The sequence below is a fragment of the Glycine max genome, chromosome 19 (assembly GCF_000004515.6).
Source record: "Glycine max cultivar Williams 82 chromosome 19, Glycine_max_v4.0, whole genome shotgun sequence".
NCBI classification, from domain to species: Eukaryota; Viridiplantae; Streptophyta; class Magnoliopsida; order Fabales; family Fabaceae; genus Glycine; species Glycine max.
The window spans coordinates 38154570-38226041 of NC_038255.2; the positions used below are offsets into that span (position 1 = coordinate 38154570).

Sequence of the window (71472 nt, forward strand, 5' to 3'; positions counted from 1 at the left end):
ACCGATTAGGTGAATACTAGCATGCTAGCACAGCCTAGTAGTAATCCAATTTTTTTTTTTGGTGAATCCTAATAGTATTCCAATGTTGTTAGAAGAAAAGAAATAGCATTTACAAAATCATTAGGCAAAATTATATTTTTATCCTCAAATTTGTTTTCATTTTCAATTTTGGTCCTCTTTTAAAATTATTAACAAATTTTGTCCTCCTATTTTATCCAATCACACAATCTTAGTCCCTTAATCAAGAATTGGACGTTGACTGTTATGGAAGGAATGTTGATGGCTAGGTGTCACGTTCTTATTAAATGATAACTGTCACGTGTCATATCTTTATTGACCAATGTCAGCATCAATGGATTTCATTTTCGACATCCATGACAATCATCATCCCAATAGTCAACATTCTTTTGTAATAGTCAATGTCCAATCCTAGGAAACTAAGATAGAAAGACAAAATTTGTTAATAATTTTAAAGAAAAATCAAAATCGAAATTAAAGACAAATTAGAAAATCAAAAATTCAATTTTACCAAATCATTATAATATTTGTACTTTATGTTACGACTTTGGTTTTGGTTGAGGCGTACAAGTCAAACAATAAAAATATCATTTATTGTTATAGTGCTTATATTTTATTTAATAATTGTTAATATATTAACAGTACTCTTGTCTTATATATAAATATTGAATAAGTTATATCAACGTCTTCTGATGTCTAATTTCAAGAAATTAGTCAAGTAGAGGAAGACAGGATTTCATATTAGATACATTACAGATTTAACTCCACTTAGCATGAGTTTAATGTAAATATTTATGTCTTAGAGGAAGCTTTTTCTGCTTTAAAATGTGGCGTCATTTCCTTTCCAAAATTTTCACTAAAAAAAGAAAATAAAAATCTTCTGATGTATGAAAAACTTACACGAAGACAATCTCTATCTAGATATTTTGCGGACCTCTTTTAATTATATTATTCCACTTGAAGAAAAGTTAAAAAGAATGAATATTTGAGTCTGAAAAAAAAACTATGTATTATAAAATAATAAAAAAGAGGTCATTTTAATTTAAAGAGACGTTGCTGGAAGATTTTCAAAAAAGAAAAAAAGTGTATATAATATATATAAAAAATTCACAGTACTAATATCAACTAGAGTATTGCTAATCAATTAGATAGCAACTAGATCTCACTTTCAAGTTTCAACTTAAAACTTAAAAAAAATAAAATTAAACGTCCAAATAAGTCGCACCTTTCACTATTGATGTGAAAGTATCATTTATATAATTTATAGTTCAAATCGTCATTAAACAAATAATATATTATTACATTGTTAGTACGTGGAACGATTATCCTATTTCTGCTACAGTTTGCTTTGTAAAATGAACCTTCTTAGCAAATTAAATGAAACACGAGAAAGACAATTCCATTTCATATATCATAGGATCATGATTTCATATTTCGTGAAATGAATTTTACTTTATTTTTATTACTTAATGTGTATGGTTATTTATTTTATAAAATGACACCTATTATTTATCAGTAAAGCTAAAATTTAATTTTACTTTTAGCCTCTCTTATCCTAGACTTCACATGTAACAATTATTTTAATACTCATTTAACTGATAATTATTTAAATATGAAAGAAAAATATAATTCTTTTTCGCGAATATCTGTGTATTTTATCCAAAAACTTGTATAGATTTCCCATAAATAAACGAGTTTGTTATAAAAAATGAATATCACTCGAGAAAAATTAATTAGAAACGTATATTGCTATGAAGGCTATCCAAAATGTAAACTAAAAGAAGGTTAATGTATTAATTTTGGTCTCCAAACTTGTTCCAATTTTAATTTTTAGTCTCTACCTAAAAACTACATGTTTTCATCCCTATAGTCAAATAACTAAAACATCAACAAATGGCTATGTGAAGGGGATAATTCAACAAAAGAACTTGTACAACGCACAACAGAATATAAAGTACTAACAAAACATAAATTTACAATGACTACATAATGTACTCCCTCCTATGATATGCTTTTTGCTTTCCTCAAACTACAAGGTTTCCTCGAAGTCCACTGGCTACAACTGAGTGACCAACTAAGTCATCTTAACTCTTAAGTTACACATAATGATTTTAAGACTTTTTTTTATTAACTTATTCAAGTTTTCAACAGGTATTGCTAATCATTTGTGCAGTCAGTCTTCATGGCAGAAACAAATTCCCAGTTTCAATGGAAGAAAGACCAGCAAAATTCATCTGTCTAGAACATTGCTCATCATCCAATGCAACGTCTTCCTGCCAAAACATATAATTATTTCCAGAAATATAACATAGACAAGGCAAGAGTTTCCATGTTCCAATGTAGAATGCAAAAGAAGGAACCAAATTTTGTTATCAATTATTGTCTATAACTGTCGATCAATACAAGATTAACCAAAGCCTTTTTCCTGGCTGGTTACACGTTGATCAAACAATGTCACTGTTTTATGAAAAACCAATTCTTTAAATGGGCCATTTAGATCTATATGGTAAGAGCAAAATGCATAAATTGTGTTACATCAAACATCAAATTTAGGCATATAGCATGTCCCTTTGCTCCTTTGCTGATATGTATTTGAAAATGACAATGCCATAGACAGTACATAAACTTATGATGACACCTAAGCTTCATAGTAAACACTCATACTGATTACTTAGTACAAGATATACGATTTTTAATAGGTAAAGAATCATAAATTTGCAATTCTTCTTTACAAGCAGCCAATCAATTAGCAATAGACAGTTGGTCAGCATCTGACAAACAAATATGAACCATATCGTTTGCTCCTACCACTAGAGAATGATTGCAAGATGCATATCCATATATGTTGTTTTGTTTCATTTTTCTTGTACTGCATAATCAAGAAATGTCTTAAACTTAATACTAGTTTTGCATGCAAACTGATTGCATATTTTGATTTTGTATACATGTTTGAATCATTCTAAGGCAAGCAATAATTTTGATTTTATATACATATTGGGAGGAATTCTTGTCAGAGACTCACAGCTATTGCATATTTTCAACTTCTTCCGCTTGACATGTTCATTCTCCCCTCCACTTGTGGGCTTATGCTCCTGTACAGGGTGATACTTCATAGATGCCAACTCTTCTTTTGCAGTATCAAGTCTGCGCTTTTCATCTTTCTGGTACAATTTTGTGTAAGTAACAACCCAATGAACCTTTACGTATCATATGGAAATCAACACTTACATAGGACTTCTCCAATCCCAGAATCTGTTGCTTACAAAGCTTGAATTCCATCTCAAGCGCATGTATCCGACATTCAGCAGGCACAACACTTTGCTCTACCATTTGTTTTTGCCTACCCCGGACAACCTCTGGTTGCCACACATTCAAAGCTACAAAGGCTTGTCTACAAAAACACGTACGAAGCAATCAGTACAAATTAAGAACTGATACAAATTACAATAATCAATAGATAGCTGCAGCACTACAAACTTAACATTAAGAACTGATACAAATTACAATAATCAATAGATAGCTGCAGTACTACAAACTTAATTTTACTTTCGAACTAACAAATTCTTGTTCATTTTGGAATTATACAAATACAATGAATCAGCAATCAGGCACGTTACCTGAGCCTGCGCAAATTGGACAAGTCTTGAGCAGTTTGCGTGGCTTTGGTGGTTTCTTGAGCGAGACGTGTCTTCATATCTTTGAGCCTTCTGGAATGTTCGGCAACCTGGCTTTCCTTTCTCAGCACAGCCCTCCTATGAGCAGCTATTCTCCTCTCCTTGTCTCTCTCAAACCTCACCACCGAAAAGTTTTATAAATAATAAGGCTTAATTATAACATTCATCCCCTTAATTATAATTAAAAGTTCTATTTGCTCTCTCGATTATTAAAAAATTTAATCAAGTTCTTTAATTGTTTAAAATACTACAATCAGGTCCTTTGTATAATGAAATATTAAAATTCTCAAAGGGGTTTCTCAGACTCAACGGTGTTTTAAACAATTATAGGATATGATTGAGCTTTTTAATAGTTGAGGAACCAATCGAACCTTTAATTATAATCAAGTGACCAAATATATAATTAAGCCAATAAATGATAAAAATCTGAACAAGAAAATCACACAAAAAACTTTAATTTGAAAATGCAGAATCGAATGAATTGGTACCTTAATCTGTAAAGAGATTTAGAAGAAGAAGAAGAAGAAGAAGAAGAAGGGTGAGATTGGGATTGGGGATAGTCAGAGAAGAGAAGACGGTTCCAAAGAGGTTCTTCCGAGGAGAGGCGATGAAGGCGGCGGCATGAGATTGAGACGCAGCAGAGATCCTTGTAACTGAAACCGTTGCTCTCGATTCCGATCTCCAGAATTCGCCTCCACAGTTCGTCGGGGAGAAGAAGCCAACACATTCTCCTGCGCGATAGGGAAGACGCTCTGCTCCTCCACGTTTTGTAGGAAATTATTATATATATTATACATTATATTAAATTTATTTATTTAATAAAATATTAAATAATTTTTAAATTTTGTAAATTAATTTACTTAATAATTTTTTTAATTCAATCATTATATTATTAAAATTTTATATATACAAAATGTTATTGATTAAAACAAATTTCATTAAGAAATATAATTTGCATAACTTGATTTTCATACCATATAAAAAATTATCAATTTTTTTATGTAGTCAAAATTAAAATTTGGTACTCTATATATATATATATATATATATATATATATAATTTAACCATTTATTTTTTCTATAACAATCAAAGTATTTTAATTTAAATAACTCATTTTTCTTTGTATAAGTGATAAAAAATATGATTGAAAATTATGTATAAGGATGATGATACTAAACTGTTTCTTTATAAATAATCGTTGAAAATTTTTGTATTATCTCAATGGTATTTTATATTTTATGTATCAAAGTTGTTAGGTTAGTATTGAAGTTTCTATTTTCGCTCATTTTTAGAGTACTTTTGCGAAACTACAATAACATTAAATAAATAAGTTGCGTTAAATAGAAAGGTTACAATGAAGTTTTAAGGGCAAAAGTTAAAAGCATAAACACAGTATAGTATCTTACATTGAATTGTAACAGTCACAAGATAAGGTTTCCCCTCATTCCTATGGTACTTTTGAAATTACAATAGAAGCTTTTTTTTCTTTGCCAAAAAATTACAATAGAAGTTGAGAATTTTTGAAAATGCATTACAACAGCCTATTTTTTAGTGATACTTGATCACGGTTTTGATTTTCAATTTTTATATACTTTGAATTTTATTAACTACATCTCTTTCTTTAAATTTTCACCTTTTTATTCTTTTAGGGAATCAATGCAAAGCATTTTTCCCATATTATTTTAATAAACAATTAAAATTCTTAATAAACCACACTTTTTGGTGAAATGCAAAGAAACCTTAAGATGAACCATTTAAAAAAAAACACACACACACACACAACAAACTTGACAACAATATAATTTTTATACATACAAAAAATATCTCTCTAAATTTTATATAAAATTACAAATGTTTACTTACACTAAAATTGAATTTATGCTATATTGATAATATAACATAATAAAATTCAATTACTTTTATATAAAACTGAGAAGAAACAGTATTGAGCAATTTAATTTTTCAAAATTTTTGAGCAAGAATTATAAATTATTTTTTAATCGATAAATATTAATAGTTAATTTTTTTCTTAAGGAAACAAATCTTTCTTTCTTTGTATTGGATAAATTGGAATAGTATTACTCAACCTAGGAAAGGGGGAACCCAAGAAGACTGGGAATTGGTGGGATCATTAGAGACTGTAATGGTAATTGGTGCTTAGGATTCTCGGGTTTGTGTGGAGTCAAGGATCTTGAATTCCAACAAGTTAGTTTTCTCTAGAATGGTAGAATAGAATTCCTAACAATATAACAAGAGATTTTTAAGTTGAGACAGTGAGAGAGGCACCATTGTGTGCCGGGGTGAGATTGAGAATCATGGTTGCGGCCTTGAGAGCCCACGCCTGAGGCGGCTGATAGAGGGAAGCAGACGCGCCGAAGCAGGAGGCGAGCATGTCGGCGTTGATCACGCCCGGGTTGAGTGCGATCACTGCAGTGATTAGGGTTAGGGTCAGGGTTAGGGTTAGGGTTACCTATGATATCAGGAACGGGAGCAGCCAATTATTGTATGACCTCGATTGGCGAGTTCGAGAGCCAGGGCTCTTCCCAGCCATTTCCGACTCCAGTTATCAGCACGGTTCGACCTCCTCCCTTCATCTCTGTCTCTCTCACTCAAATCCCACTACCTATATTCCTCTTCCTCCCCTCCATTCAAATATATATTTTCCTTTTCCATTTTATTTATACTTTCATATTTAATTGTCCATTTATTTCCTTTTCTTACATCTCTCACATTCAATTATAATTCTCTTTAAATACTCTTTTTATTTTCCCAAAAGTTTATTCAATAAAACAAGTTTTATTCAGAATTATTGTTTGAATAACTTGATTTTCATACTAAATAAAATAAAATAAAAATATCAATCTTTATGATACAATTTTATATAGTCAAAATTAAAATTTCGTATTTATGTAATTGTTTAATATATATATGTGTGTAAATTTAACCATTTAATTTTTATATTTAAATCAAGTATTTTCATTTAAATAACTCATTTTTCTCTACATATTTCACGGCAATGTATTGGTTTATAAATTATTAAAACTAATTAATAGAAGAAAACCTTCAAGGTCTATCTACATTATGTAAAATACTACAGAAATCAAGATTATCTGTAATGAGTATTTAACCAGTTGTATTACAGCACAGGATATTTAAGTTGCATAAATAAAAATAATAATATTAGTTTTGTAAATTATATATAATTTATTTCTTTAAATAATTAAACTTTTAAGGAATAAAAGATTGATTATTATTTCACATTAAAAATAATCATATAACATTTTCATATGTTATTCTTTATAATTTAAATTATTACATTTTATAATATAATCTTTATATGTGAGACAATTTATCTATCTATATATATATATATTAGAATTGAATTATGTAAAAATTAAAAAAAAAAGTAATATTTGACGGTATAAGGTATAAAATAATATGATCCAAAATTATATATATGGATCATAATACTCAGATTGTTTTTTTTTATAAATAATCATTGAAAATTTTGTATTATCTCAATGGTATTATATATCAATTATCTTTATACAAACAAGGTCCTAATTATGCTGACATGGACGTACTAGTGCTTACGTGTCATAATATTTCACACCCTATTTCTCGCCCAAAAACATCACTGTCATGCTGCATTTATTAGTTTTTGTCTTTTGCATTTCTTTTTCTTCCGTTACCTATGCATGTATGTTTCCAAGAAAATGTTGGATTTATTACTTTTTGTCTTTTGCTTTCTTTTCCTTCAGTTATCGATGCATGTATGTTTCCCAGAAAATTTATTTGTAATGCGCTGAAGTGACTGTTGGATTTGGGGTTAGACCATCATTTCGAATTCCCTTCCGTGAGAGTATCCCAAATCCCATTTCCATTTTCCTCCTGTGACGACTCACTTTAAGTGTACTTCCGTTTTCATGTTGGTCGTGAACGAGAAACAAGAAAGAAGCCGAGCACTACATATCCCTTGCCCCTAATTACAAGTTCGTTTTCTATATCAAGAGTTTGTGATTTATTGATTTGTTTGTTGTAATGGTGCATTACTTTAGGGTGTTTATTTTGTTTTTGTGCTCATTCCCTTACTTGAAATCAGAAATGTTTGGATCGTAGTAGTGGATCAAGTATCCCCTCCAATGTGGTTCTTTATTTTTGTTTTGGTGCCATTTTCACCTTAGATTTGTATCATTAGGTACATTTTTTTTGTTTTATGACTTTTCGAAACAAAAATGGTTAGATCTTTTTATTGTGCTACAATTCCCTCTTGTTTCTGGTCGAGAACGAGAAAGAAGGCAGAATGAAAGTTGTTGGATAAAATAACTAACCCCCAACCCTAGGCACAGGTTGTTTTGCTTTGCATAACCAAAGTAAGCAACCTTCTTTGCAGGAAAAACAAGAAGTTGAAATAAGTAAACCCCAACCCTAAGTACAGGTTCATCTTCTCGTGATTTCTTAATTTGTTATTTGTTATGGTGTGATATTTTTGTTTATTTTATGCCTTCTCGAAACATTTATGCTTATATTTTTTTTTGTTGTGGTGGCTTAGTTTGTTTACTTTAGGGTGTTTATTTTGTTTTTGTACTCATTTCCTTACTTGAAATTAGAAAAGTTTGGCCTTTGTGTGTAGTAGTGGATCAAGTATCCCCTCCAATATTGTCACTGTTCTGTTGTGGTGGATGTTAGTGGGGATGAAGACCATCATCGCATCACTGAAATCAAAGCAAAACTTTCAACACCGCAGAATGTATGTATTGTTCTAACTAACAGCAAATACTCCCCTATTGTTTTTCTTTTTAATGTTATTTTGCAAGGGAAGAGAAGTCATGCTTATCCACTCCATCAGGTTATTTTTTTTTTCTTTTTTTCTTTTTATTGAATCCCCTCCACCATGTTAGTCTTCAAATACGATACATAATACATCTTCTCACATCTTCTCAGTAATCCCACATTTAGTTTGTATTAATTTATACATCAATTTGTAAGCAACTCAACTTGATATCTATTTGAAATATTCACATATTACAAAATTTTCCTGATTCTAATAATAAAAGCCCTGCATACAATTTAAGACAATTAAAAAATTATCAAAATTGAATATCAAAAATAAGAAACAATGATCAAAACTACTCTTTTATTTTTATATTTTTATTAGTAATTGTAATCATAATAATTTATATTGTCACAGCTGGCATGAACCATTGCAGCAATAATTTCATCACTAAATCACAATGTTTGTATGCAAATAAGTATAATATTAAAGTTAAAAAGCATCTCTTCATTTGTACAAATTATAGTATGAGGTGTAGTGACATTCAAAGTTTTCAAATGAATACCTTGATCACATTAAATAATTAAATATTTTTTAAAAAATAACTAATAATATCATAGTCACCTATGAAGTATAAATACCCACTATTTTTTTTTCAACAATGTTAAAATACATATGAAATGGATAAAACTATAAGGATTTTATCAGTAGCACTATAACTTGCTTGTTTATACCATGTTTGTATCACATTTTCTACTTTCCATGGTTTTCCCTCATAGACAAAATATATATAGTAGTTAACAAAAAACATGTCATATCACATACAACTTGTCTTGGTCCAGATGGAGCATACACAACATTTTACTCTCTGTTACTTGGTATGAATCATAGTCACTCAATAAATAAGTTGCCTAATACAAAAGGGAAAACATTTGTCTGCATGATAATCACTAAATATCACAAAACCACAAAATAACATTAAAAAGAAAACCTTAGATGTTAGTTAGAACAATACATACATTCTACGGTGGTGAAAAGCAGTGATAATGGTCTTATCCCCACTAACATCCACATCCACCAACAGTGACAATATTGGAAGGGATACTCAAGCCACTGCTACGACACAAAGGCCTAAGGCAGAACACTTTGCAAACAACATACAACATGTCAAATAAAGAGGGTCATTACTGCGAAACAAACATCTAAGCATAAACCTATGTAGCCAAACATGTCCCATTTCATGTGAGGGAATGAGCACAAAAACAAAATCAAAATCAAAATAAACAAACTAAGCCACCACAACAAAAAGATATAAGCATAAACGTTTGGGAAAGACATAAAATAAACAATGTAACCAATGATGCACATCAGAGCTGAAGATGGCAGCAAAACAAAAATATTGCACCATAAAAGATAACAAATTACTAAATCCCGAACTTTGGTACAGAAAACGTTAGGGTTTACTTATTTCACCTTTTTTATTTTCCTACAAAGAAAACCAAGCTTTACTGGTAACAAATAACGAAATCACATTTTCTACTTTCCATGATTTTTGTGTGATTTGTAATCATAATCCTTCACTGACAAACTATAAAAGTAGTTAACAAAAGACATGTCATATCACATACAACTTGTCTTGGTCCATCTGGAGTAACATGTTGATTGACATATTCATCATTCATATTCTCTAGTGGTCATTTGTTTTGCAGGGTCATTAAAATAGAATAGTAGATTGAGATAAGGAAGGCTAAAAAATATCATACACAGTGCATTATTATTACTCTTTGTTTTTTTTTTTTCGGAAGGCATAAAATATAATATATTATTGAGATAATCAAAACAGTACAAGTGGTACTGAATGAAAAGGAAATACAAAGCACCACTGGTGCTGCCTCCCAAAATAAAACCCAAACTAACCCATCCATAAAGACATCTCCACATAGGTTAACCAAAGGACTCCTTTATATTAGAGGACCAATGGTTGAAGCTAGTGTTGAAGCCTTTCTCTCTAGCTTTTAGCCAAGACCAAGCTAAAAACATAGCCTCTTCCATGACTTTAGAGGAATCAAATTGTTTTCCTTGAAAGATGAGGGTATTCCTATGTTACCATATAGTACTAGTTAGAGCCACCCACCACCCACACCATCTGCTATGGTTTATATTAGCTCCAAATCCTTCACAAAATTGTGCTAAATGACTTGCTGGGGAAACTGGAAGAGGTCCTACAGCCTGGATCCATGTCATGGATTCCCACCACAGGGGCATTGTCCTTTTGCAATTAAAAAATAGGTGACCCACTTCCTCTTGCACTTGACCACAGAGAGGGCAGCCATCATCTTGGATAATCACATTTCTTCTTAATAGATTACCCTTAGTAGGTAATCTGTCCTTGAGGAGCCTCCAAGTGAAGACTGCTGTCCTTGGGGGGATTTTCATCTTCCATATTAATTTGAAATTTCTGACATCTGAGGCTGAGGCATTGGTGTTTAGCATTATTCTATAAGCTGACTTGGTGGAATACACACCACTAGGTTCAGTTTTCCACATCATATTGTCCTTCACATATCTCTGAATAGAGATAGAAGTAATATCCTCCATAAAATTCACTGTCAAATCATTTTCATGGTCAAATAAATTCCTCCTCCATTTGAAATCCTATTTTCATCTATCTTCAGAGAAGGTCCCCATCTTTGTAATGGTGTTGTGTTGTTGTCTACTGATCATAAAAAGTGAATTATACTTCTGTTGTAGAGTGCAGTCTTCCCCTAACCATTTGTCTGTCCAGAAATGAATTCTATCACCCCCACCAACCTTCCAAGCCAGGTTTTGTTGAAAGATGTTTTGACCAGAGTGATGATAAATCTTCCTCAAGTCCCTCCACCAGTGTGAGCATCCCCTTTTATCTCTGCCCGACTGAAACTCTTCCCAACCTCCATATTTGGAGTTAATGATTCTAGCCCATAACTGTTGCTGGTCAGAAGCTAAGGCCCATATCCATGAATCATAGTCACTCAATGAATCATACTCTTTGTTATTGGGTATGAATCATAGTCACTCAATGAATAAGTTGTCTAATACAAAAGGAAAAAATATTTGTCCGCATAATAATCACTAAATATCACAAACTACAAAATAACATTAAAAAGAAAACCAACATGGAAGTATTTTCCTGTTAGTTAGAATAATACATACATTATGCGGTGGTGAAAGTTTTGCTTTGATTGCAGTGATGATGGGATGATGGTCTCCATCCCCGTTAACATCCACCACAACAGAACAATGACAATATTTCAAGTTCACCCCTTACTGACCTCTCATTTCGATGTTCAGGGGCTGAATATTTGGCGTGCTGGGACTATAATCAACATATCCACAATTTCGCATATAGCAAGCTTCAATGAAAACCATTCATATGTAGTTTCAATATAATAATATGAGCGGGCATATTTTCTCGGTGAAAAAAGTTCATATATGGAATTTTGTTTTAACATTGAAAATTTCAAATTGCCTTTGAGAAAGAACCATAGTTGTCAATTCAAAATAGCAACGCGTAGCAGCCAGCCCCAAAGTCATTATATAGTGGGATGGCTATACTGAAGACTATGGATACAAGATAAATAGTTTACATTGCACACAAATGCTAAAAAAAGAAAGAAAATAAATTAAATAAATTTGTAACTAGTAAAGAAATTCATTGAGACACAATAATCATCAATCTATGACATAGTTAACAAACAAAGTCAAGGAGCATAAGACACACACACAAAGTGCACATTATCACTTAACCAACAAAAAACTAAAAGACAAGAAAAGAAAAGAAAAGAAAAAAAGCATAGCTAAGTGTAAGAAAAATCAAGGAATGACTAAGCTGTGTGAAACGGAATTGACAGTGCAAAGACCTGACATGAGAGGCAGGGTGTGCCAGAAAATGCTTGGACTGCTGGGAGGTAATCAGAAAATCTGAAACACAGGTGCCAAAAAAGGGAGAAGTAACAATTTTAAGTTTTGATCTTATACATTCCACGAGTTTTGATCAGGCAACCAATGTTCAAGAAATTGAAGAAAATGTGCGAAACATTGATAACTCAAACACGGGTGAGTAGTATCACAACCAGATTGACGGCTCCTGGTTTACACTTTAAGGGGAACAAAGAAAAATAAAAGCAGTCTGTCATCCCAACTCTAGACCAATCAGATTCCCCAGATATTGAACCCTAGATGGTTCAAGTTACAAATACCTTTTCAATTCTATTTCTGATGTTGACTCTCCTATAGGCATCAGGAAAGAGTTAGGACTTGTGCTCTTCATTCCATTTCAAAATATATGTCCTACAAAATTCTGTAAAGTAACCATAAAGCTTTGGCCCTAGAATTTCTAATCTGTTTGGTGCCGAGATAAGCTCCACATCCGAATCAGAAAATGGTAGTGATGGAATGAAAGCTCCTAAAAAAAACAGGACTTAGGAAATAGTTGAGTTAGCATTAAATAAGAGAGTAGGTTTCCAATGGGTGTTTTTATCAACAAATGCAAAGCTGGTGGAATTTTGATTATCTTTTGCAGAAAGCTTGATAAGCCAATTCATGCACACACCAGAACCAAAACACTTTGAAGCTGCTTATAGAATTTTCAACTATCTAAAAGGGTCACCAGGAAGAGGATTGTTGTATAAGAAGTACAGGTACTTGCAAAAAGAAGCCTACACCAATGCATATCGGGTGGGAGTATGAAACAGAATGTGGTGGTTACAGTAGTGCAGAAACAGAATGTGGATCAATGGCCAACGGAATATGTGAGATATGTGGATTGAATGAATACTAAAACTTTATGGGTCAGCAACTCTACACCTACGAAAATCTACAGAGACAGGTCAGCAACCGCCATAGCTTACAATCATGTTCTCTATGATGGAATCAATTGGAAGTAGATAGAGAAAAAAGAAAAATGGACAGATCTGCATGCCCTATGTCCTCACAAAAGAGCAAGTTGACTGTCCGGGGGGGGGGGGGGGGGGGGGGACCAGGGGGAAATAAAAATGTTTTTGAACTCTCCTAGATAATAGATAATAGGACTTTAGTTATGAATGTAGATACTAACTAGTTTTAAAGGATGTAGATAACCAACTCTGATTAATATCCTCTCTCTTCTATATGAGAAGACTTGGTATTCTATTTTTTTGTATCAGATAAAAAATCCAAGTTATCTTTTTCATTCAAGTATAATAACAATAACAATAATATACAAATGTCAGGTTCATATTATACCAATGAAAATGAAAGATAAAAATAGGTGTTCCCATCAAATTAGACTCGACAGAGCTTTGCCCTAAACAACAAAAGTAAATTCATATTCCAATCTTTTAGCATTTCCTCACAAAATCAGCAAAAGCTCTGAAACCTAATATATACAGTTCCTTTTGATTATTAAAAGTTATTACTTCAGAATTTTACAGACAACATGAGAAGACCATCCCACAATTCTATATATATCTTATCCAAAATCCCAATGATTGCCATAACAATTTTCCAACAAATCTCAATTAAAACCACATTCCAAGAAACTGATCAATCTATTAGCAATAAAGAAAATAGAAGAGTGCTTTCATATCCAACCCACTTATACCTATGTATTCACTCTTGCAAACAGCATTCAAAAGGGAAATAACTTGGAAAGTCTAAATTAAGGGGAAACTTAGCAATTTTGTACTAAAAAGGGGGCAGGGCACAGTCCACTAAAAAGTTGTTCTCAACAAAGTAAACAATTTTGTACTATAAAAGTAGCAAAACAGATTATTTAATGGCACAAGAAGGGCACCATTTACTGCTGCCATACTTAAATCAATCAGATCTTTGTAAATAAAGCTTTGGTCTATAATCTGCAAAGGACTAATAGCAAGGAACGCATAAATACATGCTTAGTTATGCTCCATACACCTATAAATTATTGCATGAACCATGAAGTTAAGTGGTATGCATTATGCAAAATACAGATAACTCTGTTCATGCTCATCTACACGAACAAACTATACATAAACCCACATCACCCGTTGGCCCTACCCTCATACTTCAAGTTAACAACTTCAACATAGATGAAGCAGTCTTGTGAATTGTTTTCAGTTTGTAAGAGATATGTTAACCTCAAATGGATAAAATTCATGTCCATAATTAAAAACATGAGAGGAAAACAGCTTGAAGGTTATAGTTTATATGGAGAATCTGAAAACACACTCAGGTAGAAGCAAAAGACTCAACAAATGCCATCCACCACTAATTTCCTCTCCACATCTCATATATGCCAAAAAGTCCAAGGAAGACATTTGATCAAGATAACTATCCATTTAGTTTTAGAATTTACAGACTCCAGAGCAAAGGGAAGGGAAGAGGTTAAATTGCATTTCATTTCAAACATCAGTTACAACAGTATCTGTTAAAAACACCAGACAATGAGAACAAGTATGTTACTAAAAAAAAGGGTATAACCGTATAAGTCCACCTCTTCACCCCATATACAAATTCCTTATCTATAGGCCATTCCTAAACCCTACCTCTCAAAACATCATCAAATTGGTCGCAGTCCCAACAATGAAGGGCTCCATGAGCAGCCTTGTCAAAAAGTAGAACAGAACCCCCAATGCGATCGAAATCGGAAGGGCTGGCAGAGCCTTCCGGCACATGGACAACAAAATGAGCGTGCAGCCAAGCCCCGAAATAATGGCGAGGTAGCACGCATACACAGTCATCAAATCATACATAGCCGCTCTACCCACAAGAACACTGTAGAAAACAAAGTCCCCAAGTCCAAACTTAATCCCTCTTTCACCAATCTTCCTCCTCACCCCTTCCCCTTCCTCCTCATTTTCCCCCACACCACTCATCTCAACAAGTGGCGACATTCCCTCATCAACAACAACCTCACCAAATCTCATTCCACCAACCAACGGCGACCTTTCCCATTCATCGTTAATCCCATTCTCCCCATTATCATTGTTACTACTCAAATTGTTATTATTATTACTATTAACCCTAGACACTACCTGAAGCTCAATTCTGGAAGTTTCGGAATCCGAAACCCCGGCGACGATAAACCCAACCGCCGCGGCGTGGTTTCGCGTATTCACCGTCGGCCGTGCCTCGTAGACCAGCGCCGGGAGCTCCTCGTTGCGGCTCGACTCCAATTCGACGAGGAGCTTGAGCGGGCCGCCGGGAGCGAGGACGGCTACCAGGTCGTAGAGCGCGAGCGCGACGAGGACCGTCCACGTGGTCCACTCGGGAAGCTTGGTGAACCACGCGGCAACGATGATGCCGAGGCAGACCGTGTAGCACTGGCGGAGCAGGATCGGGAGGCCGCCGCCGGCAAAGACGGAGAGGACTCCGACGACGGCGAAGTTGAAGAGGAGGAGAAAGGAGGTGACGGCGTCGAGGGGGACGGAGAAGCGTTCCAGGAGGGAGAGGAGGATGGATCCGCCCATGGCGGCGAGGACGAAGAAGGTGGAGAAGCGCGTGTAGTGGAGGAGGAAGGCGGTGCAGTTGTAGTAGTAGAGGAGGACGAGGAGGAAGGTTGCGAGCGCGATGAAGACGATGAAGACGACGGCGTTGAGGACCGCGCCCTCGAGCTTCTGCGCGGCGGTGTCGGAGGGGTTCTCAGCGTAGACGAGGTTGGCGGCGGTGGCGATGGTGGTGGCGGTGGTGGACGGCGAGGAGAGGGAGTACACCAGTAGGACCACAAGGAACATGCAGATCGAGACGGGGCTCATCACGCCAATTATCTCCACGCCCAGCCATTCCAGAACGCTCGATTCCATTTTTCCAGATTTTAGGGTTTTGGTTCGTTAATTAGGTTTTTCTCAACGCTGGAACCCCACAGTAACAAACTCCACTTTCTGCATTTCCGTGTTTGGGTCATGCATCCATTGCAGAGTGTAAGCACTTGCTAATTTTTTTTGTTTTTGTTATCTTAAGAAGAAACTTTTGCTGTGAGATTATTCTTTGACTCACTGTCCAATCTAGCTTTCTCATGGAGATTTGGTCTATAATAATTGTAAGGACGGGACAATTTTTATATTTTAATAATGAATTCAGATTGAGATTTTCTTAGGAAAATATTAATTTTTAATCTAGAAATAGAGATTAAAAAATTACAGTTAAAAATTAAAAAATAAAAGCATGTTTAATTTAAATGAATACATGATATTTTCATTAATTACTATATAGAATGTACATAAAAAAAAGAGTGTTGATCATTTTTAAAGAGTAGAAAAAATTATAGCTTTATTTTTCAATTTATTTATTTTGATTTACAATATAATATTAATTTTTTCTAACTTAATATCTATTAGTAAAAATATATTTATATTTCTGAAACAAAAAATTACATTCATACTACAGTAATATTTTTTTCTCCAATATTTCTTCAAATCACTAAATATTTTAAGTTGATTTAAAATAAATCTATATATTTTGTATAATTCAATAATATAACATCACGTGGATCATATGATTACATCAGTCAATATAGTTTAATTTATTTTTGTGGAATTGTAATATGAGTACCTAATAGCAAATTTTATATTTTAATTTTATGTTTTACTAAAAAAACCACTTTATACTTAATTTTCCTAATTTATTCATAATTTTCTAAATATGAATGCTAGTCTTGAAACGTGTAACTCTGAATCGTAGTGTTCAATTCTGATTGTCTCTTATGATCACAAACACATTCACCGTTTCTGCATCGTGTCACTTAATTTGAATTTCAACATGCTACTGTATTATTATTAATCAGTTAAGATCTTCTCAAATATTAACATAACAATATTAGAAGGATAACAAGATGAATTGAGATACCGAGATTAAAAGATATCAAAAACATGAAAATTTTATCAAGATCCTAAGCTTCATATATAACATGAAAATCATGGTCATGGTATCAAAACAAACCAGTCTTTCACTACTTACACATAGCAACTCTATTCTTTCAACTTAGGCATGCAGTCCACTTCATAGTCATCCACCATCCACCGTGCAATTGCCTCCTATAGTGTATGATATTTCTATATTAAATTTTTCAAAGGAAAGAAGAAAAGAGTAGAAGTAAATAGAGCGCTGACTAGTAGCTACCATTAGAATTTGAATCTACCTCTAGAGCCAGCTTCAGATCTTGTGACTTGAGGAAATTAGGGATTGAATTAGGAACACTAGGAATAAAATGGTCTAGCTTTTAATAAAATATTAAATTAAAAACCAAAATATAAAATATAAAATTTGTTAGTATGTCCTCTTATATTTGAATTGCAAAAAAAAAACTTGATTGACTGATATAGAATATACACTTTTGACTTATTTTAAAGTCAAGTTGAAGTAATGACTTTTTAAGTTTTTCCTTAATATTTTTGCATGCCTTCTATATGTTTGAATTCTTGTCATCATGGCTCTCTTAATCTATTTGAGCATGTTAGGGATAGGCAAACCTCTTGGTTAGATTTTTATTTTTTATTTTTTTGTATAGAAAACAACTTATTTCATTTTATTCCGAATAATAGAAGAGATACAATTTGAAATATAATCGAACACTTTGGCTGTTAGCATAAATCTTGACACTCTTGCTAGACTATGAGTAAAAAGATTTGTTTGTCTCCCAATAAAACTACCCATTTAGTTTCGAATATTTGAAAGAGTTTATCTACATTTCAATACGATCAAATGAACTTTTGTAGATCCCTTTTCAAGTTTTAGAAAGCTATCCACTACAGATTTAGAATCAAGCTCAAAAATTGTATTATTAGCATCCTCTTCCCGCAGCTGCGCCAAATCAACACCTGCATTAGACCCCATGCTTCAGCCTCTCTCGGTTCAGGAATGCCATTGTGTAGTGCAGTTTTTGCCTTGATGAATTGCCCACGCTCATCACGTATACACATATCAATTCCAAAGCATTGTTGATGATTGAAGAGAGCAGCATCGACGTTACATTTGAAGTAGCCAGTGAAGCAGCATCTAACTCTTGCATAGTTAGATACTAGATAGTTGTTTTTGTTTATATTCAATAAAATTAACTGAAAATTGAAAAGTTAATTGATAGCTAAAGGTTGAAAGTTGATAACTAAGGACTAAAAAAATTAACTTATTAAATTATAAATATTCGGTAAAACTATCCGTTAAAGTAATTAAAAAATATAAAATGACATAAAAATAATAAAATTATAATTTATTTAAAAAAGGTAATGAAAAAATTAAATAAATATATTAAGGATAAAAATAAAAAAAAATAAAAAGTAATAACTAAAAGCTAGTGTTACAACGGAAAAAAAATTTAAAAAACATTAATTGAAGTAACATTTTAAAAAACACTAAAAAAATACTTAAAAAATTATTAAAAAAACTTATTTAGTCAAACCAACTTTTAAACTAAAAAAAATTAACGAATATAACTTTTATCACTGCTTTTGCAAATAAATTTGTATAACTCTTGCTTTATCAAGGGAAAAGTAAACTTAATTATTGAAGAAGTAACCTAACATAGTACGGTAAATTGGACTGCACTTTTTTCAAAAAACAATTCAATGTATTCAAGAAAGGAAGAAAAAAAGTATCAACATCTTGCCTGGCGGAATAACTAAAAAGGAAATAGAAAGAAGAGCATAAGCAAACAATTCAAGCTCTATTATTCAGTAAAAAAGAAAGGAAACCTCCGCAATCAGTGAAGATTACAAGTGTGAACTCACTCCTCATCACCATGCATGACTCAAATCCTCTGTTCTCAATTTTATTCCTCCAATAAGACCCTATCAACTTAGAGATTTTTCTCAAAATTAATAGAGAAGATGTGTGAACATTTTTGTTTCTTTTTTCCTAAAGAATATTTTCTAGGAAACACAAAATTAGGAGGGAAGATACAGAGAGAAGAGGACAAAGGTTTTAGCACCCTTTCTTTTAAAGATGCTTATGACAAGCCATGTTCAAAGGAATAGGTGGATCAGAAAATGAACCATCAAAAATCTGATCAAACACCCATTTGTTAGCAGCCTGAGTGTAATGCACACCATCCCAATTAACCCAAACAGACGGATCCTTGCATGGCTTTCCAACCAGAATCTCCTTGCCATGAGCCTTAATCTTAGCACCACATCCAATGTGTAAATTGTAGTTGTACTTCCCACCATGCCCACAACATGCTCTTAATGGCTCCTCAAAACCTGCATTCAACAAACACAAACTCATTTTTTTTTCCACACATTCTCATAAACCAAACAAGTCTAAACCAAAAACAAAGGGTTTAATTACCATGCTTCTTTGGTTGACTAATGAGAGAGTACTTCACCGAGTAAACATCAACATAAGTGATGGCAGCCAAAGGAAGTTCTTTTCTGAGTTGAACCACAACTTCTTTCAATTTACTATTGAAGAACTTGGCCACTTCATTATAAGGGGTTGCACATCCTGCTTTGTCCACTAATGATGGTTTTACTGGGTGAAGATCCATGATGTATGGTAAACAACCAACGGGACCCGTGTTGTGAACCCAAAATGACCTTCCTCCATGATTATATACATACTAACAATACCAAACAGGGGTTATAAGGTTGGCTTGGTAGTAAAAGGGGAGAGGTTGTAGTTTTGAATCTCGGAATCTCCCCATTAAGAAAAACTAACAAATTAACAATCAACATTTGCTTATAAAAGAAACAAACAGATACACAAACATGACTGTAATGTGATGTACATGCTAGAAGGTTTCCTTTTATATGCAAAATTATTCATTTGGTCGTTATAGTTGTTCCCATTTTAAGTTTTAGTTCCTATACTATAAACTTGAACTTTTTAATCCCTGGACATTTTTTGTAGCAATTTATCACTGCCAGAAAAATCTTGTAGCAGTTTTGCATTGCTAGAATGCGTTTTCAGTAACTTTTATGCATGTGTATGGACTAAAACTAACATTTTTATTGTATGACACTAAAAACTGAAAATGAGGACAAATGTAAAGACGAAACAAATAGTTTAACCTTTTCTCTATATTAGCAACTGGAAATATCAGAAAAATTGAAATGGGTTACCTTGATTACATTCTTGAATTGAGCCAAAACATCTGGAACATAAGCTTTAACTTGATCCGTGGACATGTTGTGGAAGTAACCGGATGCCAAGTCATTTTGACCAATATCAAACGTGTATAATGCTTGAGAAAAATCTTCTGCTTTCGGTAACAATGTTTTATATACTCCACCTAAGAAGGGTGAAATACATGACTCACTTATTTGAGGTAAATAGACCGAATTTATTAACATGTTAATATCTTATTGTTGGATTCCAATATGGTCGAATTGGATGCAATTTATTAACCGAAGAGAGTTCTATGACACATGAAGATTATAAATAGATATATGTTAAGGGAAAACATGATTCATGCATTGGCATTACCTTTGTTGTGAAAAAATTGTGTTCTGCGCTGGAAATCACTGAATTGATTGAATTGAACATCCAAAGAGAAAGGGCTGAAACCACCAGTCTGATGAAGGGTTGTGTTCTGGGGTCTAATGGTGGATCCAGCAGTTGCAAAGTTGGCTCCATGGCTATAATTTGACCCAACTGAATCAAGAAATGCACTCAAATAAGGCAGCCCCAGCTTCTTGGCTTTTGATGCACAATATGAAAAAGAAAGTTCAAATTAATTAGCATGGAAACTAACACTTCTTCTAATTGAAATGACATGCAAACTAACACAAAAAAGTGCTATTCTCATGAATCAAATTAAAATTTGAAAAATTTAATAATAAGTTAAGCTAACTTTTTGTTGTGATTGATCGCTGGCAGACAGATATAATTGTAAAATACAAGGAAGATTTTGTCAGAGTTTCAGTTTCTTAATCGAATCCTTTACATTTTGGATCGCCGTTAGTGGCCAAATTTTTTATAAGAGCTGTCTTTTTATATGTACTTCTTTACAACATACTGTGTGACAATTACAGATGATGTATTTAAAAACAAAATTACTTTTTAAAATCTCAAAAAGGCAAACAAAAATTGTTAGAAGAATGTGTGGTCCATTTATCACATGCTACAATGCATTTAATGATTTAACATTCACGGGTATTTGTAAGTTGCATCACTTACTATAATTTTAAGAAATACTCTCCAATAAGTTTATTTTGTTTATTTTTTTATCCATAGGAATGGAACATAGTGTTATATATATATATATGCAAAACCTATGTATTGCATTGTATAAAAATAACAACGTTTTCATTTTCTGTAAACAAATTATGTTCTTTTTCTCTAAATCTGCTCCTATAAATTAAACAGCAATCAATAATTTGACAAAGTGAGCAGCTTTTTTGGACAGAAAATGTATTACGCCATTTCATTCATAACAATAGAAGAGTCAGTCTAATAATGAAGAGTCAATTTTTTTTACAATAAAAATAAAACTCATTAGAGTCAGTCTAATAATGAAGAGTTTGAACAGCATACATACTACTACTATTATTATACACGCAAAAAAATCAGATAAAACTTAAGATCTCAAACTAATCCTCTCATTATTAGACCAATCTTAATAAGTATTGCATCAATTATTATAATTTTTAAGGATCTTATCCAAAACTTATTTCAGCATTCTATAAAAAATGACTAAGTGGTTAAAAAATTACCTTAAAAATTTTCAAGTATATATCGTGTAATGATCTTTCACAATAATTTTTTAATGATCAAATAAAGTATCATTAAAATAACAAAGTTAACGCTTCATGTTCCCTTATTGTTGCAATTCTATCTAAAGCAAATCCGTCAAAGTAAATTATAAAATTTGAGTACTACGAGAATGTGAAGAATAATATTTTACTTTTTAAGGAACAAATCCTTAAGCAAAATAAATCTTAAACGACTAGACAACAATATTTTCCCATGCTTTGGTGAGATTGAGGGTGCCTGTACCCACAGACAGGGATGAGCTTAGCAAATTTGTTTGTTATGGATAATGACAACACCCACTGAATCTGTCGGTGGATACATTTTCAAAAGCCAAATAAAATCCAAAAGAAAATAAATTATTTCTTCTAATTAGATCCCTTAATTTGGGCAACAAAATATAAATTAACATTCTTTAACAAAAATGAAGAAGTAAATTAACTCACAAAGGATCTTAATTATACTTAGTTTACAAAATTCTCAATCATTAAAAAAACCAATCACTTTCAAAACCATGAAATACATTTCTTAATGCCATCCCTGTTCTACAAACTACATAGACTCACTCAAAATAAACTGATTTTGAATTATGGTTGTGAGAATAATAATGAAGATAAAGGTAACAAAAAGCAAATAGAAAGTGCACAATAGAGCTAATTGAGGCAGATAATGAAGTAAAGCATAGAGAGAAGAAAAGGGTTGAGAGAAAAATGAAAAGAATGAAAGTACCTAAGAAATCAACAATGAGACGGCCATCACAGTAACGGCCAGCAGGGTGATGGAAGTAGGACTCTCCATGAGGAGGACCAGCTTGTCCAAAGGCAGCAGAGAGACCTCCAGTGTCTGAATTGGAGTCACCAAAGTTGAAGATGGCAGGGAAATGGCACTGCTTTGAAGCAGCTAGTGAGTTTGTGATGGAACAAAAATAGAGCACAACCCAAAGGGTGATCAACCTGCTCTTAGTGTTCATGTTCATGTTCATGTTCATGTTCATGATGTTGTTGTGTAGCAACAGTGCTACTGCTCAAATTTCAAAAGGGTGAGAAAAAAGGAAGGGGTAGAGAGAGTAGCGGACACAAAGGTAGGGCCTAGAGAGAAATGTATGGAATGATGTTACTAAACAGCCCAAAAGGGGTGAAGTGTTAACATCATTGCTTAGAGTCTATCTATTATTTGAGACTTGAGAGGAGGCGCGTGCGATTGGGAAAAGGACTCTTGTGTTTTCCTTTGAAAACTCTAATAAGTAAAAGGCTAGTTTCTAAAATTGTATCTTATACTATCCCTTAGTTTTTCTTTCCTCTTATTAGAAGAAGGTAGTAAGATTTCTTATTTGTCATATAATTAATCTCTCTCATCAAAGGGGTTAATCTATTTTAGAATAATATAATACCCTGGTTATGATTTTATGTTCAAATCGAAAATTGAATCCAAATCTTGGTTAAGAAAGTTAAGTGTTGAATCGGTTATACCAATAACTTTTTATTATCATGTTATATCTTGAAATTTAGAAAAATTCTTAGATTTTTTTTACAATTTCATTTAAGTTTCTTATATTTATCACTTTTTTTTAGTCTTTAAACATATACTTTATTAATATTTATCATTTATTTTTTTTCCTACTCTTGTCATATTACATTACTAATTATATTAATAATTTATTTTTCTTCTTTTTTTATCTCTCCTGCTGTAGACAAGACACTGAAGGGATCTAAGAAAATTTTCAAATTGTCTATGACACTCCAACCTAGCTTGCTTAATAGTTAGAAAAATAACGAGAGACAAGAGGAAGAAATGTAGGTATGTTAAGGACATACTATATATGAGAGAAAAAATATAATAAAAAAAAAATACATATTGATTGACTTTATAATATACGAACACATTATTACTCAAACTCATATAGGGTTATATTTTGATACGGATTGTTAGATGGTAATATGTTTCTTTTATTCTGTTCTTTTGAATGATCTAGGTGAATTCATCTTAAAGATTTGGTGTGCAAAAGTTATGAAGATTAAATATGTCCAAATTTTAATATATTATTGCTCTCTTTCTCATCTTGTTTACCAGTTAAGGCAAAACAAATTAAAAATATTTATTAAAAATGCTTTTAAAAAATTACTAATTTGAGATTTTTTTGTCACTTGTCAACAACTTACCATATTATTTTTTATTTTGTTATGTACCATGTTTTGTCTCTACAAAAGGTAAAACAAAATACAGTGAAAGAACACATTAAAAATTAAGTAAGTTTTGCCTTTTACATATGTAAACCTTGCCAGATATAACGAAGTCGGAGGGTGTGGATGTGAAACTTAGAAGAAGAAAAAAAAAAGTTACAACATTGACATGCAGTGGAGTTACATCTCTACCTTAAGAGAGCATGCATGACCATAAATATATGTGTGTTTCACCTTTATATTGATGCAATCCTTCCTAGAAAGGGACTAGTCACTAGAGCCATGAGCAAAAGACACCAAGAGGATTGGGTTAGATCTGCTGAAGAAAGCCCTAGGATTCTCATGAACCTTAGGATAGATTTCTGAGTCCATGGACCAAAGTTGGGTCCAATTATCTTTGTACATATGAGACTAGGATGTCATTATATTTGGTCCTTGTATTTAGGATTCCATAATGTAGGTAGGATATCTTAGAAATATAAGATTTTTCAGTGCTTGTATTTTGCGGCACCTAGATTAGTTTTTGTATTAGAGGTAGTTTTGTAATTTCACATGCACTAAGTGAATATTTGAATTGAAATTTAAATTTTCCTCCAATTTTGTGACACTTAGGCTATAAATAGGAGTCATATGTGTGCATTTTTTCGACTTTGATCATTTGAAAATTAAACTTCAGATTTCAGAGCTCTTTTAGAGTATAAAATTTTGTATTCTTCTCTTTCTCTCCCTTCATTCATCTCTTTCTTCCTCCAAGCTGTTATCCATGGCCTCCTATGGTGGTGAACTTCTTATAGACTCATCTTCTCCTTGAAGTGGCGTCTCCTCTCTCTCTTCCTTCTCCATTCCGGTGTCATTCATCTTCCAAGAAGCAAATGAATCCATTGATGAAGAAAATCATAGGCCTACAAGCTCCAATAAAACTACATCATGAGAGATATATCGCAAAATTTTATAAATTATATAGTCAAAGGTATAGTTGTAGTATAATTAACTTGCATAGAAATATATAGTCTGACAATTAACTAAGAATACATGTATAAACATAGTTTCTTTTTCTTTTTTCTTTATAATGATATTTTAAGTCCGTATTAATCTTTTTCTTATTTTAAATAAATCATTTATTTTCTTGTCTTTTTTATCAGGTATATCTTCAGATATATTTCTCGCCTTTTACATGTCTATGCATGTTTCCCTTACTGGAGGTATGCGCATCATTCTTGAGATGTTACTCATGTTTTGATTTATGTTTGGGAATGTATAGTTTACGATAATGTTGTCGAGACAAGTTCTTAGTCTTTTAATGATGGTGTATATGGAGGCCCCAGTTATTGATATTTTTTTATGGGTAACCACTATAATTAGAGTATTTGACTAGTTGGGATGTTTATCAAGGAATTCGAGTTGAACTTATATTGATATACATGTGTACGACATATTACAATGTACAAAAAAAATCATGCTCCATTTTCTACAACTTTAATTAAAAATGTATTATTAGTGTAATGATTATCTGGTTAAATAAAGGATTACAGGCTTACAGCTCATAAAAATTAATCAGATTCATCAAATGAGCTACCACTTTTTTCAGGTGAAAGAATGCATGCATTTCCCAGCCTTGTTAGATGAAGAATGTGTAGTAGTTAAATTTATTATTCCCAAGACACTGGCTAATACACTTTAAAATATTCTACTATTCATTAAAATTTTATTAAAGATTACAAAATCAGTTGTTTTTGAAACCCATTAAATTAATGCATGCCTCTTGGTGCATGTTTGTTTCTCCGGTACACTTGCTGCAGCATGAAGCTCGAGACCGCTTCACCGCAAAAGCATGAGTGATGTTCCTTCTCAAAACACACTTAGATGTTGGAGATAGCATCTACATAAAACCAATCTGAATCAGTTATCAAGCTTTGAATTACATAGAATAGGCGTGGGCAGAAGAACAGATGCTCTTTTAAACTCATCCAATTACAATTACAAAGTCAAACCTCAAAAATCTCACAATCTATATCCAAATTGGTTGCCTTCATTACCTGCAACAACACTAATAATTAAGCAATTTTAAAAGTTATAACTACAATGCAATTGTTTTTTGTCAATAACTACAATGCTATTCAATTACAAAATTACAAAAGCATTGCCTGCATATGGCAGGTACTATGAATTACAAGGACTTCCTTGGTGTGGAAGTAATGAGCAACATTTTAATCTGACAACAATAAAAGCATTAAAATCTATGTCATGAACAACTAGATTGGCTATGCATAAACTTCCCTATGAGTAATGATTCAACATTTTACAGTCTAATCCTATGCAAAGGGATTGCCCCCAACAGAAGCAACTGGTCCATTCGTCTGGATGTTCCTGTAAATAATCAACTCAAAAAGTCAATGAGCATGCTCCTAAAACATAGAAATGGCCATATTATTGGAAATTGCCAAATCAAACTTTATAGAGCCACTTTATCCTATCAGTACACAAGAAGTGTAGGTTAAATTTATATATGCATTGCTTTTATCCTCCTCCATGATGTAAATCAAGTTCAATGAAACAAAGCAACTATTTGTAATACTATTAATTAACAAATAATTTTAAAATAAAAAATAAATATTTTTATTAAAAAGTTACTTTGGGGTAGATTTAGAGGGATAGTGTAGGCTTTTCAACTTTATAATATCACACATGTACATCTATTAAAGCTGGAATGCATGGGCCAGCACAACCGTTTCAATGTTGGAATGCAAAGATGATGAAGCTTCACTTTATAAAGTTTACTCGGGACCAGCAAGAGGCCAACTTTCTTTCCTCTCAAAATTAGCACTAAGGAAGCCATCTGTGGCCAACACCCTATATACCGTTTCATAGCCATGGCAATCCATGAAGGGTGGACCATGGACCATTCAAAGATTTTACAGACAACTATGTGGTCTTACTCACCCATATGTTATATTTTGATGCATAAATTATTATTCACTCTTGAACAAGAGAATATTAGGAACTACACTCACTCACTTTCATGATAAGCTACATGATTTCTCCTGTATCAAGTATCTCACACTAAATTATTTTTAAGTTTTTTATTCCTTCCTATTGTTTAAATTTAGTCAATCTCAATTTGAATTTTGAATTTTAAAATTTGATACATTATATCAATTTGATAGACATACAAATCATATGTATTTATTTAAATAATTTGTTGCCATAATTTTCTCCTCAATTTCAAAAGTTTGATCTCTTAATTTATTTCTATCTAATAAAATAAAATGTTCATTATTGATAATGAAAGCATTTCCAATTATATCTTTCTCTTTCTTAAGATACATAGTTTCACAATTATTTAATAATGATGATATTTTAATATCTTGTATACTTTTCTTTGTTTAGATTTTATTTAAATTTACAAATACTCATACTATGTACAGAAAACTTGCCAGCTTTGTATGAAAGACAATATCAGAAACTCCCAAAGATCATTCTTCTAATGGTGGGAACTGAGAATTGGGTTGAAAAAGCCAATAATTTATTGTCACGAGGTTAACCAATTGATTTAAATACATCTCAACCATCATATAAATAAAAGAAAAACAAGGGCAACGTATGCTACTTACAGTATTTAAGAAATTGGTGGTGATGCAGCTATGAATGTCAAACCACCTACATAATTGAACCAAAACCAGATGACAGAAAGAAATTTCTACTTATACAAATATTTGAAATACATTAAAATCCTACTAATAGATAAGTGATTTACTCGTGTATACAAATGAGAATTTGAGATGATTCTAACGGCAGTGGGGGTAGATGTTAGACAAAGACCATAATTAAAATGTTTGAACATCCAGTATGAGTCTTGAAGGACTACCTTGTCCTGCAGAGGAGACATAAGGGTTTAGTGTATTCTGAGGGAGCCATGGTTCAGCAATACCACTTTGGAAGGTGGGTGATAGCTGGGAATCTGGCAGAGCAGCTTGTAGAGTGCTGACATCAAGGAATTGCAATTGGCACTGCACACATGTTACAAACAACAGGAAACCAAACAACAAGTTACTATCTTTCTGTCTCCAATATCCCAAGATCCATATTGTGAAATTTATATCTTTTGATGCAGCATTAACAGTTGAGCAACTTTTTTAGCTAGATTGAAAAACATCTACATAGCATGTAAAGAAGTTCAATACAAGCATGGTACAAGTTCAAATTATGGTGATACGATTACATGTATGAATATTGCATATTTGCATCAACAACACTAAAATCTCAAGCCTGTTTCTATTTTTCTAAGTAGCAGTTTTCCGGATGTTAAATTTCAAACGTAATAGAGGGAGAGATTCAGAATTATGACTTTATAAGCATATGTCAGGTTTTAGAAGTGAGAAAAGTGTCAGGCAAAATGCTTCAATAATAAAAAAAGGATCTTTCTAGAAAATCTACACAAAAAATAGCCATCAGAGCAAATGCAGACGGAGGACATGGTGAGCCACAAACAAAATGCAATGAAAGATCATGATCAAACCTAGCAACAGGCACAATGCCTAGCATACCACCTTTATTGGATCCCTGGTAGAAGAAAAGCATCTTGAGAATTTCTTTAATTTTCAAAACTGTATAGACTATCTTGGTAATGCACCATATAGATACCAACCTTAGAAGCTCTTAAATCAAAAAACTGATCATCAGTTGATGGAAGATCATGCATTTGTAACCCTTGATTAAGGGCATCCACAGGAACAGAGGTGGCAGAATATTTAAATGCATTCCATGGCTGTTCAATGTCAACATACAAAATCTTATTTAAGTTTCAATTTTTCCATGATGTCCCCAATTTCAAAAGATTTAAGAAAGCATAGCATATTGTGTATTTATTTTGGAGTACATCACTAGAATATAAAACCAGAAGTGGTAGCTTTCAAGTACTTACTTGAGAGTTTGATGCTGTAACAGAAACTTGTTCTTCTCCATTCCATGTGTCATCACGCCATAAATTAGATGTAATTGAAGAAAGAACACTAGTACTAGAAGTTTCCGAACATGGACATAGCATATTTGCATTTAAGTTCAAAAAAAATTTCCTGCAAGGAGTCAGCAGTTGAAGGTACTGCTGGAATTTCTACTTGTCCAGTAGATGTTGTGTGCTGAGGCGTATCAAATGTTGCCCATCCTTCATTTTTAGGGACAGACAACTCCAGTGACTTCTCATTTGGCATTGCAGCAGATGGCTGCTGAGACAGATCCATAAAGTCAACAGATAAGGATTGGAATGCTTTCACTGGTTGAAGCTCATTGAAAGAAGGGATTGCAGATAAAGCAGATGACTGAAACAGATCCACTGATGAAGCCTGAGAGGGTGCAGCTGGAAACTGGAAAAGGCCAATAGACAAAGCAAACGAAGAGAATTGTTTGGGTGCCACTGGTGCCTCAGAAAGATCTGAACTAACAGTACTTCCCAGATCAAATGGTTGTGGAGTACAAGACACTTTATTTTGATGGGGTCCAGAAGCTTGGAATGGTTCTGAGAAAAAATCAACTAAACCACCAGAACTGTAAGATCTTAAGTATGACAGGTTGCTGTCTGTTGATCCCAATGAGGTAGTTCTCGGGGAAAAGAAGTACTGATTAATGTCATGTGCAAATATGGTCATGTGATCAAGCATGCTATTGAATAAGATCACCAGCATTTTAATGCAACAAAAATAAACGAATACACACCAAAAAAAATCAAATAAAAATTCAATCAATCCCTCACCTTTTCAGTAAGGTAACTTTCAAAAGTTTGGACACAAATATTGAACAAATCAAACAGACCAAAAGTGCCATTTATATATTCAGTGCAAGTATCTTAACTTTTCAATGGACCCTAACTGGCAAGATTGATGTTAATAGATAGAGAGGTATTAAGAAGAAAACATTAGAAGGAAAAGCACAAACAATAAAGTATTTTCACATGCCTGCAGCAGGATTAATCAGGTTTTAGCTTTTAATGCGAAATCTACAACCTCCATGGTGTCAAGGGTAGAGAACAGAGATTTATTATCTTGTTAATTGATTCCTAGATGAAAAACATGCCTCAGTGTGCAGTAACCCAATTCCTAGATTTATCATCAGAACCAATATTTTCCAATACAAAGATTTTTAGACATCTAAAATGATAAGAACCCGAGAGAACCACACTACAAAAACTAGTTGTTGTAGGTGAGCCCAAAGCCTATAACCCCACACCAGAATCCTATACTTCCAATGTACGACTCAAGTCCCATACCTTGCAATGGGATCCTAACATCCCTTGAGGACAAGCTGCCAAAAGCTGACCCATAGTTAGATAACCCATAGTTATTGGAATAATTAGTTACTTAGTTTGGGCTGGGACAATTAGAAAAATAAGGCATGTTGTCTAAAAATAAGAAAAAGGGTAAGGAGAGGTCAGGGTATCATGAATACCAGTACCATTGTAATTCATCTCTAACTCGTTTACCAGTGAGTTGTACTAGAGAATAATACATAATTTGTCACTTCTATTTTCTCTATTTTCTTCAGTGTCCTGACCCAGTTGTATAATAACATTTTGCAGGTTCAGAGTATCAGAATAACGTTTGAAAACACTTGAATAATATCAAAATTAGTTTACCAAGGGAAAAAAAAGTCATGTTTAAGCAAAGCACACATCTTTCTATTTGTCATGGAAACAAGAGAAACAAACCTGTAGACGATGAATTCCATCTGCATCTCTCTTGGAGTTTGTTTCCAGAAACATATTTATTGCATGAGACCATACATCTTCACTTGAACAGGTACCAGAATGCTGAACATCAGTTTTGATTTGCTCACCACCATTAGACATAGAAAAGTCAGAGATTCTTGGACCAGATCCCTCATTTGCAAATCTGTCATCATATGAATGTTTGCTGAAGCTACCAGGACTAAAGATAATACTACTTATCTTTCCTTCGTAACAAACTTTATCTGAACCAGGCTTCCTGGTCAGTGCAGCAGCTTGTTTTCCATATCATCGATCTTCATATTGGTAATCATATGGAGGACTTTGAGAATATGAGTGATAGGAACTGGCATACCTTGTATCATCTTCATGGATTCTAGGACTCTACAATAAGTTGCACATATAAAAAAGTCTAGAATTACTAGAGTAAAAATTGATTATAACTTTATAAGGACTCTGGAGCAACTAATTATGCCTAATGGATTTCATACGTAATTGTGAACATTAACTGCAATGCAATACAAAGGTGAAAGTTTACATTAAATACTTACCAGAACCAAACAAAAAAATAGAAATAAGAAAGTATGATCACTTTATTCATCTATTTCTCCCCATATTTCTTTACTCATGCAATGTCTAAAATTGAATTGAGTTAAATAAAAAGTCTTATAAACTCATCATATTCTACATCACCAAACAAAAAAATAAACTCAGAATGTCAGTTTTGGAAAAAACTGATACATCCAACTACAAGACTGAGTTAAAAACTTAAAATAAGCTTCAGAAGAAAATGGTTATCTAGATAAGCAAACAAACATCTAAAAATATATTGCCTGCACATGTCTTGGAGGCTTATCAGAAGACTTTGCTGCAGCATATCTTTGATCCACAATATACATTCCTTATAAACTCTCTTATTTTATCAACATTACTGCAAAATCAACACATGATTTGTCACATGAGATATACGTAAACACATAAATATTGCCTTAGTATCATAGCCTTAACAGAAAATTAAATATATTGGACCTGCTATCTGGCAATCGCAGCCTTTGGAAGTCCCAATTTTTCAAATATATTTGCCTTGTGCGCTGAAATTAAATATCACATACAAACCTCTTTTTAACAAGGAAATAAAAGTGGCTCCAAAATTCCAAATATAGAAAAGACAGTCCACCATTGTACCTGGTTACCCCCATTTTGAAGAGCATCAACTTCTCGTGAATTGAACTTTGCCATAGATACAGACTTCACTCGATGGGTAAACTCACGACTGCATGACAGAAAGATAAACAATTTAAAGGCTTGTACATCATAGCCAACTATATAACCACTACTTCAAGCCACTAGGATTGGTTTAGTGGTGACAGGCTTGATTAATTTACATAAGATCATAGGCTCAAACCTCAAAGAAACAATCACTAACTCATCTCCAACAAAAATTCATTACTAACCAAAACAGATAGCATCAATCATGAGAGAGAAGGATAGAGAGAGAGAGAGTGGGAGAGGGAGAGCGAGAGAGAGAGATGATCGACAGCATGAGAGAGAGAGACAGCATAGCCAGAGACAGAGGAGTAGAGAGAGATTCCACCGTGAAAGAGGGAGAGACAGCAGGGGGGGGAGAGAGAGAGAGCGCGTTAGAGCCAGAAGGAGTTCTAGAGGGAGCCATGAAGAGAGCCTCAGCCGACATCGTACAAGGAGCAGTGCTGCCTACAACCAGCACTGGAGTTATGCTCATCAAGGAGACCATGGCGACGACGTGGATGGCGACATGGACAACAGGCCCACTAACAATGATGGGGAATGGGTCCAAGTAACTCGTAGGAGGAAGCCGATCACAGAAACTCACGGTGTGCCATCAAGACCCAGAAACAACCACAGACTCCATAGAACAGTAAGGTGGAGAGATAAGGCTGACATCACAACCTTCTACTTCTGTAGATTCCCTGATTGGGTGAATGAGAAGGAGTTATGGCAGATTTTCCACAGATGGGGTACGGTGTAGGAGGTGTTTATCCCCAAAACCAAAAACAAGGAAGGCCATAGATATGGCTTTGTCAGGTTCAAAGAGGTAGAAGATGAATTGTGGCTGAAACGACAACTTGATAACAACATTTTCTTCGGCAAGTCGAAAATGTTTATTAATCGGCCCAAGTTTGAACGGGGTAAGAGAGCCAGTAGAAATCAAAAGAATCACCTTACACCTGTTAATGGCAAGCCACAAGGTGTGACCAGCTATGGTCGAGGAGCCCCGCGCACAAACGTCACTGGCGCAAGACTTCGGTCTTACGCTGAGGTGGTTACAATGGCCTCGCCGGGACAGAGTATCTTACACAATCAGAGGGCAGCTTGTTCACAAGCCTCACAGGACGTACACAGGCCGCCGGTGGTTATCAACACAAATATGGACCAGAAGGCATGGCTCCAGAAGGCGTGGGTTGGTCGTCTAAAAAATAGGGGGATGTTCGAAAAGGTAGAGGATGAGCTTAAGTGGGTTTTAGACACTAAAGTTACTTCTTGCTACTGGGCTGACGATTGGATCATCCTTCTCAACTTGGACGATTCTAAGGCCACCCAGATTATGCAAGAGGAGAAGACGCATGGCTCCACACCCATCCTGGACCTTCAGAAATGGTCCCAGGATATTCGCCCAACCCATAGGCTCGCCTGGATACTTTTGTGGGGATTGCCGCCGACAGCGTGGGAGTCGGAATCCATGGGGAAGATGGTTGAGCCGATCGGCGATATGGTGGAAGTCGATGAACTGGTGGAACAGAGGCGTCGCCTTGACGTGGCAAGAATATTAATCCGGACGACGATGACACCAGGAATCCGAACGGAGTTGATGGCGGTCATTGACGGAATCGAAACCACTCTTCATGTGGTCAAAGACACGACATGGTTGGGTACGAGATTGGACCAGAAGAGGATGGTCTCTTGGATGCCGCCGTCTCTGTTCTCGACGGAGCCAAACAGCCCTGTCGCTATCGGAAGTGATATGTATGGGGCTGATTCCATGCATGAGACCTCTGAAGGTAGTCCAGTCTACGAGGGCGCCGGCTTCTCCACCGTCGGGAGAGTGGACCGCGATCTCCAAACACGCCGTGACCAATGGGTCCAAGCCATTGGGCGCTGCAGCTTGGACCGATCCTTCACCGATATCGATGACGTGGATTATCCACATGAAGACAACGCAATTTTGAACCTTTACCCAACCGTTGAAGCTACTGTTCCGTCTTAGCATATTAGCTCTGGTCAAAAGGTGGTAAAGTCGGATGCAATAAATGCTTCGAGTCAGGGGAATAGGAGAGAGAGTATTCACAAACAAGCACCGAAAAGGCAAGTTGACTCATTTGCTGGTCAGCAGAGGAATCCACTTGAGGAAACCTCTGCATGCACAGATTGCCCAGCAGAAGGAAAGCAGGAACAACAGTTTCCGAAGGTAGTAAGCCTACCAACATCCTCTGCCCAAGCCGACAACAGGGATAGTATATCCCTAGACAAGAACGATATTATAAAGGAAAAGGGGAATTTGGGCCTTAGACCTTCAGGCCCAATTCTTGGCTCTGCTGATACTAAATATTATGTTAGAAGAAAAACGGTTGGGGGGGGGGGGGGGGCTAGAGAACAGGCCCAATACAACCAGCAAATGGCCGTGGACCCTCTAACATATCCTATACAGCCTTCTCCTACCAAAGGAACCTTGAAGACAACCCATACCAATATAGTATCTCACCTGGAATCAGAATGTATAAAGCAGGATGATGAGCATGGCCAAATAAACCCCTATATCCTGGAAAAACAGTGTGTCTTATTAGCAGAAATGGGCTTGACCCATGGTGAAGACAGCATGAAGATTCGTGAATTGATGTCAGAAATGGAAAAAAGGGACACCAAGCTTGCAACTGAGATGGGTATTAAAAATGTTCAACCATGATTATTCTGTCCTACAACTCAAGAGGACTGGGCAGGGAAGTTAAGTGGACTGCCATTAGGAGGATTATCATGAAACAAAAGGTGGACCTTGTCTGTATTCAAGAGACAAAAAAGGACTCTTTTGACAAGCTTATTTGTCAATCCATGTGGGGAGACTCCTCTGTATCTTGGGACTTTGTTCCTTCAATCCAAGCTTCAGGTGGCTTGCTGTGCATGTGGAGTAACTCTGATTTCCAGGTTGAAAGGAGGGTTAAGGGTAGGCACTTTCTAATGTTGGTAGGCAAATGGGTAAAAGAAAACCAGTGGTTGCATATTGTCAATGTCTATGCCCCATGTGACCAAGCTGGGAAAAGGATTTTGTGGGATGAATTGAGTCATCTCAAAGCTTCCAATCCCAATGGTCTATGGTGTGTCTTGGAGATTTCAATTCTATTAGAAGCCAGGATGAGAGAATTACCTCATCTCAAAGGATTGTCACTACCTCATATATCTCAGATTTTAATAACTGGATATCTGAGATGGAGCTTCATGATGTTAGATGCCTTGGAAGCAATTTTACTTGGTTTAGACCCAATGGTAGTGCCAAGAGTCGCCTTGATAGATTTCTGGTGTGTGATCAATGGCTATCTTTGTGGCCTAATACCTCTCAGCATGTTCTTCAAAGAGACTTCTCGGATCACTGCCCTCTCATCTTGAAGACAAAAATGGTGGACTGGGGCCCTAAGCCTTTTCGGGTTGTGGATTGGTGGTTAAACCAAAAAGGCTACCATTCTATGATTAAGGAGGCTTGGATTGCAGATCAGCAGGGTGGTTGGGGTGGAATTGCACTTAAAAACAAACTGAGGAACTTGAGAAATTCCATAAAACAGTGGAGTAAAGAGAAGGGGGACATTAAAGCTAATAAGATTCAGCAGCTGAAGCAGAAGCTAGCTAATCTGGAGAATATTGCTTCCCATAGAACTCTATCTGAAAGTGAAGTTCAGACCAAGAGAGCCTTGCAACAAGAATTGTGGGATACTGCAAATGCCTATGAATCCTTGATGAGACAGAAGTCTAGGGCCAAATGGATCAAGGAAGGGGACCGTAATTCAGCTTATTTTCACAAGCTGATTAATTTCAGAAGATGTTCAAATGCTGTTCCTGGAATTTTCATTGATGGCGCATGGGTTCAGCAGCCTCATCTTGTCAAGAATGCAGTGTTTACCTTTTTCATGAAAGATTCACTGAAAAAAACTTTCACAGACCTATCCTGGATGGGGTCAATTTTCCTATGATTCATCATAATCAAAGAGAGGGGCTAACTGCCCCTTTCTCTGATTCAGAAATCAGAGATGCTATTTGGAGTTGTGATGGCGATAAATGTTCGGGCCCAGATGGGTTTAATTTTAGATTTATCAAGGAGTTTTGGGGGCTGCTCAAACCTGATTTTCGAAGATTTGTGGATGAATTCCATGCTCATGGAAGCTTTCCTAGAGGCAGCAATGCATCTTTTGTGGCTCTTATTCCTAAGATATCTCAACCCCAGTCTCTAAATGATTATAGGCCCATCTCTCTCATTGGCTGCATGTATAAAGTAATAGCAAAACTCTTGGCAAATAGGTTGAGGATTCTGCTGGATGAGTTAATTGATGAAAGGCAGACAACGTTCATAAAAAATAGGCACATTCTCCATGGAATTCCGATTCTCAATGAAGTGGTGGATGAAGTTGTTCATAGAAAGAAGCCTGCTATGATTTTCAAAGTGGATTTCGAAAAAGCTTATGATTCAGTATCATGTCCTTCTTTGACTATATGATGACAAGGCTAGGATTTTGTCCTACATGGAGGAAGTGGATTTCTGCTTGCCTTCAATCAGCCACCATCTCAATTCTAGTAAATGGGAGCCCTACAAAGGAACTAGTCCCATCTAGAGGATTGAGACAAGGAGACCCTTTGGCTCCTATGCTTTTTAATATAGTGGCTGAGGGCCTTACTGGCATGATGAGGGAGGCTTTGAATAAAAACCTCTATAGAAGTTTCTTGGTTGGGAAGCAAAATGTCCCTATAAATATATTGCAATATGCTGATGACACAGTTTTCGTTGGAGAGGCTTCTTGGGATAATATTATTGTGCTGAAGTCCATGCTTAGGGGATTTGAAATGGTCTCAGGTTTGAGGATTAACTATGCAAAAAGCCAATTTGGGGTTGTCGGTTTTCAGCCCAGTTGGGCTCATGATGCAGCCCAATTTCTGAACTGTAGGCAGCTGGACATTCCTTTTCACTACTTGGGAATGCCTATTGCTGTAAAAGCTTCCAGCAGGATGGTTTGGGAGCCTTTGATTAACAAGTTTAAAGCTAAGCTCTCCAAGTGGAATCAGAAGTACTTATCTATGGGTGGCAAGGTCACCTTGATAAAATCTGTCCTCAATGCGCTTCCCATTTATCTTCTATCTTTCTTCAAGATTCCTCAAAGAATAGTGGATAAGTTGGTGTCTCTTCAAAGAACATTTATGTGGGGGGGGAAATCAACACCATAATAGAATATCTTGGGTCAAATGGGCTGATATTTGCACTCCAAAGATTGATGGGGGATTGGGGATCAAAGACTTGTCCAAATTTAATACAACTTTGAGAGGTAGATGGATATGGGACCTAGTCTCCAAGAATAAGCAGCTGTGGGCCAGAATTCTAACTTCTAAATATGGAGGATTGATAGATTTGCAGAATGGTAGAGATAAAGGATGGCACTCCCAATGGTGGAAGGACCTTAGAAAGCTTTATCATCAACCTGAATTTCAAATTATTCACCAGAATATGACCTGGAAGGTTGGTTGTGGGGATAAGGTCAGATTCTGGCAAGATTCTTGGCTGGGACAGGGAGGCAGCCTTCAGCAAAAGTACAATCAATTATTTGTGATTAGCAGACAGCAAAACCTTCCCATCTCTAAAATGGGAAAGTTTTACCAGAATACTTGGAATTGGGATTTTAAATGGAGAAGGAACCTCTTTGATCACAAGAATGAGCAAGCAATAGCCTTCATAGACGATATATCTGCTATATCTATTCATCAGCAGCTGCAGGACTCAATGATGTGGAAAGCAGGCCCTACTGGGATCTACTCTACTAAGTCAGCATATAGGCTCCTGCTACCTACCAACAGACCTGGTCACCACAGCAGGAACTTCAAGATTCTATGGAAGCTTAAAATTCCCCCAAGGGCTGAGTTGTTCTCATGGAGGTTGTTTAGAGATAGGCTCCCTACCAGGGCTAACTTGCTTAGGAGACATGTGGCTCTACAGGATACTATGTGTTCTCTATGTGGAAATCACCAGGAGGAGGCTGGACACCTTTTCTTCCATTGCAGAATGACTGTAGGGTTGTGGTGGGAATCCATGAACTGGACCCGGACTTTGGGAGCTTTCTCAGATGATCCTGCTGCTCATTTTATCCAATTCAGTGATGGGTTTGGGGCACAGAGGAATCATAATAGGCGCTGTATTTGGTGGATTGCTTTAACTAGTACCATTTGGCAGCATAGGAATTCCCTACTATTTAAGGGCACCCCATTTCAACCTCCCAAAGTGATGGATGATGCTTTATTTCATGCGTGGACTTGGCTTAAAGCTACGGAGAAAGGCTTTAACATTCCTTTTAACCAGTGGTCTACCAATCTTCTGGAGTCCTTCTGTTGTAATTTATCTCTAATAGTGGGGCTTTTTGTTGGGTTGTTTTAGGAAGGTGGCACCTTGAGTGCTTTGTATCTGTTTCACTCAGTACCTCTGGTACTGTTTGGTTTATATATTAATAATACTATAATTTTGCCTTTAAAAAAAAACCAAAACAGATAAATACTAAATATGAATAACTTATTATCATCAAAGCATAAAAAATAAGCATACAACCTCATAAACAAGTGAAGATAGAGCATGTTGTTCAAGAAACAAAAGCAAGGCTTGTAATTTTGAATATAATTAGTTATCGGGTAATGTTTTATGTAAATTTATGGAATTTATTAGATAAGAAAATCCAATATTTCTTAAAAAAGCAATTATTATTACTTGGGTGACCTCGTCATTTTCTAATTTTTATCACTCATCAAGCATGACTTACAAGGAAAGCAGAAGTTTAAAAGAATTCCAATTTGAGTTTAATATTTTCCCTAATAAGAAGTCCACTATAATAAAAAAATTTACATGTTGATGATAAATCTCAGCCACAAGAACATCTAAACATCACCCTGGCACTACAAATTCGCATGATTTAAAAGTACTATTATACTATATGGTCATTGTCCAGAACACAAATAGAAACATGACAATTAGCTGAAACTGGTAATGAGAACCCAAGTATGCTAAGCAACACTGTAGTTAAATGAGTTCTCTATGATATATGTGTGTGCGTACTCAAACCTGAATTTTAAAAGCAAAAACATATCAATGGAATCTGTTATCTCTATTGAAATGCCAGGCAAATTTCAAGTTTCAACACTCCGGGTATGTCAAACAATAAAAAGTAACTTACCTTTCTTTAAAAGAATACCAAGACTGAAAGAATTAGAGCATATATTTAATAAATTGAAAAAGGAACTGACTGTATTCCACTGCAGGTCATGCAAACAAAGGTCCAGAAATTCGTACAAGCATATTGTGGACCCTAAACAAAAAATTAAATTACTAGTCAATTATTTGGGAATCATCATCTCATAACATAAAAAATAATAATAAAATTGCATAACACTAATTATTAAGTTAATTGCTCTAGATAAATGTTGTGTCCAAACCCTTACTAATAAAAATATCTCTTACACTCAGATTTAACCGTACAGCTACAGCCTCTTCCTAGAGATAATATACTCTCTTTCTGGTCAACATCGTCATCATCCATCATATACCTCTAAAACCCCTATAATTCCCTCTTCCAACATGACTAGAAATCAGTTATATATCCCAATCTCTGACAGAAATAGTAGTGCCGGCAGCAACAATGACTGCAAAGTTGTCATTGCTCACTTTGAGGGGGCCAAAGACTCTGAATGCTCAAGCATCGCCCATGCTGCTCAGACAACCATCAAACCCCACAAACTAAAAGAAAAAAACACAGCAAGTTACAGCATTGCCACCACCGTCACTACCAACAAAACCTGATAAAACTGCAATTGTGGCTCTGATTGCACCATAACCACTAGCAGCATGGCAGATCAACAATAACGCCAAAGAAAGTGCAGCATTACTGATCAACACAGTACAGGAAATGGAGCCTGCCACCCTCTCGATATCACTTTCTCTCAACCATATGGTGGAGGAAATGGGGCCCCCCCTGTTGGTGTCACTTTCTCTTGGCCATATGATGCAGGAAATGGAGCGCACCACCTTGTTGTGTCACTTTCTCAGCCATATGGGGTTGGTAATTACTAGTGTTACCATCCCTACTGGAGGCAACAGATAGATCACCACCCATTTGTGGCATTAAGAATTTTGAGTCCTCATGGATAACCATGGACCTTCGCTCCCACATGGAGGCCAACTACTCGGCCCCAAACCAAGATCCAATGGACTTCCACAAATGGAACATTTACAAATTGAAGTGTCGTGCTCGGACTTAGAGATGGAAGTCAATCCATCCACTTGGATATCAAGCTATAGATTAGAGCGGATTCCTATAGCTTCTATAGCTTTAGATATAAAGATATAGGTTGAAGCAACTTCAGATCCAAGTTTCAATAGAAAGCCTGAAGCCACTCCTACCTATAGCTTCAAATCCAAGTTTATGGATTGGCTTCCAATTCTCAGCCTAAGTGTGGCACCCCAATTTACAAATGTTTTATTTATGGGATTTTCCATAGGAAATTGCTTTGGGTCCGAAACATTGACCTCCAACTTGGAAAAAAGGTCCAACTATTCTCCATGAGGAGTCACACACCACAATGGTCAGTGATTTATTTACTGCCTCGGTCAAGTAGGGATGGCAACGCTGGTTATTACCAACCTCACATAGATGTGAGAAAATGACATCCACAAGGAGACACATTCCATTTCCTACACCATATGGCTAAGAGAAAGTCACACTAAGAGCGTGGAGTGCTCCACTTCTGCCACCACCATGTGGTCAAGCGAAAATGAATTCAATTAGGTGGCATGCCCCATTTCCTCCACCATATGATGAGGGTTTGGTCACGAACCTGGATCCTCTCCTGCGTCTGTCACGAAATACTCTATCCAGCATAAATCCCGACCATCAATCACATTCTCTTTCTTTAATTATTGTTGCAATAACCCTTTAAGGGTTGAGATTTTGCAAGCCAGTGGTGGTTGGAGAGGATCCGAGGTGAAACATCGGTTAATTTAGAAAGAAAATCAACTACCCTCGAATACTTAAACACATCACGTCTTCAACAGCTACTAATTATTATGTTAATTCCATCTAAGGCATGGTGACTTCAGAAGATCCAACCCACTAAAGCACAACTCAAAAAATTGAACACTTCAATGCTAACCTCAACTTACTCAAGCACTTCAGAGCTTCTTTTCACTCCAACCAACCCACTTAAGCCAAACCATTCAACTACAAAGTAATCAAGTGACACTCTCTATCCCGACATGCATATAAATAAATAAAATATATAAAAATATTTATCAACAAAAATTTACGTAGATAAAAGGTTCACATTACCAAATAATAACAACAACAACAACAACAACGCCTTATCCCACTAGGTGGGGTCGGTTACATGGATCAACTTCCGCCATAATGTTCTATCAAGTACCATACTTCTATCCAAATCATTAAGTTCAAGATCCTTTTTGATAACCTCTCTTATAGTCTTTTTGGGTCTTCCTCTGCCTCGAATTGTTTGCCATCTCTCCATCTGGTCTACTCTCCTCACTACAGAGTCTGCCGGTCTTCTCTCTACATGCCCAAACCACCTAAGTCTATTTTCCACCATCTTCTCTACAATAGGCGCTACTCCAACCCTCTCTCTAATAGCTTCATTTCTAATTTTATCCTGTCGAGTCTTACCACACATCCACCGCAACATCCTCACATTACCAAATAAGACTTATTAAAAATATATTCGACTCAAAACAAGACCATCAAAGTTTACAAAAAAAATGTTTTGTTAAATCACTGAGGTAAAATAAAATAAAATAATATTATGCAAGTAAAATAAAAACTCATCTCCACTGTCATATCCTATCAGAGTATTGTGTCTCAACATTTTCTGGCACGAGGTTTTTTAAAGTCATTCACCTAGTCATCTGCTCCCACAAACACAAGGTTCGAGATCATCACAGAATCCAAACATAAATAGCACACACAGAGTGAGTTATTACACAAAAAATAACAAAACAAATAAATAAGGCATAATCAAAATAAATTATAGAAATATTTATAACATAACTCAACTTAATATAACTCACGTCACTTCACCACTTTATCTTTAAAAACCATTTTTTTCAATCACTAATCACATTACACATGAATCAAATACTCAAGTCAAGATGCAATAACACTCATCGATTTCATAATAAACAATTAGTAAGCATTATGCAACAATAATACTAAAACTCAAGCCTACATGCAATGGTGTACATAACAAGACACATCACACAATGGGTATGTCAGGTCACTCTCACTAAGTAAAATCATAAGGTGATCAATCAGGGTTACTCCGTTTTGCAAGAATGCTCCAACCATATGAGATCAACATAAGCTTAAAGGAATACTCAAACTGAGTGTCTTTACCCCTAAGGCCTAGACTCCGAAGAATCCGTTAGGGTCTCACTTTCTTGATTCAAGTCCAACCCCCAAAACAATTTTTTTGCAAGCAGACATTGCTCATGAATTATACAATACTCATGAATTCACACTCACATTTCAAACACATTTAACACACTGTACTACAATTTAACACTGGTTCCTAACTAGGAACCTACACTTTCTCTTTAACACTGCGCATAAACACTTTTCTCAATATAAATACTGGTCAGATTATTGTATAATTCATAGCTCACAACACAATTATTGTCACATCAAGTGTTAAACACACACTTATTCACAACCAAATATCATGCTCACAATTTAACATCTCATAATGTCACAATCCATCATCACAGGTTTACATGTATCTCACAAATTAACACATGTCCAACTTTATACTTATACTCGATTTCCACAATAATATTATAAGAAGGCATTGCTCATGAATTATACAATACTCACGACCTCACACTCGTGTTTCAAACACGTTGAACACATTGCGCTACAATTTAACATTGGTTCCTAACTAGAAAACCTACATTTTCCCTTTAACACTGTACATCAACATTTTTTTCAAGATAATTACAGGTCTGATTATTGTATAATTCACAGCTCACAATACAGGTAGTGTCACATCAAGTGTTAACCACACACTTATTCACAACTAAAACTCATGTTCACAATTTTACATCTCATTATGTCACAATCAACAATCTCATGTTTACGTGTATCTCGTAATTTAACACATTCAACTTTACACTTATACTCAATCTCCAAAACAATATTATAATTTCAAAGTAATATATTATTATACAATTAATCATATATACAATTTGTCACTTATATACAATTTCAATCACAATTTCATAATTTCAATATAACTATTTATTACCCAAATCTTATTCAAAACACAAACAAATTATACAAAAATATTTCTCAATCCATGGGGAGTAAAACCCCTCAAAAAATTTCACATAATCATACAATAAGAATTTCAACACAATAAACATCTCAAAATAAATCTCAATTTGATCTTTTAAGAACCCCTACACATGTTCATTTTAACCCAAATTGCGATAAACGCATTCCTTACCTCTAAGCGGGCTCACATGTGTATTGTGACAACAATAGCGGCATCTCTAGCGGTTTCCTGATATTCCTCAAGTTTTTCCTTTGATTGCTTTGATAGGGTTCCCAAACGTTAGAGGAAGGAGAAGGAATTGAAGTTTCATTCCATAGTCTACATGCGATGAGTATTTCTCCCTCCACAGACATTATTTTGCAAATCCCAACATTGAAGATGTGTGGCGCGAACCACATATCAAAATTTTACAACAATCCAACGATTAACAAGTCCGGAATCGTAGTTTTACTGAGACGATTTTGGGTTTCTGCGAGAAAAGAAAAGGCTATGGTTCAAAAGATATTTCTCTCAACTCCAACATGCTTTCATAATTCCAATGGTGAGAATGTTCAGAAATACGTTCCAAACCTGGTGCTCAAATTTCACGACGATTCAACGGTTAATGAGTCCAAGATCGACATTTTTCTGATAAAGGTTTGGTGGTATGCTAGTGTACTCATAGCCTAATATTTTCTCTATTTTTTTTGTTTATTAATTTATAAACAAATACTCTATTTTATTTCCTATCAAATGAATGAATCAAATATTTTTCCTTTTCTTTTTTTTTCAAACCATTATTTTAATACATTTATTTCTCCTTATTTTTTTAATTATAAAATCTCACCATTTTCTCAAACTCTATTTTTTTTTACTAAAAAATCTTTTTAATTTATTTACGAAAAACGGAATGTTACAAACCACATTACTCGGATACTCAAAACAACAAGCAATTGAACACACTTCCACTAGCCCACTAACAACAACAACGATGATAATAATAATAATAATAAAACAATGAGGAATTGAAGCCAAAAACACACTTCCACTAACCCAAGTAATAATACCAACAATAACAACAACAACAATAATAATAATAAAAGTGCAAAATTTTTACCAGACTATTATAGTTGATGCATCTTCGGTTGGGAGGAAGCTTCATGATTTTGAAATTTTAGGAAATCCTTATAAAATACCAATAACCACCAAGAACACATTTCGTTAGATTATCAATAAGAATTTTAGGAATACCTGGATCTATAATGATTGACCAAACAAACGCAACGAAATATGAATCTGTAAGTGATTTCTGATCTATACGTTCTTCTTAAGATCTATTACGAAATGCTATAAAGACAATGGATAACTAACTAACAGCGTATCTGGTAGCTTCATGGTTCTTCCTTAACTGGAACCTCTTTATTCCTCAATAGGACCTTTGTAACTCTTCGGATGGGGATAAGAGAAACTATGTGTGGTAGCTCGGTATATTGGGGACCATAGTCTTCTTATAGTGTGCTAACCTAATAAGGTTCTCATTATCCCCTAATGGGCCAATACTGACATCTTCTCATTTAAGTTCACATCATCTGATTTAGTTGTCTAACGGGCTCACTTAATTTGATCACATAAAATAAAACTCACTAATGATAAATAACTAATATAATTGTCTTATAATATTAGCCCATGTTAATTATTAGAATAAAAAATTTCAACAATCTCCCACTTGGGTTACATATTGTAACGATTGTATCCTTAAGCGCACATCCGCACGCTATTTACCTTTAGACTTCCACCTTAATAACCTGATTCATATCATGTATCAATAATAGAATCATTGTGACTTTTGTTGCTACAAAAAATGTAATTAGACCCCATTGACCACCACATCAATACACTCAATGACATAGATCAATATGGATAAACAACATAAAAATTACATGTAATGTGATCTCAATCATAAGAGATAGGGATTTTTAATTTATTTTAATGAAGATGGCTTAGTCTTAGCCAGGAAATATCAAATGATAATATGTAGCATTTGATACACATCAAAAACGATATTTTGGTAAATTTTCTGTCATGTTATTTGTTTTACCCATTGTCCATCAAATGATTTACAAGATAAAAAGTTGTCTTATAGTTAGTACTTGTATTATGTTGTTCTATTACTGTTGTGACATAGCATGTATCAAATACATCCTGGAAGACTTGAAAAGTAATAAAAAAAATTGTGTTAGTTCATGATAAATTTCATCCATAAGAACATCTAACATCACCCTCACACTACAAATTGTATGATTTTAAAGTAGTAGAATACTATTATATTATATGTTCATTATCTTCAACACAAATAGAAACATAACAATTAGCTGAATGTGGTCATGAGAACAAGTATGCTAAGCTACACTATAAAGTTAAATGAGTTGTCTATAAGAGCATTCAGGATGGCAATTCCAACAATTTGATCTTAAGTTATTTTTTGTGAGTCTCATGTTGCCACTTCGACTTTAAAGACTCTACAAATTTTTTCTTTCAACAATGAACTCCCTTAAGTACTTCAATTGGGTCCTGCATGTTTATAATTTTATATTTGTATACTTTTGTTTACACACACATATATTCTTGAAGCATAATTTATTTATCCAAATATTTAAAATTTAAAAGTAAAAGAAATACACTTAATAATTTTGGGTTAACAATAAATTAAAAATTAAGAAAAATACATTACAAAGGGAAAAATTGAGAGCAAGTTATCTTTTCCTTTTAATTTTAAAATTTAAAATTTCAATCTCTCTTACTCTCTCTGTTTTTAGTTTGCAAGTTTACTTTACCCTGTCTCTCAAAATTATCAAACTATAACACTAAAAGGGCAAACATGAAACTTCAAATACACTCTTGTTTACATTCTCTCTTAAAATTATCAACCATGGCATTGTGGTAGTGCTCTTCTCCCTCCACCTCCCTCACTATCGATTATCTGGATGCATGCAACAAGAGATCATCAAAAGAGTTGAGGCCATTGAAGCTTTAACCTGTTGGTAATGAACCTCAGATATTCATTCGCGAAAAACCACCACCAAGCATCGCACAACCACTGTGCTACCAGGAACCCAAATCGCTCGCCCAAATAACTCCATGGAAGTGTTCAAAAAGAAGGATATAGGGTCAGGTTCAAAGATTTTCAGTTTTGAGGATCTAAAGAAACTTTTAAAAGAAATTTGTTATCTCTATTAACATGTCAATGTCATTTCAGGTTTCAATGCTATAGACATGAAGAAACTTACCTTAAGAACTATAGCATATATTTAACAAATTGAATAGAAGATCACTATATTCCACTACAAGTCATGCAAACAGAGGTCCAGAAATTTGTACAAACATATTGTGGACCCTAAAAAAATAGATTACTCATCATTAATTGGAAATCATCACATTATAACATTAAAGTAATAATGGAATTGCACCACACAAATTTTTAAGTTAATCATCAAGATAAAATGTTGATGTGTCAAAACCTTCACTATTTTTTTTAAAGGATCCTCACTAATAAAGCATCTATTGCACTAATATTTAACCACACAACCATAACCTTTTCCTCTAGATAATACACTCTCATTCTAGTCAACATCTTTATGATCCATAAGGCGCCTCTTAAACACCTTGTAATTCCCTTTTCCAATAATACTAAAAAAACAATTATATCAATCTCAGACAATGAAAGCACGGGGAGTAACGATGAATACAACATTGTCACTACTTCCATAGCACGGGGAGGACTCAAAGTTGTACATGCAAACATAATTGACCTAAAATATTAAACTAGAAACCCAAAAAATCCATACAAACACCAAATAATCCAAAACCATAGGCAAATACAACACCTCCACCACCACAACTATCAACAGAACCTAATAAACCCAATTATTCTTTATCAACAATGTTGTGATCCAATCAGATCCATAATTTGGATTTTGTTAGGTCTTGTTGGTGGTGGTGGTGGCAACGACGGTTTGTAACTGGTTGTGGGTGTTGTTTGTTTGGTGTTTGTGAGGGGGGTTTGTTTGTTTTTAAGCAGTGGAGGTGATGCTTGAGCATTTAGAGTCTTTGAGACCCGCTAGAGGAGCAATGACAAAGTTTGATTTTCGTTACTGCCAGTACTTTCACTGCCAAAGATTGGGATAATTGTTTTCTTAGTCACATTGAAAGGGGGGAATTACAAAGGGTGAAGAGGAATTGATGGATGAAATTTATGCTGTGACTAAAAAAAGAGTGTATCATCTTGAGAAAGAGAATATGATTGCGGCTATGGTTGTGGCTATGACTGTGAGGTTGAATTTGAGTGTAAGAGATATATTTATATTGAGGGTTTGGACCCAAACTTGGACCCTCTCCTGCATCTACAACAAACTTCTCTATCTAGCAAAAATCTTGACCATTAATCACATTCTCCTTCTTTAATTATTGTTGCAATGGCTTATCAATGGTTGAGATTTTGCAAGCGATAAAGGATCCAATTTGAAATACCTTTTAAATAAAAGAAAATCAAATAACCTCAAATACTTGAACACATCACATCTTCGACAACTACTTATTATTATGCTAATTAGTTTTTGACATGTGCGATACACGAGGTAAACAAATTGTTTGTGTAGTTTTAGGATAATTTTGTATTAAATAATATAGTTGCATGACTAAAAAAATTTATTACATTTTTTCTATTTAAATTTTCGATTTGACATATAATAAGGAAAACATTAAAAAATAATTCAATTTAATAAATGTAAGATAAGATGTATTATTGTTAACAAAATAATTATTGCTACAAAGTTTTGTAAATATATGTAATTGTTGAAAAATATATGTAATTCTTCATTTATTTTTCACATGTCCCAAACACTATATAAAAATAATTCAGTGTTGTATTAGAAGTATATATTTAATTTGTGACAAATAATATTGACAATATATAACATAATGCATAATTAATATATGATTTTATATACATAAATATTTGATGAACTATATTTTAAATTGTAACAAAATGAAAACCTTGATTGCAGTATGCTTTTTTATTATAAAAATGTTTAAGTTTCAATCTTATTAAGATGCATCTCCCAAATGATTTGAAACCACAAATTAAGGTTGAAGATAACACAAATTAAGAAATAAAAAACAAAATGGTAATAAATATTGAAACATTATATTAGATTGGAGAAAAATATATGAGAAAATAATATGTAATAACAATACTTGATTTAAATTTTGAAAGACTTCTTTATAAACAATATTTGAAGTGATATTTGAAATATAATACATATAAAAATATTCAATTATTCATGTGTATCCCTTGATATTGTTCCATACAATTGTTCATATGAAAAAATTGGTCTTGAAAGATAAATTTCAACATGTTTGAGAAACATGATAATTTTCATTGTAAAGGAAATAACTATTGAAAATTGCTTAGTGAACTAAAATGAAACTGTAGATAGGATTAGATGAAATCAAATGTTATTCTTGGGATGAAAATATTCTCTCCAATGTTGTGCCATAAATGATTTTTGCTTCAAAAATATGATTAAATTAATAAATGATTTTAGAACATTTATATTTTGAAGCAAAAAATTGTATAATTGAAATTATTATAAATAAACAAATTATTCTTATAAAAAAAGAATAATCTATTTTTAACAGATAGCATAATTTTTGTCATTAATTAATGTTTTTTAGATGATTAATTAATGTTTTATATGTATTGGTTTTTTTTGTATTTATTTTTATTACATAATGTATTTTATGTAATAAAAACAAATTCAATATATAAAAAATATCATCCGCATATATAATATATAATATATAATAATAATAATGTAAAAAAGGAAATTATTCTTATAAAAAATTAGAAATTGAATTATCATTTTATGTGATATTAAAGTCACTATCCATTAAAAAATAATATGAAATATAATTTTATAATTACTTTGTTCGTGTTTTATATTTATTAATTTAAAAAATAGAAATTTCACTGCCAAAGTCTTTTTATATATAACTAATTAAATATAGTAAAAATAATAAAATTTAGAGCTAAAAATATCACTCATTCAAGAAATCATGCACTCAAAATAACTAAATAGAGAGACCCAAGTAATTTTTTTCAGAATCTCCAAAAGACAAAAAATGCCGAATATGGAAAAGTCAAAGATAATAATAAATATTGTTGTCAAATTCAAAAGATTTAAATTCATAGGTTTCTTTTTAATAACAACAACTTTTGCAATTTTTGTATAGATGTTTGACTTTCGCTGGGTTCAAACACAAATGAGATATCCAAATCAATATCTTATATTTTCAAACTTATTTTGCTTGAAGGTATTAATTATACATTAATTGTATTAATAATATATTTTTAATAAGATTTATTTTTTCTAAAATGTTTGTTTCTTTGTGTCAATTAATTTAAATTGTAGCATTAAATTTATAATTAATGCTTAATAACGTTTGATTAAATAATATTTAAGGAAATTTAATCATTTAGTTCATATTCAAATATTTTCATAAATGTTTGGTAAATTTAATTATATTATTGTATCATTTTAAAGTGAAAATTATATGATTAGGTAATATTCTAAATTTTTACGCTTAGTAAATTATTAGACTAATTCCAGAAAAGAAGGATTAGACTAAATAATTTTTTAAAGATTGATATATATGTCATTAAAAAATACAAAAATGATATCATTTAAAATTAGATAATATTTTCTTATTTTCTAGTATTTTTACCTTTAAGAAAATTTGAAAAAAACTATCAAATAAAAAAATGATGTCATTAATCTAATTAAAAAAAGTTTAATTTTAATCTTGTTATTTATTTCATGTATTTCTTTAATTTGTTCTATGTATGCTTATTTAGACTCAAGTTTTTTTTTTTTAGTAATTACAAACTCAAACTTAATTCATTAATAAAATTTTAAATAACGCCTAGTATCAAAATCAATTTTTAATATTTACTGTCCAAATAAATCATGTCATATTTATTTAAAATTAAGGTTAAAATATGTTTTTAATTTTTAATAAATATTAAAATTTTGTGTTTATTCTTTAATAGTTTTGTCTGTATTGAATCTATAATAAAATATTAATTTAATTTTTTGTCCTTTAACACTTTTTTAATCTTTGATAAATTAGTAAATTTTGTATTTATTTTTTAAGAAGTATTTTTATTTGTTATTTGTTCATTTGAGAAAATTAATCCTATAAAATCATGATAATTCAAAAATCAAAATAGAGAGGGAAAGATTATTCTGTATTCATTTCATAATCATATAACAAGGGTTTTCAAATTCCTACTCAACCAAACTAAATGAGTGGACACAAACTATTAATATACTAAAATTAAAATTAAATCATTCAGATAATATTTGCATTGAATTTTTAGTAAAATAATTATTATCGAATTGAATTTTTAGTAAAATAATTATTATCGAAACTTTATTTATTTTCCAATATCTTGGAGGGATTAATTCGAGTCCGTTTCACTTTGATAATCCCGTAGGTTAAGAAAAAAAATTTCCTACTCAACCACCACCGTCTGATTAAACCACACACAAAATCCAACGGATCTTCGTTCCCCACCATATTTTTCAATTATTAAAGCGTCGTGCATTCGCCCCTTGCCCCTTATCTCTCTCTTTCTCTCGCTATGGCCACTGTTTTCAGAACCCCCACTTTCCGGCCTCCGCCTCCGCCTCCGCCGCGCGCTGCCAAGTCGCCGAAGCCCTCGCGCTTCACCGTCGCGTCTTTCGGACAGAGCACCACCTGCAGGAGAAAACCCCCCTCGCTCCTCTCCTCCCTGCGGTTCCCTACTGTTCCCTCTCCACGGTTCGTCAGGTTCGTTCCCTTCGCTTTCGATGGCGACACCGAGGCCCCGCAAGTTCAGGAACCGGAGGTTCAGGTTCTGGTAAGACTCTCTCTAATGCTTTTATCTTTTATCTTTTTTTGTTAATTGTTTATTAGCTGAGGAATTGGAACCGAGTTGAATTTCGGGTTTTATATTTTTTTTCTTCGAATTTTAGCCTTTTTTGCTTGAAGAGGCGCATTGAAATGGTTATAGATTTTGTGCTATGAAATCAAGTAGATGTGAGAGTGTGTGGGGTGTGTTAAGATTCTACATAAATTAGACACTCATGGCCAATGCACTCCTTGTAATGACTTGTGCAATTATTTCCCCATGACATGTATTTTCGGGTAGAATTGAACCTAGTTCGTTCTCAATTCTAATAGCAATTATCAGGATTGGTGTTTCACTTTGATAATCCGTGTATTTAAGGTTTTCATTAAAGGATTATGCAGATTACTTAGGTGAAACTCCAATCCTGATTAGAGAATACAGCAAATAAAACCTAAGGACCACATATAAGTTTTCTCTCTATGATAATTCCTCGGGAGATTGAAGTTAGGGTGTTAAGTACTAATGCTGGTTTTCAAAACAATTTTTTAAATAGGTAAGCAAGTGATGTGGGGCTAGAATCTAGATAGGGTTTAGTGGGTTACTTATACCAAGGAGTATGAAAGGATTGAGTGAAACATGACTCATGAGTCAAGTGCAGACAATTGCTGGTTCTTCTGCTGCAGTAGACAAAGAAAGAAGGAGATTCTTCTTGATAATTTCATGCCACAATAAAGAAGATTCTTCTTTTGGGAAAATGATCTTGCATACAAAGGCTAAGGTTTAGCTCTTATAGTGCAAGATGAGACCTTTCCGACTTCACGACCTTCCTACCTAATCTCTTGGGAATTCTAAATTATGGTTATTATACCTTTGTTGCCTTGGTGCAGCGGTAAAGTTGTGCCTTGGTGACTTGTTGGTCATGGGTTCGAATCCGGAAACAGCCTCTTTGCATATGCAAGGGTAAGGCTGCGTACAACATCCCTCCCCCATACCTTCGCATAGCGAAGAGCCTCTGGGCAATGGGGTACGAAGTTTTTTTATACCTTTGTTGCCTACCTCTTGAGTTAACTTATGGACTCTTACGAGTTTACAATTCTAGGTAGAGACAAAGAGTTAACTCGCTGCCAAACTCTTTTATGGATAAACTTAGTTAAACTCATGTAAACTCACATAAACTCTCAAATCAACAGTTTGAATAGAATGTGATTTTTGCTTCTCATTGACCCCAGTGATAGTGTTTTACTAGGACTCAAATGATTTGAAGAAACTAACTCCTTTTTGAAATGTTTTCACTGTAGGAACTTGTGTTTTTTCTGAATTTATATATTATTTGGTTATTTATGTAGTTTGATCTTATTTAGAACTAATGTACTATTACACTTTATTATTGTGGTTTGCTACTTTGCTTTATTATGGAGTTGAAATGTTGAATTATAGTGTTTTCACTGTCATTAATAAGTTCTTTTAATATTATTTTTTTATAGGCTATTCAGTTGGTTCCTAAACTATTTTTTTTTTCTTTCTAATTGAGTCCTTGATCATATAAATTTTTTACTTGAGTGACTAGGGTTAGTGGTCCATTTGCAAATTATTCCCTCTTTGCTGGCAGTTTGAGACTGTAAGAAAATGAAAATATATGGCTGTTTTAAAAACCACCAAAAAATGATTCCCATAAATTGTCATATTCTGACAATTTCATGTCACCAGTAAGGAGGGAATAAGGAATGTTATATGTAAGATAATGATTTGCAAAGGGATCACTAACCCCAGAGGCTTAATTAAAAAAATTACATGATCAGGATTCAGTTAAAAACTTTAGTTCAGGGACCTACTTGAAATTCCCAAATACTTTAGGGATCAACCGAGTAATTAAATCTTTTTCTTATAATAAGGAAGTTCCATGAGTTTAGGTAAGCACTTGAGTTTGACAACCTCTTGTATTAAATTACAACTTCCCAGGCACAACTTTCAAGAAAACAACTCCCTAATTGTAATTGTAATCTTTGACTTGTATTACTACCTCAAGCACATCAGATACAACACTAGAACATTTAATCAACACAATATAACCCAAAATACTACCCATAAACAGAAGCTGCAAAAATTAAATAAAATATCTTGAAATGAAAAAGAGAACTCCACTAATATGTTGGGTTTTTCATTTTTAACAATATATGGCTTGCAAGCAGAGGATGGGTTAGTGCTTTGGTGCCAACCTAGTTGGGATTAAGGTCCTTTCCCAGATGTTCATGTATGCCTTTTCATTTAAGAGAGAGAGAGAGAGAACTCCACTATAATGATTTTCGTTTCTATTGTTTCTGTATCAACTAGTTTATACTTCTTCCATGATGTTATATTGTTATATACATTGCATACCTGTTCTTTCTAATTTAAGAGACATTATCTATGTATAGCCATAGTTGATATTTGTTTTGACTACTACATCTTACTCTTCATAATGGAGTCTAGATTTAGCATTAGAAGTTTTGGCTCCATACCACCTTTTTTGGTTCCATTTCCCCCTCTAGTCATTTACTTTTAGCCTTTTCTGAGTATGATTTCACCCTTGAGGAATACACACATATTTTTGACATTTTGAAGTTTTGACTAACTCTAATAAAGGAAATAGTTGGGGTTCAAGAATATGAAGTTTAAGTATATGTTTCTTGTCCTATCCCAATTTTCTGATGCACTAATGTAACAGGACCCTTCAGATGGTGCTGTTGGTGTAAATGATAGTGCAAGTGATAATGAGGTTAGCGATGCTGATGAAACATTTGCTTCACCTTTCTTAGTGATACTTCAATCGTACAGAGAAGCATTGGCTAATAATGACGAAGTCAAAATTGCTGAGTTGGAATCGTCATTAAAATCCATTGAAGATGAGAAAATAGAACTTGAAGGGAAAATAGCTTCTTTATCAGAGGAGTTATCAATAGAAAAGGATCGGATTCTAAGGATTAGTGCAGACTTTGACAATTTTCGGAAGAGGACAGAGAGAGATCGCCTTTCATTGGTCACAAATGCTCAGGGTGAAGTTGTGGAGAGTTTGTTGCCTGTGTTGGATAATTTTGAGAGAGCAAAAACCCAGATAAAGGTGGAGACAGAGGGAGAGGAGAAAATAAACAACAGCTATCAGAGCATATATAAACAATTCAATGAAATTCTAACTTCACTTGGAGTTGAACCAGTGGAGACAGTTGGAACACCCTTTGATCCATTGGTAAGTTAATCAGCATTCAGCAATTTCAATTTGTAGAATTGTAGTTAAATTCAAGTGTATCTAACTTTCAAGGATAAGAATCATCATCGTAAAGGGGATAATGTTTTATCTAAAAATGAAACTAATAAATTTAAGTTTTAGGCTGGAATGCACCAAACATTTACATTACATTGTCTTAGTGCAAAAAGATATGACACTTCATTGTAAAACTAACCAGTATAGTTGTCAATTTTGTTAGGTGCACTATGCTCTTAAGTTATGTTCAACTTCTGTAATATAATTTATGTTATCTTTGGATTATTTCAATATTGCAGATTTTTATCTGTCTTCCATGAAAAATATCTTATTTTTTAAAAAGATATTTTTGGTATGGTACCAATCTTTCATTACTTTTTTTATGGCATAATGCTGTGTCATCTATGATTGATGCAGGCACGCAAACCTGTTGGCTCGAAATTCAATTATGTCCTTGATGAACTTTTTCAAACACTTTATCAAGCTTGTTCAGGTTTCCTGAGGACCTTGACACGCTTTTAACCCAAAGCAATTCTTGATTGTTTCGAGCCAACTTGGTGAGTTTAAAACTGCATCACAAAAAAATTATCAAGGGGGAAAAAAAGGCTTAGCCAAATGTGTTAAGAATCTCAGCACATAATGTTAGTTAGAGAATTACTTTCAGTTGGTTGGTTGTAAGGTACTTTGACTTGAACCTGTTGTGTCAGCTACAGCGTTGAATGAAAAACTAGACACATGGTTCTATTTTCTTGAAATTTTATTTAGTGGTTTCTGAAGGCACAGAATATTGATATTCACGAGCAAAAAGTTTCTCTGATAAATTATATTTTCATTTTACTTGTAAAAGCTACACGAAGCGATTATGCGTGAGGATTCTGATGAATTTGAAGATGGCATCATAATTCAAGAATTCAGAAAGGGTTTTAAACTTGGTGACCGTCTCTTGCGTCCATCAATGGTAAAGGTATCAGCTGGTCCTGGACCTGCAAAGCCTGAACAAGAAGCACCGCAAGAAGAGCAAGTCAACACTGAAATTTCTGAGGACAGTAAAGAAAATGAGGGCAGCACAGAAACAGAGTCTTCTTGAGAGGTCATAACTTTTTGCCTGATTTCAGTTTTGCAATAATATATTAATTTTAATCTCCAGGAACATAATGTTGGCTGTAAGAGTCTCCCAGGAGATATTCCTCCCAAATTTCCCTTAAAAATAAAGTTAGTATTATGTGATTTTGAATTATATTTTTAGATTTTTATGTCCTTGCATGGCTTTCATAGAGATGACTGAGTTTTCAGAGGTACCATTTTCCTGAAAGGAAGAGTAAGTTGCAATGTTCAAGTGCTCGGCACCTGGAATCAGAAGTATTGTAGTGTGAGCATTTTAATTATTTGATTAAAGGTTTTATGATGACAAATTATTTTTCATCTTAATGCATAATGTATCCTTTGGTCGGGCGAGATGCAATGCTGCGTTGATGTACTCTAAAGCGCTTTTTTTAGAAAAGCTCATGTACTTTTCTTTCCTTCACATTAGATTATTAGTGCATGCTTGATCTAGTTTATTTTTGAAAAACAATCGTTTATTTCTTTAAGCTTTCTGAAACAGTTTTTGAGAAACAAGTGATTATTTCTATATCTAACTGGAACTAAACCTGGTATTAATCCATTCGATAATAACATTTATAAGTCAGCCTTAAAATTGTGCAGAGTGTAAACGGTGCATTTCACTATTTTTACTTTTTTACTTTCACAAATTTGCTAGTTATAAGCGCATAAACAGCATATCATGCTAATGCCAATTAACTTGTTTTACATATAAGCTTTATTAGCTGCCAAGTCATAATCTACTTGTGTATGGTGTTAGCTCTTATTTGAGCCATATAATGGGGATTGTTTGATGTTAGTTTATATTTAATTTGTATTAATTTATTTATTTTAAAAATTAATATATCTATTATTTAGTCTTTAATGTGGTTATATCTTTTATTGACGAGACATTTTACTGACTTACTTTAGAATAAGTTGATGATCTATTGTTATTAACTTGTTAAAATTGAACTTAAAAGTTAGGTTTCACTTAAGTTATGTTTGTGAGTATTTGATGAAAAATATGAGTTGAAGTTTTAAAATGAATCTTTATTTTTGGTATAACAAATGTAATAAAATTTTAAATTGTAAATATAGTGCAACTCATTTGCCTCTTATTTTAATATTTATTTCTATTTTATAAATTTGAATTTTCGTTGTGGATAATTTTAGTACTCTATTGCATTTTTTTCCCAATTTGTGACACCTTTCAACAACAACAACGCCTTATCCCACTAGGTGGGGTCGGCTTGTGACACCTTTCAAGTTTTCATAAATTTAAAATTTTTCTTTGTTTAATTATTTCATTAAAGAAATTATTTACTTTCTTTACTTAAATAAAATCTAATTTTTTAGATGACATTATGCGAGATATTTACAAATTTCAAATTATAACAAAGCTCCCAGAATTTGTTAGCCCTGGCTTTGCATATGACTGAGGAAGGCGAGAGAAACGAGGCTGACACCTCTCTGTCAACACAGGAAAAAGATTTGAAAGAAAGGAGCACTAAGATAAAGTCCACAGTAACACAACCTAATCAATCCAGAGGATAGCTCCAGTGCGTTATTTGGGCCTTGGATGATTGTGTAGAAACAGTTTAGAAGGAAGCCCAACCAAGGTAAGAATTCCAATTCTGATGGGAGGATAATATGAAAGACTGGAATTTGAACAACTTTGGTGATGTCTTCAACAAAAGAAAAAGAAGATCCTTGCTAGGTTGGAAGGGGTAGATAAAGCTTTATATCCAGGCCAAACCATAGCCTTCTTTCTCTCCTTGCGCAAAAGTCTCTGGAATGAGTACCCTGACTTACTCAACCAGGAAGAGGTGTACTGGTTTCAACTTGCTTGCCAAAAATGGGTGATAGAAATACCCACTTTTTCCATCAATCTTTTCTTATCAAAAGGAGGAAAAATAGAATTGATGCTATTAAAGATTCGCAACAGGTCTGGGTCTATGATGAGGATAACATCAGGCTTATGGCTTGGTATTTACATAACTAGTTTATATAATTATAACCACAACTAATAAGTAACTAAATTATTAAATTATAAGTAGATATTATACCTATAATCATAACTAGCTTTATATAACTAGTTATAATTTGATATAATCAGTTATTATTTTTAAAATATAAGTACATAAGCTGTCCAGTTATATAACAACTTATATCTAAAATCAATTACATAAATGATTAGAGTGAATAAAAATAAGTTACTAGTAATAGTTTTATAACTACAACTATTTTTTAAATAAAAATAACTTATTTGAAATTAGCATAATTATAAAACTAGTTATAGTTTTATAACTACTTTTATATAAATACTTATAGTTTTATAGCTATTTTTATATAACTAGTTATATAAAATTAGTTAATAGTTATTTTTTTTAAAATTAGTTTTTTTTAGCAGCAGTAATGGTGATGAATCACTTCCAGTAGTTATTTTGCACTGAACTAACTTCATGAGGTGTCTCTCTTGCATATTGTTAATTCTTTTCCACCTCTCCCAGTTGAAGATTTGGAAGAGATGACTAAGCCCTTCTCCATGGCTGAAGTTAAAGCCGCTCTTTTCTCGATAGGTAATTACAAGACGCTCGGCCTTAATGGCTATCCTATGTTCTTCAAGTCAAACTGGGAGGATTCGTTTGGATCCTAATATGATTAGCAGTATAAATCAAACCCTTATTACTCTCATCCCTAAGTGTGATGATCCTTCTGAGATTGCACAGTTTCACCCCATCTCCCTGTGCAACGTCACTTACAAGACTCTCACTAAAACCATAGCCAATAGAAGGAAGCACCTTTTACCTGGTATTGTGGGACATTTGCAAACTAATTTTGTAAAGGGTAGGAATTCTGTTGACAATTATGTTATTTTGCAGGAAATGGTCCATTCGTTTAGCAACATAAGAAATGCCTCTGATGGTATGTTTTCTATCAAGCAAGCTTACACTTTTCTTTTCTTTTTTTTATCTCAAAGTAGCTTTCCTCCTAACCTTGTGATAATTTCAAACTTATTTGGAAATGGCCTGGGCCTTTCCTTTGGAAATGGCTCGGTCGCTACTATTACTACTATTAAGAATGGGTCATCCACATCTGTTCTTTTGCAGCCTCTTGTTAATGATATCCGAAATCAACTACAGGGAAGCAAACAGAAGTGTGGATTTCTTAGCCAATCATGGAGATTTTCAGTTGACTGTTCTTGATTCTCCTCCTCCTTTTCTTAGATCTATTATAGCTGAGGAGGCCAGAGGTGTTCTTTTCAAGCGCTTTGTTGCGTTGTAGTTGTCGTCTTTCTTTTATTCATTATAAAAAATAATCATCAAATAAGCATATGTATACAAAAAAGCAGCATATATGCATATCGGGAAAAAAATTACTTTTGAAACTGCATAATTTTTGTTGTGCTGTGTAAGGATGGCGTGTCTAAATCTCTTGCTAGAGAAAAAAAAGAAAGAGAAAAGAGTTTATTGGCCCCAACACAATTATTATTGGCCCCTACCAAGTGGCCGAAACTTTTTTTTTTATTTTATTTTAAAATGTCCTTCTCACATAATAATGTTTTTGTTAAAATGTAGAGGGTGCCATCAAAATATAAAGCACAAATATGTTTTCGTTTCAAATTTTGTATGTAAAATCACTTTTTCATTGTATATTTGTCTTGAATTAGAAAAAACACAATAGAATCATGATTTTATTGTGTATCTCAAAAAAGATCGCAAAGAAATCGTGTTTTCGTCGTGTATTTGCTTCTGGTTTTAAAAAGTACACAACAGAAAGTGAATGAAAGTTGGAGTGTGGGGAAGGTGAAGAGGGAAGAGAGAAGGTGTGGTAGCTTTGAACTAAGGGATAAAATAGCCTTTTTTTGTGGATTTTAAAAGTTGATAGGGACTAATAGTAATTCTAGAGGGACTGATAGCAACTCCCAGAACAAAAATTATTGGGCTTGTCTAGTCCATATATTGAGGTTTAGTGATTTGGGCTCGTTGATCCATTTGTAATTGCCATCACTCATTAGTGACTATTACATCAAAGTTAGTTTCAAATTTTCAATCATTGTAATTCTTAAATAATAACGAATAAAAATATAAATAATAACGAATAAAAATATAAAAACAACTATCTCTTTTTTGTTTTATAAGTCTATTATTTTTTTACGAACAAAACTCCATGTTTTCTAATTGAATAAGCATAAAGCCCTATTCAGAATGACAATATTTTAATGTTGTTCTCACAATATTGGGTCAAATGTGATTTGTGAACATGATTCGACATCCTTGTCTGCAATTATCTCAAAATGTTAGAAAGATGGAGATATTGAACACAATTCACATGTTGAGAACTATTTAGAGGCGAAGACTACGGTGGGCCACTTATGTATCATGATTTTTAACCATTGGATGAATCTTGTTATTATAGGTCCTTTCATATTGGATCATCAACCCTTCATATTCCAACCACTATTCTTTGCCGCCAGAGACGATTTCTGGCGGCAATATTTTGTTTTTAATTTTCTTTCTCACTCTCCACTGCCTCAGATTCGATGACGATCAGACCTTTCATTAATGACCTCAATCTGAAAAGCATGTGAAGAGTTGTCACCATGAAGCAACCTGACACGAAAGAGTCTCATTGGCAGCGCTGTGCATATCACCTACATAGAAGAAGCATTCCAGGATCTCACCCATGACCACACTGACGATAGAATTTGATCCTCAGATCCCAATGATTTTGTTTCCAGATCTAAAAAATAGATGTTAGATCTGAAGGGAGAAAAGCTCTTAGTGCGTTGAAACAAAGACTGAAGGTGTGGAATGTGTTAGTGGCGAGGTTCCTGTAGGCATCGGCATCGTTGAGGTAGATTGGATATGCGATCTTGTTTTGATTGGAAACCTCATCGGCGTTTTCATTGTTTTTGCTGTCCTGGTAGATTTGGACGATCCAAGTTTGAAAGAAATGATGTTTTTTCAAACAGTCTTCGAATGGTAAACCAAGCTTCCACACAAATCTACTTCATTTTTCTAGCAAATAGCATTTTCAGAGAGGAAGATGTTTCAAATTACTTCAGGTTGTTACTTTTAAAAGTATTGTTTAACTTTAGCTTTGATTGCAAATGAGTTAGTAATTCAATGTGCATAGTTTGACACAAATATTATTTTGGCTTTTAATTTTATTTTTGAAGAATTTATGGTCTAACCAAGACTTGAGCACTACTAAAAAAAAATCTTTTTACGATACATTTACGACGTCGATCCTCCCAAACCATCGAAGTATAATACACGGTGGCACTTTCGTAATTAGAAAGTGTGAAAATGAAGACAGCTATATAAAAAAACCTTCTTCGAATGATGTGTACGACGATTTCCACGACGTTTTTGGAAAAACCGTTGTGGTTTGCGTGTTATTTAGTCACGTGAAAAATCATTGATTGAGTCAGCCTAATGCCCTCAGTCACTACACTCACCCCCTATGCGCTACTCTCACTTAGCTCACCCTCTCCATCACTCACCCTTCTGCGTCGTCTCACCCCATCGTCAAACGTATTTGGTCGCTGTTCAATTACCATCGTCATCGTCCAAGGTCAGTGTCTCATTTCCCTTGTCTCACTGTTTCAGTTAGAATAATGATGCAAGTTAGGTCGACGTTGAAATGCCTTATTTCATTTCAATTTACATTTCATTTTTGGTGGAGAACGGATAGGGCTCGCAACCATAATGGAGAGTTCCTGTGTGGCTTCCAGAGTAATATAATAGTTGAGTGAGAAAATGTGCATTTAAAGTCAAATTTGATGGAACCGCTATAATAGGATCGGTCCAGTGTTGGGAGGTTGTGATAGATGCACAATGACTTAGGTTCGATTGTTGTTGCTTCCACTATGAGATTGAATGGATGATTTGAGTGGATGCAAGTATTGTTCTTCATCCCACTAATAATCTCAAGTAGTAGCACACGAAAGTTGTATACCTATGTTTTGACTGAGACAACATCATTCATTGCATATTCTAGAGACATGTAACCACTTAAGAAAAAAAAAGTTTACCTATTAAGATAGAATAGAATCATGAAGTTTACTAGGAAAATTGTATCATATCAACAAGAATTGTATAATTGGATAAAACTAGACAATGATTGAATCCTCAAGTGTTTATCATGTTACTTGTAAAAGTCATGAGCTCTCACAACATAGTTTACCAAGACAGTTGAAAACCGTCTTTGAAATGTCATTATAACCAATGTTGTATCCCATTTTTTTAGTAGTGATGATTTCATACCAACAGAAGTTGTCTTTTATTATTATTATTATCTTAAGTTTGTTTTGAATGTGCTTGTGTCTCTTGTGATTTGAAAAAAGAGTAACAATAATCTCCTGATAAAATGATGAGTTTCAAATGAACATATAATTCCGATAATTAAAAAGGTTAAAAAGAATAAGATTAGAAGGAGAAAAAATAATACATTATATAAGATATATGATATAAATGTGTGGACCAAATAAATCCTATCATTAATAAAAAAATATTCAGAGATCACTTATTAAATGGTCCATCAAAGTACCTTTTCAGAGGAGTAATATTTAGTTAAATACCTATTCAAAAGTGGAGACCTTTCATTTCTGTAATGGAGAGTAATAGCAAGGGTAAAAAAACAAAATATTTGGAAATTACAGGATCAAAAGTAAAAAGTAAAAACTGGTATAAATAGAGAAACCGAAAGCATATTTAAATTTATTTATGATTAGACAACACTCTCGGTAGAATGACAACCCATTCGAGGTTGAAATCAAAGCTTGAATCGCATAAGAAAACATATTTTAATGCCTACGAATCCGAAAATTGCAAATTGCAGGACGCCTGTTGAAACGGACACACAACACAGATCTGATGCAGAAGCCTTCATAAATATTCCAACGTTACGGCGCTCCCTCCAATGATTACTAGACGACATAGAACATTAATAACGAGTGTTGTGTGGAAGAGACTGTGTGTGTTCCATGCTTTTCTTACATTAGAGAGGATTATAATAAGCTTATCTAATTCAAGAATTTATCAGATTTGTAACGGTTTTTATAGATTTGTGTAATTAGTTTGTAGACTCGTAAAAATAATAATACAATATTTTTAAATAATATATTAATTAAATATTTTAATAATATAATAAAATAAAATAATAAATTATAAAATTTAAAATATTTAAATAATCAAGTATGTAATAATATACTATTAGACAATAACTTATAAGAGTGATATATCATTTTTATAAAGTTTGATGTTATTAGAAAACAAAAATTTGATATTATTAAAAATAAGAATTTTATATTCGAAAACAATACGTTAAATGAAGGTATGTTAAATATTAATCCAAAAAAAAATAATAAAAATTATTTATATTTTAGTCTAATTTTTTTAACTTGTTGATTTGATGTAAACTTAAGAATTTATCGAATTTTTTTAAAATTTATTAAAAAAAAAAGTTACTCAACTAACAAACTACAACTGAATTCGTAAACTTTTAAAAATTAACTAATTAACTTAACAGTTTAATAATTATTATGTTAAGAGTACTGTAATTCACTTCCTGTGTCGTTATCAATTAGCTGTTTTGTTGCCCTTTTACGTCGAATTAAGCTTTGGCTATTTGCCTGTTCCTACGTTATTTTGCCTGTCGTGATGCAGAAATATTCCTGGCGCTTAACATGTTTGTTTCTCGGTAACTTATACACTTTGAATAATAGTGACAAGACTTTGGATTAATTTAAATTTCTTCATAGCAGAAAAAATACAAAAATAAAATAAGTTTTTTTCATAAATAAAAATAAATTTATAAATAAGTGTTTTTTTAAAAATAACTTATCAACTACCAAACCCGCAACGATGTGATGTGTGGAATTATTTTAACTTAATTATATTAATCAATTGAACTTATAATTTTTTTTTCTCTTCTTATCTTTTTATTACTAAACATGTTGATCAGTTGGTATAAAATTGTTTTAACTTAACCTATAATTTTGAGTTTGAAGAGGATACATATGGTAGAAATTACCAAAAAGTATGTTTTTATAAGTATTATGGATTATGGAAAAACTTATGCTACATGATCTTAATCTTATATATACTTAAACTTAGTTACAATGCTTTTTATTTTTTAAATATACATTTTCATTTGACGAAATAACTACTTTTAAATAAAACTGAAATTAAAAAAATACAGCACTTTTTAGCTTAAAATGAGCTTTTAAGCTTAAAAATGAAATCTAACAAATAATTTTTACTTTATTTTATGTTGTTATTTTTAGATTTAACTAAAAAATTACTTTTAATTTTTAAGGGTGAAAAAAAAAACTGAGACCAAACATACATTTTTTTTATATGAATTCGAGCCTAATTCAATCTTAAAAATTAATCATAAAATAAAGATTTTATTTTTATTTATATATATTATCTTGGTTTTATTTATAATCAATACATGACTTAATTTTCTTTTTCATTGAAGACAAAGCGGCTAAAGGGTCTATCAGCTCTCAGTGAGTAATTTAGGTCCCCTTGTCCTCAACGGATGTCTCAATTAATTAAGGAACAAGAGTATTTAATTTGTAAACTATATTTGGGTTTGATTTCCAAAAAATATAAGATTTTATTTTGTAGAAAATTATAAGATTAACTGGGTGGTGGAAGAGAGAAGATAGGAGACAGAAATTGTGGGGAAAAAACTAATAAATTAACAACTAATATTTCTTGATATTTTTTATTTTATTGTATATTTTTAATAAATTTAACTATTAATGATGAGTGTGATATAAATATTATGAAATATGAAAAAAAATATGTTATGAAAAGAAAAGTGTGATATAGATATATTAATTCACTGGATGCATGTGTACGATCTGAAAGCAAACAAGGATAAAGAGTTAACCCCGATAGTGGTGGTGTCCTATGGGCAACGTCCGGTTAGAAATAAAGTATGTTATTTTTTTATTTCTTTCCCACTATTGGAAAGGTGGTCGCAGTCCTGCTTGCTAAAACTGTTAAGCATACAAAGACAATATAACAATTTCATAAAATGGTGGATATATGTTACATCTCTTACAAAATAAAATGGTGGACTTTAGTCAAAAGACAAAATAGAGAAAGACGGGGGGAAGTTAATTTCATTAACAATGCAATGTAGCATTTGTGTCATTATGGAGTAAATCCATTACTCTGTCTAGAACAAATGGATCTTTGGTCCCCCTTTCACTTTCAAGTTGAGTTGGATGTTGATTCTTTTTTATCTCTTGTTCATAACTTTTTCCATAATTGATGTATTAATTTGGTCTTGAACGATCAATGATTTGGTTATTAATGTAATTGTTAAACTATCGAATTAACTCTTAAATTTTTATAATTTTACATAAATTAATAAGTTAATTCTATCATTTTTTTTCTAGGTAAACTTACATAAACTTTTGAGTCAAGAAGTGAATTAACCCGTTTGAAATCAACTACAATCTTTTCCTCCATATATCCTATAATGATAATATTTTACTGTGACTAAAATGATTTGAAGAAATTAATTATTTTTTAAAATATTTTTACTTTAACAACTTATATTTTTATGAATTTATGTATAATTTGATCATTTATATAGTTTGATCTTATTTAGAACTAATGTACTATTACACTTTATTATTATTACACTTATTATTGTGATTTACTATTTTGTTTTATCATGAAGTTAAAATATTGAGTTATTTTTGTTTTAAGAATATTTTGCTAAATGTATCTGCCATTAAAAAGTTTTTTAATATTACTTTTTTTTATTATATAAACTCTTACGAGTTTAGGAAAGTTTAAAATTCTAAAAGTTTATGTAAGTTCTCGTTTGAGAACGTTGGTTATTTATATCACCTATTGCAATATGTGAATCATTTTCATATCAATAAGACATTGACAGCTCTATAGTAGCAATGGAAATGGAAGAGGAGCTAAAGGAGACGCTTATGCATCATCCAAACAACACTTCTTTGGAGAGTGTTGAAAAGGAAGAGTCATTGAGGAAAAGGGCATGGGAAGAAAGCAAGAAGATGTGGGTGGTAGCAGGCCCCGCCATATTCACAAGGTTTTCAACGTTTGGAATCATGGTGGTTAGTCAATCCTTCATTGGGCATATTGGCTCAACTGAACTAGCTGCCTATGCCATTGTTATGACTGTCCTAGTCAGGTTTGCAAATGGTGTATTGGTAAGTGTTTCTCTACCTTTGGATGAAATCAAATTACTCTATCCAAACAAAAACACCAAAAAAGGAATCAAATTTAAATCAAAGCAATTCGAATTTCGTGCATTTTTCTTGAAAATGTTAAAATTTTCCATCTAAACACATTAATTTTCTCTACACCCAATACTCTTTAGCTAGTTATCTAAAATGTGAAATCTAAAAAATTTCAATTTCAATTGTAGATTGGAATGGCAAGTGCATTGGATACTCTTTGTGGGCAAGCATATGGGGCCAAAAAATATGACATGCTAGGAGTGTATCTTCAAAGATCATGGATAGTGTTGTTCATGACCTCAATACTCCTTCTTCCTATTTACATCTTTACCACTCCTTTGTTAGAGGCTCTAGGCCAAGATAAAACCATTGCTCAAGTTGCTGGAAGCATTTCTCTGTGGTCAATAGGTATAATATTTGCTTTCTCTGTCTCATTCACCAGCCAAATGTTCCTACAATCACAGAGCAAGAACAAGATCATTGCCTACCTTGCAGCAGTTTCAATTTCAATTCATGTTTTGTTGTCATGGGTTTTAACTGTTCAGTTCAAGTTTGGGCTCAACGGTGCAATGACATCAACACTTTTAGCATATTGGATTCCTAACATTGGCCAGCTTGTGTTTATAATGACTAAGTGCCCTGACACATGGAAAGGTTTCTCATTCTTGGCCTTCAAAGATCTTTTGCCTGTTATCAAGCTTTCCCTCTCTTCTGGAGCTATGTTATGGTAAGATATTAAGCTATTTTGCAACATCAATTCTTTTAACCAAGTAAACTTGTAAAGCTAGCTGTGCTTGTTTTGCGTTTAGCACATTACTGATTTTCTTAAATGATGCCTAATACATCACTTCTCAATTTTGTCAAAGTTTTCACAAGCGCACTAATTTTGTGCTGCCGAAAAAACAAAAAACTATAATTTTTGTATGAATGAAAAGATCTAGAACTAACATAAATTATGGTTCCTTTTACAGTCTTGAGATCTGGTACAACACTGTTTTGATTCTTCTTACAGGCAACATGAAAAATGCTGAAGTGTCTATTGATGCTCTGGCCATATGGTAATCTTGTTCTTACTTTTACTTTTGCTTCTAAATTTCATAATAAGATATAAGGGACATGATATCCCTGCTTGTTCATATTGAAATTAATCTGTTTATTTAATCATAGTATAAATGCATATTTGAATATTCTTTTGCAGCCTCAACATTAGTGGGTGGGAAATGATGATAGCCCTTGGTTTCTTTGCTGCAGCAAGGTACTTCTTTTTCACAATCTCTTTTTTTCCTTTCAAATGTCTGAGGAATAAAACAAAAAGGAATGGAATTTTGAGTAAAAGATATAGCCATAAATGCAAAAGAAAAACTATTTTTACTTTATAATAAATAAAATAAGAATTTAATAGACATAGGAGTGGAAATGGATTGGGAAACAAAGTTTTATATAATTAGACCTATCTTATTTTAAAATATTGAAAACATAAACAGACTTGTTATTTTATTATAGACTTCTTTTTAAGTTTGACGTAACCTAATTTTTTTTAACATCCATTTTGACCTTTAAGTCTGACTTCTTAATTGTTATAGACTACTTTTAAAGCATAATTCTGACTTTTTAATTCATAATATATATATTTTTTTACTTAGGTGTGGCTTATAAAAATAAAATAACTACTACTCAAGGCAGGGAACTAGGGAAAAAATAGGTACGCTAGACTTTGGGCAAATTTGTCTAAATTATTTTTTTTAAGAATGTTTTTAAAATGTTTTTCTAAAAGTAGATAAAGTTTGTTTATTAAAAAAAAATCAATTTTCTGTTTTCTTAACAAAAAAATAATTTAGACAAACACATGAAAAGATGCTTAATTATTTTGTTATTATATTTTTTTAAAAAAACAACTTAAACAAATGAACCTTTTATAAAAATTGAGTCTAACTTATGTTTTATAAGCTTATCTTTAAGGTCTAATATAAGGTGAATGATAACTTATTTAAAAATTCATTTTGCAATCAGACTTTAAAATAAACATAACTTTATCCTTCAATAAACTTATAAGTTTGACTTTTTTATATATATCAACATTCCTAACATTTAAAAAAGTAAATAAATTTATGATTTTAATAATAATAATAATAACAACATAGAGGTTTATATAAACATTTACACTTACATAATAAAATAATCTGTTAAGCTTCAAAATATTTTTTGAATGACTTAAGGTGTAACATTTTTAACTAGTTATACTTTTATAAAATCATTAAGCTAGTTTATTTCCTAAAAGAAGTCTGGTATGACTTGACTGGACGTAGTCTGTGTATAAACTATTATTTACATTATCAATAAAAAAAATTATCCTTTATATGACTTTGTTGGTAGTTAATTAAATTACTTATCATATATTATTTGTAATGAGATAAAAGTATAAAAAATGTTACATGCATATATTATTTATTTATTAATTATATATCTTATTAGATTTTTCATTCTTTTTCTATATCTCTTGTGTTTAATTTGTTATAAGAATTTAATATTTATAAATAACCTTATTTTGAATAAGATGTTTAATTTCTTTATAATAATTTTTTACGTGAAATGTTAAGGCTTAATAATTAATTTGTTCTATTGGATTTAAATATAAAATTATCTTTTAATATGAATTCCGAGTTATTTATAATTTTTGCAGCGTCCGAGTGGCAAATGAGCTTGGAAGAGGGAATTCAAAGGCTACAAAATTTTCCATTCTGATAACAGTCCTCACATCATTTTCCATTGGATTCGTGTTATTCTTGGTGTTCCTATTTCTGAGGGGAAAACTTGCTTACATTTTCACTCCAGACCCTGAGGTTGCTAAAGCTGTTGGCGATTTATCACCATTGCTCTCATTTTCCTTCTTGTTGAACAGTGTCCAACCTGTGCTTTCTGGTATTATTATTATTATTATTATAAAATTTACAATAATTCATGCATTCTGTTTAACTACCTGATGTAGATCACCTTGTTTAACAAATATAAGTTTTGTTTTTTTTACACATTAGTTCATTAAAAACACTACTATAGCTTTTATTAGTAATTTTTAGGGACAAAAATGAGATTTTTACATTTCTAAATGTTAACGTGTTTATAATAAAATCATTTAGGAACAAAGTAGGTCTATACTTTAAATTTAATCCAATTCATTCAATTATAAAAATGTACAATAGACTGGATTGAACGGTCCGAATTTTTTATTCTCTTGGTCGTGAAGTGATCATACGCATAAATGTAATGCAGGTCGTCTAACCCCAAGAAACCAAAGGAATCAAGTTTAAATCATGAATATAAACAACAAATGGTCATATACTGATTTCTGCTTTAACTTCTAAGATTATTGTTTAAAGATTAAGATTAAAAATATGGATTAATCTCGAGCAATGCATTGCCAACTGACTGGTAATGTTATTATGAATAGGAGTTTCTGTGGGTGCTGGGTGGCAAAGCGTTGTAGCATATGTAAACATAGGCTGCTATTATCTTATTGGTATTCCTGTTGGAGTGCTGCTTGATAATCTTTTCCATTTGGAAGTTAAGGTAATTCATTTATCTTTTGCAATTGCATGCATATATAGATGCTTGTGTCAAATTTATACTGTGAAGAATAATCAATAACTAAATATATAATAATATAAATTTAGATCACAGAATAATTAACTTTACTTTTAAACTATTTTCAAAAAGAAAATTAAAGGTTAATCAATTTGAAATAGAGTAATAAAGTTCATAAATAATCATACTTCTTATTTTTTTTTGCTGAATGTTCATAAATCATACTAGTAGTCCATAAAGCTTGATACGATAATTTCTGAATTGTAATGCCTTCTCATACAGTGTCTTTTTTACTAAGTGGAGATAAGTGAACAAATCTATGTTACTTTTGCAGGGTATTTGGATTGGAATGTTGTTTGGAACATTTGTTCAAACCGTAATGCTTATTACAATCACATTTAAAACTGATTGGGACAAGCAGGTAATCGATTTTCTGTTGGCTCTATATATGATTGTGAAATTAATTTTCCATGTTTCAGGGAATTAAGCTGTTAAAATTTTATATGAATGTTGCAGGTAGAGATAGCTCGAAATCGTGTTAACAAATGGGCAGTGACGACGGAGAACGAAGAATCAAACAGTAGATCAAGCATATCTAGCTAGGCATTTGATATTTTAGTTCTCCCCTCCATCATTTTATTTATTGAAAATTAAAACAATATATTTTATTGGATTAGATGTTATTTTTTCTCATTTTATTTTCTTTTCATAGGTAAAATTATTGATCTGATAGGGTTTTGTATGTACTACAACAAGGCCAAAGAAGAACGTTATTTTCCTAAATTCGAGGCCAATAAAGATACCTCCAGAAATACGAGGGAATAAAATTTTCTAAATGATGGTCTTTTATTTCCCTATATATATTAATTACGTAAAAGGAGAAACAACAGAAATTGACAGAAACAAAAATAACAGACCCAATAATTAGGTGATAACACAACAACCCAAAATAACCTTTCTCATAACAACTCATACAAGGAATCATGAAAGAAATTATATATTTTTTTAAAAAGAAAATATCTATCACTCTCCATGGACAAAATCAACTCTAAGGATGGGAGTAGGTCGGAGTGACTGGACGTCAATGATCCAGTTTGTTTAACGTTTAACTTGGTTTGACTTGTTTAATAAAAAAGTCATATTTAAGCTTTTTTATAAAGTCATTTTAGTTAAATAGATTAAATTATAAATCTTAAAATTTTTTTGTTAAACCTAACTGATTGACCTATTTAGTAATAATATTTTTTAATAAAAATATTATTATTAATACACATAATACATATTATAATTTAATTGTTATAATTTTTGAAAATATAAATCAATTAGATTAATAGTTGTAGAAGCAAATAACATAACAAGGGAATTAAATTGTAATTTTAGAAATTTTAAACTTTTTCTTAGACTAAAAACACATTTATCATCTGATGTAGATTTAACTAAAAAAAGATAAGTGATATCTAAGAAAGACTTTATCAGACGATGAAAAAACAAATTTCTTAATAGATAAAAAATAGATATAAGATCTAAAAACAAATTCAAATCCTTTATTAGTCAACACAAAGAAAAACAATAAAGAATAACGCACTGGAAGGTGTACTCTCTACATCGAGACTACGCCCAGTTCTTGACAATCCACAAAGTTTTCACTAACTTATCAAAAGTTACAAGTATTCTTCATTGTCACTTCTACCTCTTATAAAGACAAACTCTATCTCAAGTTTGACTTTAACCTAGTATTCTTTATCCTATCAAGC

At 33.0% G+C, this 71472-nt stretch overlaps 6 protein-coding genes and 2 long non-coding RNA genes across 13 annotated transcripts; 4 read left to right on the forward strand and 4 right to left on the reverse strand.

Annotated features, from left to right (window-relative positions):
* Window positions 1–1916: 1916 nt before the first annotated feature.
* On the reverse strand, window positions 1917–4462 carry LOC100818388 (F-box protein SKIP24). 2 transcript variants are annotated; one of them, XM_003554015.5, is made up of 5 exons: window positions 4181–4462; window positions 3636–3809; window positions 3247–3409; window positions 3041–3179; window positions 1917–2287 (listed from the first exon to the last, which is right to left on the reverse strand). In XM_003554015.5, exons 1-5 carry the CDS (start codon window positions 4417–4419, stop codon window positions 2199–2201), a joined length of 804 nt encoding a protein of 267 aa, XP_003554063.1. In that variant the 5' UTR covers window positions 4420–4462; the 3' UTR covers window positions 1917–2198. The 2 variants fall into 2 exon arrangements, with proteins under 2 accessions (XP_003554063.1, XP_006604274.1); XM_006604211.4 differs by having other exon boundaries at window positions 1917–2291; window positions 4181–4460.
* A 1303-nt stretch (window positions 4463–5765) lies between these two features.
* On the forward strand, window positions 5766–14550 carry LOC100818921 (uncharacterized). 2 transcript variants are annotated; one of them, XR_005889880.1, is made up of 4 exons: window positions 5766–6267; window positions 7455–7685; window positions 8327–8443; window positions 11695–14550. It is a non-coding gene; the product is annotated as an uncharacterized lncRNA (long non-coding RNA). The 2 variants fall into 2 exon arrangements; XR_005889879.1 differs by lacking the exon at window positions 11695–14550 and having other exon boundaries at window positions 8327–11069.
* Window positions 14551–14836: 286 nt separating this feature from the next.
* On the reverse strand, window positions 14837–16536 carry LOC100819461 (presenilin-like protein At1g08700). Its single transcript, XM_003554017.5, has one exon. The coding sequence runs from the start codon at window positions 16264–16266 to the stop codon at window positions 15013–15015; it is 1254 nt and encodes a 417-aa protein (XP_003554065.1). The 5' UTR covers window positions 16267–16536; the 3' UTR covers window positions 14837–15012.
* Window positions 16537–19104: 2568 nt separating this feature from the next.
* Window positions 19105–23415, reverse strand: LOC100819985 (GDSL esterase/lipase At3g26430). Its single transcript, XM_003554018.5, has 5 exons — window positions 22877–23415; window positions 20882–21094; window positions 20518–20687; window positions 19745–20015; window positions 19105–19656 (listed from the first exon to the last, which is right to left on the reverse strand). The coding sequence occupies exons 1-5, from the start codon at window positions 23139–23141 to the stop codon at window positions 19394–19396; spliced, it is 1182 nt and encodes a 393-aa protein (XP_003554066.1). The 5' UTR covers window positions 23142–23415; the 3' UTR covers window positions 19105–19393.
* Window positions 23416–25998: 2583 nt separating this feature from the next.
* Window positions 25999–33220, reverse strand: LOC100794420 (probable ADP-ribosylation factor GTPase-activating protein AGD14). 3 transcript variants are annotated; one of them, XM_041012501.1, is made up of 10 exons: window positions 32228–33213; window positions 32072–32133; window positions 31876–31973; window positions 31398–31426; window positions 31025–31208; window positions 29249–29939; window positions 28973–29092; window positions 28193–28887; window positions 27939–27984; window positions 25999–26694 (listed from the first exon to the last, which is right to left on the reverse strand). In XM_041012501.1, the coding sequence occupies exons 3-6, from the start codon at window positions 31939–31941 to the stop codon at window positions 29343–29345; spliced, it is 876 nt and encodes a 291-aa protein (XP_040868435.1). In that variant the 5' UTR covers window positions 31942–31973; window positions 32072–32133; window positions 32228–33213; the 3' UTR covers window positions 25999–26694; window positions 27939–27984; window positions 28193–28887; window positions 28973–29092; window positions 29249–29342. The 3 variants fall into 3 exon arrangements, 2 of the variants coding, with proteins under 2 accessions (XP_040868435.1, XP_014627240.1); XM_014771754.3 differs by lacking the exon at window positions 28973–29092 and having other exon boundaries at window positions 28193–28334; window positions 32228–33214; XR_005889881.1 differs by having other exon boundaries at window positions 25999–26206; window positions 26319–26694; window positions 28193–29092; window positions 29249–31973; window positions 32228–33220.
* An 18030-nt stretch (window positions 33221–51250) lies between these two features.
* Window positions 51251–56265, forward strand: LOC100820521 (protein GrpE). Of its 2 annotated transcripts, none has more exons than XM_003554019.5 (3): window positions 51251–51581; window positions 54277–54795; window positions 55658–56265. In XM_003554019.5, exons 1-3 carry the CDS (start codon window positions 51324–51326, stop codon window positions 55895–55897), a joined length of 1017 nt encoding a protein of 338 aa, XP_003554067.1. In that variant the 5' UTR covers window positions 51251–51323; the 3' UTR covers window positions 55898–56265. The 2 variants fall into 2 exon arrangements, with proteins under 2 accessions (XP_003554067.1, XP_006604279.1); XM_006604216.4 differs by lacking the exon at window positions 55658–56265 and adding an exon at window positions 55228–55367 and having other exon boundaries at window positions 51288–51581.
* Window positions 56266–58184: 1919 nt separating this feature from the next.
* On the forward strand, window positions 58185–60049 carry LOC121174104 (uncharacterized). Its single transcript, XR_005889882.1, has 3 exons — window positions 58185–58472; window positions 58776–58818; window positions 59004–60049. It is a non-coding gene; the product is annotated as an uncharacterized lncRNA (long non-coding RNA).
* Window positions 60050–65740: 5691 nt separating this feature from the next.
* Window positions 65741–70411, forward strand: LOC100775619 (protein DETOXIFICATION 21). Its single transcript, XM_003554020.5, has 8 exons — window positions 65741–66109; window positions 66328–66866; window positions 67111–67197; window positions 67338–67394; window positions 68820–69058; window positions 69585–69703; window positions 70053–70139; window positions 70235–70411. Exons 1-8 carry the CDS (start codon window positions 65837–65839, stop codon window positions 70319–70321), a joined length of 1488 nt encoding a protein of 495 aa, XP_003554068.1. The 5' UTR covers window positions 65741–65836; the 3' UTR covers window positions 70322–70411.
* Window positions 70412–71472: the final 1061 nt, after the last annotated feature.

Excerpts from the sequence above, each read along its gene's own strand:
- LOC100819461 (XM_003554017.5), bottom strand. The coding sequence starts at position 16,266 with ATGGAATCGAGCGTTCTGGAATGGCTGGGCGTGGAGATAATTGGCGTG.
- LOC100794420 (XM_014771754.3), bottom strand. The coding sequence starts at position 31,941 with ATGTATATTGTGGATCAAAGATATGCTGCAGCAAAGTCTTCTGATAAG. Across the intron at positions 31,427-31,875 it reads AGCCTCCAAGACATGTGCAG|AGTCCTAGAATCCATGAAGA; the intron begins GCAATATATTTT and ends AACTTATTGTAG. Across the intron at positions 29,940-31,024 it reads ATGGAATTCATCGTCTACAG|TACTTCTTTTCCCCGAGAAC; the intron begins GTTTGTTTCTCT and ends GACATTAATCAG.
- LOC100820521 (XM_003554019.5), top strand. The coding sequence starts at position 51,324 with ATGGCCACTGTTTTCAGAACCCCCACTTTCCGGCCTCCGCCTCCGCCT. Across the intron at positions 51,582-54,276 it reads AACCGGAGGTTCAGGTTCTG|GACCCTTCAGATGGTGCTGT; the intron begins GTAAGACTCTCT and ends CTAATGTAACAG. Across the intron at positions 54,796-55,657 it reads GAACACCCTTTGATCCATTG|CTACACGAAGCGATTATGCG; the intron begins GTAAGTTAATCA and ends TACTTGTAAAAG.
- LOC100818388 (XM_003554015.5), bottom strand. The coding sequence starts at position 4,419 with ATGTGTTGGCTTCTTCTCCCCGACGAACTGTGGAGGCGAATTCTGGAG. Across the intron at positions 3,810-4,180 it reads AAATCTCTTTACAGATTAAG|GTTTGAGAGAGACAAGGAGA; the intron begins GTACCAATTCAT and ends TTCGGTGGTGAG. Across the intron at positions 3,180-3,246 it reads TGGGATTGGAGAAGTCCTAT|AAAGATGAAAAGCGCAGACT; the intron begins GTAAGTGTTGAT and ends AAATTGTACCAG.
- LOC100775619 (XM_003554020.5), top strand. The coding sequence starts at position 65,837 with ATGGAAATGGAAGAGGAGCTAAAGGAGACGCTTATGCATCATCCAAAC. Across the intron at positions 66,110-66,327 it reads GGTTTGCAAATGGTGTATTG|ATTGGAATGGCAAGTGCATT; the intron begins GTAAGTGTTTCT and ends TTTCAATTGTAG. Across the intron at positions 67,198-67,337 it reads ATTGATGCTCTGGCCATATG|CCTCAACATTAGTGGGTGGG; the intron begins GTAATCTTGTTC and ends ATTCTTTTGCAG.
- LOC100819985 (XM_003554018.5), bottom strand. The coding sequence starts at position 23,141 with ATGAACATGAACATGAACATGAACATGAACACTAAGAGCAGGTTGATC. Across the intron at positions 21,095-22,876 it reads TCTCATTGTTGATTTCTTAG|CCAAGAAGCTGGGGCTGCCT; the intron begins GTACTTTCATTC and ends GTGCATCAAAAG. Across the intron at positions 20,016-20,517 it reads AATTCAAGAATGTAATCAAG|TATGTATATAATCATGGAGG; the intron begins GTAACCCATTTC and ends TGGTATTGTTAG.